At 49.2% G+C, this 69,932-nt stretch overlaps 4 protein-coding genes, 1 long non-coding RNA gene and 5 pseudogenes across 7 annotated transcripts; 6 read left to right on the top strand and 4 right to left on the bottom strand.

The window, feature by feature from the left end:
* Window positions 1-1,385, top strand: part of LOC129356421 (putative bifunctional UDP-N-acetylglucosamine transferase and deubiquitinase ALG13) — an 8,958-nt pseudogene extending 7,573 nt beyond the window's left edge.
* A 63-nt stretch (window positions 1,386-1,448) lies between these two features.
* zgc:110222 (uncharacterized protein LOC550336 homolog) lies at window positions 1,449-6,340 on the bottom strand. Of its 3 annotated transcripts, none has more exons than XM_055026006.1 (3): window positions 6,184-6,340; window positions 2,938-3,197; window positions 1,449-1,843 (listed from the first exon to the last, which is right to left on the bottom strand). In XM_055026006.1, the coding sequence occupies exons 2-3, from the start codon at window positions 3,194-3,196 to the stop codon at window positions 1,635-1,637; spliced, it is 468 nt and encodes a 155-aa protein (XP_054881981.1). In that variant the 5' UTR covers window position 3,197; window positions 6,184-6,340; the 3' UTR covers window positions 1,449-1,634. The 3 variants fall into 3 exon arrangements, with proteins under 3 accessions (XP_054881981.1, XP_054881982.1, XP_054881980.1); XM_055026007.1 differs by having other exon boundaries at window positions 6,217-6,340; XM_055026005.1 differs by lacking the exon at window positions 6,184-6,340 and having other exon boundaries at window positions 2,938-3,214.
* A 1,465-nt stretch (window positions 6,341-7,805) lies between these two features.
* Window positions 7,806-9,812, top strand: LOC129356418 (uncharacterized). The gene is made up of 3 exons (XR_008605400.1): window positions 7,806-7,995; window positions 9,148-9,444; window positions 9,524-9,812. It is a non-coding gene; the product is annotated as an uncharacterized LOC129356418 (long non-coding RNA).
* On the bottom strand, window positions 9,788-14,938 carry LOC129356417 (opsin-5-like; annotated as a pseudogene).
* LOC129356416 (serum response factor-like) lies at window positions 13,570-17,352 on the top strand (annotated as a pseudogene).
* A 3,529-nt stretch (window positions 17,353-20,881) lies between these two features.
* LOC129356424 (eukaryotic initiation factor 4A-III) lies at window positions 20,882-27,140 on the top strand. The gene is made up of 12 exons (XM_055026009.1): window positions 20,882-21,139; window positions 21,956-22,028; window positions 22,100-22,166; window positions 22,244-22,306; window positions 22,385-22,517; window positions 22,587-22,667; window positions 23,049-23,190; window positions 24,896-25,034; window positions 26,375-26,490; window positions 26,570-26,677; window positions 26,775-26,902; window positions 26,989-27,140. Exons 1-12 carry the CDS (start codon window positions 20,986-20,988, stop codon window positions 27,003-27,005), a joined length of 1,221 nt encoding a protein of 406 aa, XP_054881984.1. The 5' UTR covers window positions 20,882-20,985; the 3' UTR covers window positions 27,006-27,140.
* Window positions 27,141-27,244: 104 nt separating this feature from the next.
* LOC129356426 (heme-binding protein 1-like) lies at window positions 27,245-29,346 on the bottom strand (annotated as a pseudogene).
* A 5,693-nt stretch (window positions 29,347-35,039) lies between these two features.
* Window positions 35,040-41,007, top strand: LOC129356428 (transmembrane protein 178A-like). Its single transcript, XM_055026010.1, has 4 exons — window positions 35,040-35,559; window positions 36,478-36,591; window positions 38,424-38,561; window positions 38,895-41,007. Exons 1-4 carry the CDS (start codon window positions 35,070-35,072, stop codon window positions 39,134-39,136), a joined length of 984 nt encoding a protein of 327 aa, XP_054881985.1. The 5' UTR covers window positions 35,040-35,069; the 3' UTR covers window positions 39,137-41,007.
* Window positions 41,008-42,642: 1,635 nt separating this feature from the next.
* On the top strand, window positions 42,643-67,865 carry LOC129356420 (son of sevenless homolog 1-like; annotated as a pseudogene).
* Window positions 67,866-68,377: 512 nt separating this feature from the next.
* On the bottom strand, window positions 68,378-69,439 carry LOC129356410 (gem-associated protein 6-like). The gene is given in 3 exon segments (XM_055026001.1): window positions 68,378-68,842; window positions 68,845-69,140; window positions 69,217-69,439. Coding segments are annotated over 3 exon segments (636 nt in total). The 5' UTR covers window positions 69,351-69,439; the 3' UTR covers window positions 68,378-68,636.
* Window positions 69,440-69,932: the final 493 nt, after the last annotated feature.

Genomic DNA, 69,932 nt, shown 5'->3' with positions numbered 1-69,932 from the left:
GTCAGAGGTCGCATGGTTCAGTGTGGCTTTAGGGGTCGGCTCTACATCTGATGATGTTTGTGTTCAGACTGCAGGATCGTCCAGTACTACTACAACCTGGGAGTGCAGGTGGGTACCTGGGGCTACCTGGGTGGGATCTGTGGGGGTAACTGGGGGTACCTGGGTTGTTGCCACATTAACCCTCTGCCTCCTGCCCCCCAGTGGTTTCCACCAGAGCTGCTGCCAGCAGCAGGCCTACCCCCCCCCACCTCGCCGGAGCTGGCCTACCCCTATCAGCACTACCCCCCCTACCTGGCCCAGGAGCCCGCCACCCACGGTGAGTCTGTTCTCCAGAACCGGGTCGTTTGGGCCAGAGCTCAACCCTCTGACACCAGAGTCGGGTTAAAACCAGTGAAACCAGTCTGAACGGGGATGTGACGACTCCTTCCTGTGCTTCTGCCCCCAGCCGCCCCCACTCCCTTCCCTGAGAGCAGCCGGGCCCAGCAGCCCCCCTCCTCCTACCCAGAATCCTCCAGAGCATCAGACGGCCAGGCCAGCGGTCGGTACCGGCGCAGCCTTCTGAAGGTAGGATCTCGATAGACAGGAAGTCTGAACCGCTGATGCTCCTCCCACTTCTCAGGCCCCGCCCCCACGGCGGAAGGACCCGCCTCCATCATGACCCCAGCGTCGCCAGGCTCCGCCACCTCAGGACTGCTGCACCCGGATCAGACGACCCTTCCTGCCCCCGCTCTGCTGCACCTGCCATTTGAAGCTCCGCCCCCTGCTGGCTACCTGCCAGCAGCGTCTCACCCCGCCCACCTGCCCCACTCCTCTTATCATCCTTGTGTTCCTCCTGCTGCCCACTGGGGAGCGCTGTCGACCTCGGGCCACGCCCCACGGGTCTACTGCACCGCCCCCAGTCCTCATGTGGTCGGCTATATCACCGCCCCCCACCCTCACCACACCCCCACACACTACATGCCCCCCTCCATGTGAACGTTAGCTTGTGGCTAACGGTTCCCTTTGTTTTGAATGGGCGGCGCTAGCTGGTTCAGGTTCAAAACTTGAGTTTAAAATAAGTCACCTGACTGAGATGTGCTAGGCTAGCAGCTGGCTAGCTGACAGCTAACTGCTAGCATGGTTTTGTCTAACATGTCTTCCAGTCACTTCCTGTTCAGAAGATGGAGCAATCAGAACTGGGTTGTTCTGAACAGCAGCCAATCACAGTGGGGGGCGGGGCTAAGGGGCGGGGCTAGTCCCTCACCTTTTGAGGGATTTCTTTGTGTTCAGTTCTGGTGCCGGTTTGTTTTGGGTGAATAAAGTTCGTTCCACAGCAGAACCGGGTCCTTCTCATTACTTTGCTGAAGGGGGCGGAGCCTGACTCCCAGGGACCAGAACCCGACCAGGAGGGGGAGTGAGTGACCTCAGCCCCTCCCCCACTTGTTTATGAAACTGGAAATGAGCAGGAATATTTTCAACCAGAAGAAATTTATTGAATATTTACAAACATGATGAAAGCTGATGTTGAAACGGACCAGAACCCGTCTGTCAGGTCGGGGGGAGGAGCTTACACAAGAAGCCGGGTCTCAGCAGGTTTCTGTTGTCATGGAGACCGGGGGCGACCCCAATGTTACTTCCTCTTACTACCAGTGTTGTCATGGCAACAGCTCAGCAGGAATCTCCACGGTCCAGAGGTCGCGACCTCCCGGGGTCTTCAGGGGCCCCTTCAGCCAGCGGGGATTGGACAGGCGGGTCAGGTGCTTCTGCTCTAGACCAATCAGAACGGCCGAGCGCTGCAGCTCCGCTCGCTCCGCCTCCGGCAGGGAGGCGGGGCACTGCCAGGTCCCGCCCACATCCACCAGACCTGGCAGGAACAGACGGCGATGCGTTCTTCACAATGTTTACACGCCGCCCTGAACGCACCACCATTCAGGGTCCTGCAGCTGGGTGACCCGCCAGCACTGCTGATGCGTTCAGGGCGGCGTGTAAAGCCCAGCAGTCGCAGGTTACCATATGCTGACTGGTGGTACGTTCAGGGTCACCTTCCTGCAGCGACGTCAGCAACGCGTCGCTCTAATCCATGGTTTTCCCAGATAATCTGGTTTCATTAGTAATTCAATCTCCTCTGCGTTTCGCCACTGTCTCTGCAGCAGCCGCTGAACATCTTATTCCTGGAAAGACAGGAACTACCTTGGTTTCTGGCATTCTAAGCAACTTTGGGCTTGTTTTTCTAAAGTTGCTGGCAAGTTTAATGAGTCTGTTTGGTTTTCTGGGCCTGTTTTTGAACATGAAGCTGCTCATTTAGAGATGATTAGACAAAATAAACCCCAGAATTTTACTATCCCACTGGGTCTTTGTTATGTCCGGGTAATAGAAATATGTATCCTCATATTATTTGTATGACCTATGAACAACTTCAGGCTGCACTCCAGAAAACTTTAGAGATGGAGACTGACATGAACACATCAATAAACGAATGAACGAGTTCGTAGGTACACAACTGAGCGTCATTATAATAATTAATTTTAAGATAAGTGTCATTAATCTGTGCAGCCGTCTGATTGGTGGAGCAAACGCAGGGCCGTAACACAGTGGGGGCTGAGAGGGGGCTCTAAAATCCTGTCGAGAGTTTTTCATACAGTGGAGCAAAGAAAAACACAAAAATTACCAAAAGTTTTTTTTTTTTTTCTGGACAGTCGTAACCATAAACGATCAAATCTTCCGTTCAACCTCATAAGTGGAGACACATTGTTTATTAAATAAATGGTTACGGAAGTATTGGCAAAATTGAGTGTAATTTTTACATTGATTGGTTCTCAGCAGATTCTGAAAATAACTTACAAAGTAAAATGTTAATCTCCAAATCAAGTAGTCAGTAATCTAAGCTACTTGTCCAAGAAGTAATCAGTAATCCAATTAAAGTTACCTTTTCAAAGTAACTATGCCATCTCTGCCTACCTGCCACTACGCCGCGGCCGAAGCGTTCCCCGGACTCCAGCAGCTCCTGGACGCCAGCGGCGCTTAGGCCCCAGGCTCCGCCCAGCACCGCCCTCCACTCCTCCCCCTCCCAGTCCCGCCAGGCGACGTGCACCGCTAGGGTTCGGTTCTCCAGCGGCACCAGCAGGGGGCGCCAGCGGCTCTCCACGGTCTTCACACCGTCCAGAACCAGACCGGCATAAGGCTGTCGGAACGACAGACACCACAGCTGGACCGCCATGCTGTAGAGGAGCATCATGGGAAATTTCAGTTTCACAGGTCAGAAGTTTATGCCACAAACCCCCATCTGGAACAATAGATAATAAATAAATAAATCTTTGTATTTAGATCACTGGATAGAAAAAGGTATTTGGTCCTGTTGAGGCGCTTACCAAGGTCAAATACACACATTTGCTTCTACACACATTACACTCTCATACTTTCACACAAAGGCCTTTGTATTTGTAACAGATACAGGAACTGAATCATCTCCTCACTCCCATCTCCAAGCAAATAGAGATTTAGGCGACGCAGGACATCGGATGACCACTGGGCGTGTTCTTAGATCATAAGCAACGAATCTTCCCGTTTTTTAAACACATTCTGTATAGACTCGGGGCCCCTGGTTTTCAATTCTAGTCTGTGATGGTAAGTGTCTCTTTTTTAGCACTAACAAAAGAATAAAAAACGTAAAGTCTGATTGCTTTGTGTTGGCTGATTTGCTGCTCGTGTGCTTGCACGTTTTTGGTCTATTGGGTTTAGAATACATGATGGTTTCTAACAACAGTCCATAAGACATTTTCTTAATGACAGTGGAGATTGGTTGTCTTATGATGAATTTTGCTTATTGTATAACTTGGTTTGCTCATGCACTCAGTTTCATATGGTATTAAACTCCTTCCCCTCTGCAGTCAGATATAAACATTAATCAGCTGACCTTCAGTTTCCAGCTCTTCAGCTGTTTGGATTTAATGACAAAAGTCATTCTAACAAACGGATGCGTCAGCATCTTACTAATATTATATTTCCTGTCCGACCAAATAAAAACTCCATTTTAAATTTATCTTCTGATTTTGAGGTTAATAAGTGGAGAACTGATTACCTTAAATATCCTCTGAGCCCTAAAGCTAAAGAAGTTCATTTTAAAATTCTCAACAACATTTTTCCATCCAGGGAACTTTTAAGACAAAGATTTAACTTCGACATGAACATTTGTACTTTTTGTGATATTGACATTGAAACAACAGATCATCTTTTTTCTATTGTGTGCAAACTGCATCATTTTGGAGAAACTTTCAGGACTGGATCTCAACTAAACTTTCCCTCCATCATCCATTAAAAACAGAGGATGTAATATTTGGACCCACAAAGACAAAACCCGGCCTGGTTCTGAACCACCTGCTGATCCTCGCCAAATTCTTCATCACTCTGTAAATAGAAAACCAAACTGTTCAGCCTTTAAAAACCTTCTGATGGAAAAACGCTTCAGAACCTTAAAACTGATGGAAAACAAGCAGGGAATGAAACTTTTGGACGCTCATAACGACCTGACTTTATTTGACAACTAAAATAAATTCTTTTTTCTCTCTTTTCTGTTTTTTGTTTTTGTTCAGTAATCCCTCTGTTTGATGTCTGACTGATTTTATTTATTTTCTTTATTTTATTATCTTTTAGTTATATGTCTGCCGTAAGCCTGTAAAACTTTACTTTTCCATGTATGTATATGCCACATGAATTTGTATAATTAAGTAATTAATAAAAAAAAAAAGTTGATGCCACCAGCTAGCACTAGCAAACTGAAGTAGCTACAGCTAGCAAACAAAAGCAGCTTGTGCTAGCAAATGGAGCCAGCTAGCACTAGCACATGGTGGCAGCTACAGCTAGCACACGGTGGCAGCTACAGCTAGCACACGGTGGCAGCTAGCACTAGCACACGGTGGCAGCTACAGCTAGCACATGGTGGCAGCTACAGCTAGCACATGGTGGCAGCTACAGCTAGCACACGGTGGCAGCTACAGCTAGCACACGGTGGCAGCTAGCACTAGCACACGGTGGCAGCTACAGCTAGCACACGGTGGCAGCTACAGCTAGCACACGGTGGCGGCTACAGCTAGCACACGGTGGCAGCTAGCACTAGCACACGGTGGCAGCTACAGCTAGCACACGGTGGCAGCTACAGCTAGCAAACAGGAGAGAAGCCAGAATCCCGACTGAAAAATGTTGAGGCTGTAGGTTCTTTGGGGCAGAAGGAAGTAGATGACCGCATGGAAGAAATTGGCTTACAAATGAATTAGCACAGTGCTATGTTAGCGGCTATTGCTAAGATGGTTCAGCTCCAATCGGAGAAAATACCTGAATCCTATTGAGCATCTCTGGAAGGAGTTTGTCCTGATTCACTTGATTTTTTGCATGTTGAACAATGTTTGAAATGAAACGTCTGACTTTCATAAATTGAATTCATTTTTACAATTCAAGTTGTTTGTGACAGTTTTTCACATGTGAGAAATGTGGATTATTAAATGTGAATCCACTAGTGAAGGAAAAATGACCAAACTAAGAATTTGGCATATTTTGGTGAAATATTAACTAAAAGTGATGCATCCAAATCTCCTAAAACAGTTTAATAGAATAAATTGCAAACAACTAAACTTTTGTTTAATGAATGTAAAGAATAACTAAATTTATGGGAATTATTTCATAACTTTCTGTCTTCTAAAGCCAAACATGGATTTTGTTTTATTTATAAACCAAATATTCAGTTTGGTTTACTAATCAAAGAAAAATGTTACATTTCTAGTAAATTATTGAAATAAAGTATGATATCCATTCATGTTGATATGAACAAACATTTCTTTTTCAAACAAGTCAGAAACACAACAAAAAGTTTATGTTTACAAACATGTTTTCATTAGATTTTTATTCATTTTACTGCTTTGTTTCATTATTGTTTTCTGTTATTTACCCTTTGATGTTTTCTTTGTGTATTCAATGAACAAAAAACATTCGCTACAGCAGAATGACGTCACCAGGTTTCACTGCGCCTGATGACGTCAGACTGCTATTGACGGTTGATCAGTTTTCTCTAAAAGTCCGAAGTCTCGAATTTTTCTCTTCATAGAACCAGAACTCTGTTCTGGTCGGGTCCAGTCTGTCGACAAGAGGAGTTGATGCTCAGCAGAACCATCTGCGGGTGAAGCATCCAGAACCCCCAAAATGATTAGAACCCACCTGATGGTTTCGAACCCGATCGGAAGTCCTCACCTGACCGCCAGCTTGCAGGAAACCACGTGATGAGTCCACGCGCATGCGCAGAGAAGCACCACAAACCAAAGCCGAACCTTCAGAATTGATCCGCAGAGCTCGGAACCGGCGGTTCCTTCTCTGTCCTGCTGCTCTCTCTCTCACCGTCCAGATCAGCGGGGCGGTGTCGCCCTCTGCAGGCCGGAGACGGTAAGGCTGAGATTCACGTAAGTTCTGCTTCCTGACCAGAACCAGGGAGCAGAACCGAACTTGCTTCAGCAAACAGGAAGGGGGGCGGACCGCTGTCATTGTACTCCGGAAATGTAATTGAGCTAAAAGTCAATAACAAATTAATTAGGCTCACAGAAGAATAATGTTGACATTCTGAATGTTTTTGTGCTCTCATCTGTTGTTGTTGTTTTTCTTTCGTTATTGGATTATTGTGCGTCACATCACGTGACCTGTCTAATTTAACACACTCGTGAACAATAAAGGGTGTGTCCTCCCAACAAAACAACACGAAAGTAAAAACTGAGTTTCTTGATGTCACGTTGAACTCTGTGCCGAAGAACGACTCTGTTAACAAATAACCAGGTTGTTAAACATGCATATTAATCTGAGACTTTATGTTGGTTGAGTTTAATATATAGGAAAATCTATTTAGTCCATCAACATGGAAATTTTCCTTTGACTCTAAAACAATAAATCCTATTCATAGAATCACATCATCAATAATTTATGAATAGAGTAAAACAGTCAGCAAGCTGCAGGTAAATGTTATCATTTAGCTGGTAAAGAATAATTATTGCCCTGTCAATAAATGATTTCTAATAGATTATCACCAGAGGAAAACAGAGAGGGCTTCATGAGGTCAGAGGTCAAACTGATGAAGAAAGAGGATGGATGCTCTCTGCTAAAATATTCCTGCATCTTCCATCATCTTCCAGCAAACAGTTGAGATAAAGTTGGTTCTGGTTTCACCACCATTTACCTGCTGTTTTACCTGCCAGTGAAAGTTTCATTAAAAGTTTGTTAATCTGCAGCTCATGAGACGGAACCAGCCGAGGAGATGAAAAGTTCAAACTTGAGTTAAAATGTTGTTTTAACATTTTAGCTCAACAAGCTCTAGTTGGGTAAAAAGATCACTAGATCTCCTTGAAAGAGAGCATTTCTTAAAGATTCAGTGTTTTATGAACTGTCCAGGAACGACACCAGGAATTTAAAATTTGCCAGTTTCAACATTTTGGCCGCCAAGAGAAACTGGAATCACTTTCAGGTTTTGATTGTCAGTTAATTACCTCACTGCCTTAAGAATGAAAAGCTTCGTTCTTCTGTGGGGGAATTTATATTTGACGGTTCCAGTAATGCCAGAATGAATAATAAATAATAAAGACTTTCTGGTATTCTGATTTAGTAATATAATTAGATAAACTCCTTCAGAACCAGAACCTCCCAGAACTCCCAGCAGCTGATCTCAGCTCTCACCAGCAGGTCGCTGGTCAGGAAGCCCGGCGCCTTCCTGTTGTCGCCGGTTGGAGCAGAACCAGGACCAGGACCCAGTCCAACATGAAGACCTGGAATTTCTTTTTTAGGAAACGTCCCATCGAAAAGATCAGCACATGTGAGGTCACATGTGGGGTTCCCCAAGGCTCCTCCTAGGACTCCTCTGATTCAATATCTGAGCTCCCACCGGCCCAGGTTGCAACAGGGTCTCAGCAGGTCGGCCCAGTTCGGCCCAGTCCGCCACAAATCTGTCGATGAGCCAGGAATCCACAAGCGGCAGAAATCCTGTTATCACCGGTAAATCCAGGGCGAATACCGCCGGGGTGTCCCGGTATTCTCATCAAGAATATTTGATCAATGGCATTGAGAGACCGATTGACCGGATCCATAATTTGTAGATTGGAGGGTGTACGAAGAAAGACTCCAAAAAAATAGAAAAACAGAAAACGACACAAAACAGAGCAGGAAAGAAGCATCTGCCTTCACTGAGAGCAAGAGAGACTCTAGTTCTATAGCTCTACATCTATAGAACTAGAGCTCTAGATCTATAGAACCATAGCTCTAGATCTATAGAACTAGAGCTCTAGATCTATAGAACCATAGCTCTAGTTCTATAGAACCATAGCTCTAGATCTATAGAACCATAGCTCTATATCTATAGAACTATAGCTCTAGATCTATAGAACCATAGCTCTACATCTATAGAACTAGAGCTCTAGATCTATAGAACCAGAGCTCTAGATCTATAGAACTAGAGCTCTAGATCTATAGAACCAGAGCTCTAGATCTATAGAACTAGAGCTCTATATCTATAGAACTAGAGCTCTATATCTATAGAACTATAGCTCTAGATCTATAGAACCATAGCTCTACATCTATAGAACTAGAGCTCTAGATCTATAGAACCAGAGCTCTAGATCTATAGAACTATAGCTCTAGATCTATAGAACCATAGCTCTAGATCTATAGAACCATAGCTCTATATCTATAGAACTAGAGCTCTAGATCTATAGAACTATAGCTCTAGATCTATAGAACTAGAGCTCTAGATCTATAGAACTAGAGCTCTAGATCTATAGAACTAGAGCTCTAGATCTATAGAACCAGAGCTCTAGATCTATAGAACTAGAGCTCTAGATCTATAGAACTAGAGCTCTAGATCTATAGAACCATAGCTCTAGATCTATAGAACTAGAGCTCTAGATCTATAGAATTAGAGCTCTAGATCTATAGAACTAGAGCTCTAGATCTATAGAACCATAGCTCTACATCTATAGAACTAGAGCTCTAGATCTAACCTGCTGGTTCTGTTGTGCATCAGAACCAGAACCTTCCTTTCAGGGCAAAGCAGCTGGAGTCTTTGATGAATGTAGAATTGACCGACATATTGATCATGTATTGATGATTGTAATGATCAGTTTCTATGATTTTTGTTCTTTTGACGTAAAGCTGAGATAAACTGGACCGATGGATCAGAACCAGAATCCGAGAGTCGATAGATGCTCAGAAATGTGTTGCTATGGCGACGGCTCGTCCAGCATCACCATGGCAACACAGAGCCCCTCCCTCCCGTGACGTTCTGCTTCAGGTGACCCGACCAGAACCTTCCTCTGACGTTCCGGTTCCGACTCGAGCAGCTCCATCCTCAGCTGCGGACCGGAGCCGGTTCTGACCTGCAGACGGTTCGGTGACATTTCCGAGAGACCGGTTCCGTTCCGGATCCACTGCAGAACCAGAACCGGAGAGGTTGGTTCCGCTCGGCTCCTCTCGGTTTCGGCTGTTTCCGGCTTCCGACGATAAATTCCGGCGTCTCTGATCTTTCCAGCTTTCCGGGAAAAATGATGTCCGACTTCCGCGTCGTTTCCGGTGGCGAGACCCAGCGTCACTGCAGTTCCTGTTCTGACCGACAGGGGGAGGAAAAACACTCATGATGCAATCAGACTTTCCAGCTCAGCCTGTTCCTGATTCTTTAGCGGAACAGAAGACCCACTGATGAAGGTAAAGATGATGAAGATCTCAAGCCCAGTTCCTGAAAATCAGGCCCACAGCATGATCATCCCTCCACCAAACTTTAGACACAATGCAGTCCTACGTTCAACCAATCTTTATTTTATAGCCCTGTTACACAAGAACAGGCAAAAGCAGTGAAATAATAGAATTCAAACCCAACGAGACAGGAACCAGCAGAACCCGAGGCAGTGGAATGACAGGTTGTATTTTCTAGAGACGGAGCCCAGGGGAAGCATAAGAAAGACTTGGGCCCAAAAGGGAACCATGGGGTACCCCAAACTTCAGAGGAGGAAAATTGATCTAACCAGACAGAAAAGACATTTAAAGGGCCAGTATTCTGTGTTTTCCAGCCACATGCTGCCATTTATTGCCTGATCCAATTGCTGTTCCCTTCAGTTGGTATAAATATGCTGCATTGATCCAAAATGACTTGAGAGAAATTTGATTTGATAATTTAGCACCTGGAAATTGGGCCTCTGTCTCTTTAACAGTTCCTGCTCTTTCTCTCCTCAACATTTAACATTTTTATCAGCGTTGCTCTACGCAGCAGCTCCTGTAATGAACTCAGCAGATGTTTACTAATTGCTGCTGGCTAGTCTGAAGGAGGAGCTGTGCCTTGAAGGCGGAGCTAGGTCCACCTTGGCGTTTTGCACAGCTGAAGGAAGGGATTTCTCCAACATGAACAAATCAAGGGAACACTTCAGGTTTCAGTCTGACATGCTGTAAAGCTAAAATTTTACACGATACTGTCCCTTTAAGTGTGACTGGTCACTTCACTCAGCAGGGAATCGCATCATCATTTGATGATCAGAGCCAGACCAAAAGCTTCTCAATAAAACTCAGTCTAAAGGTTGGAGAACCTGAATCTGAGCCGCTAAAGGTAAATCTTTACCTGACCTCTTCAAATCATTTGGTATTTTTACTAGACTGCCTCTAGATGGGGTTAAAGGTCAAAGCAACTTGGTTCTTCTGTTCTGAAGGCCCAGAGGATGGAAATGTCCCCGGATCATTGTCGGTTAAGGTCGGACAGAGTTGCAGCATCAGAGTTCAGGTGGCTGGTCAGAGTCTGACGCACTCGAACTCAGAGCTGGCCTCGTGCGCAGCGGCCATGTTGATGAAAAACACCCCCTTGGCGTCAGCTGGTGCGGTGCCAGGCGGTGGCGTCTCCTTGCCACTGCCTGGGGTGGCAGCCTGAGGGCTCTGGTTCATCGGGGAGTACGTCTTTTCACAGCGGTTCAGGGGACCTTTGAGTCTGGCTCTTCCTGCAGCGTAGCGGCCGTGACCTTCTGCCTTTGGTCTGAAGCGCTTCAGCCTGATGGCGTCTTTGGCATTCTGGGTGCAGGGAAGCAAGATGGCCACGTCTTTACGGAACTTGGAGCTGAGGCCGAAGTAGATCAGGGGGTTGTAGAAGCTGGCGGACTTAGCGAAGAGGCGGGTGAAGATGCTGGTCAGGTTGGGCACATGGAAGCCGCAGGCGGACCACATGGAGACCACCGCATAGGGAGACCAGGCCAGGATGAAGGCCGTGCAGATCACTATGGAGACCTGGAGGAGGAGACCAGAGCCGTTAGACCTGCCGACTCGCAGAGACTCGGAGACTGGTAGGAACTCACGATGGTGACATCTCTCTCGATCTTCCTCTGCCGGTCGGTCAGGTCTCCGTTGGCAGAAAGGGCGTTGCCCCTCTTCACCGTGTTGATGATGGACACGTAGCAGAAGAGCATGATGAGGACCGGCACGAAGAAGCAGAAGACGAAGATGGAGACGATGTAAGAGCGGTAGACGGCAGAGTAGCTGGCTTTGGACCAGTCGATCTCACAAGTACCGTACCCCCGATCTGCAGAGCAGCAGCTGTGAGGGGCAGCGCCGGAGGTGGGTTTGGATCAGAACCGGGTTCTTACCTGTGTAGCTGCCCCAGCCTAACAGCGGTGCTGCGGACCAGAACCCAGCCGTTACCCAGACGTAGAGCAGAGAGACGAAGACAGAGCTCCTGGTGATGCGATGAGCTGAAACACAAGACAGAGCTACAGGGTCAGAAGCACCTTCCAACCGAGGTTCTGAAAGTGCCGAGATGAGTTCTGGTGGGCCCAGACCTCTGTTGGGATGGCACCCCTTAATGTAGCGGGTGAAGCTGATCACCGTTAGGGTGTAGATGCTGCTGAGACCAAACACCAGCGTGAAGAACCCATCCACCTGAAAGAAAACCACAGAGGAGTCCTTTCTACCGGAAGCAGGACAGAGGAGTCCATCTACTCCAGTAGAGATACCTGGCAGGTCCAGATGGAGGAGACAAGGTGGCTGCTGTCCTGGAAGACGTTGAAGATCTCAATGATGCCTCTGGAGTAGCCAAACACGGAGATGCTGGCATCAGAGACGGCGAGGTTAAAGGTCAGGTAGTCAGTGGGCTGCAGAGACCTTCTCTGTCTCAGGAGGACAAAGAGGACGATGCTGTTCCAAACCAGGACATCCAGCCTGGGGGAAAGGAAGACAGCAAACTCATCAGGGTCAAGTCAGCAAGCTGCAGAGGACCGCGAATGTTGGACTGAGGTCCAGAATGTTCCTCTGGTCCAGAACCCACCCAGCAGCAGGAGGTAGACCCCGATGATGGTCTCCCTGGTCAGATAGAGGGGGTCCCTGCCCTCCCCTGTGCTGAAGCTGTGATTCTTCCAGGCGGGTCCGACTCCGGCTCCGGGTCCGACTCCGGCTCCGGCTCCGGCGGCGTTGCTAAGGGACATGTTGTCGTCTGGGGTCTGACGGTCCTTTCAGCAACGGCTCTGCTGGTAATCTGAGGTAAATTTAGCGGCTGATCCTGGTTCAGCTCCCAGCTGGCGTAGAACCAACGCCCAGTCGGGGAGGTCACAGGTCAGGTCACCATGGAAACCAATCTCTGATTGGCTGGATGATCAGGTGGAACTTCCAGGTCTGCTATGCTTCCTGTCTGGGTCAGAAACACCTGAAGTCAGATCAGCAGCAGGTTGATCTGCTGAAACGTCCTAAAATTTGAGGGAAAGAAAATAAGAACAAAGGAAAGCAGGTGAAATGAGAGAAGATCAATCATATCAGATACAATATTTAGAACATAACACAGGAAGCAGTGATTTTTGTGATGATGAAGACTCAGTAGAACACACTATGAAACAGCAAAACCTTGAAAAGATTAGAGAAGAACAAATTGAAGAGTTGGAGAATGTGATGGCCAAATCCATGGCCACACCCTGATGTCAACAAGAAGTGCTAATTGGATTACACCAATAGTTCCTGCAGGCAGGGGGATATAGTAGTTTGTTTGGATAAGTTTTGTATTTAAAGAAAATATTAGTATTTGAAGTTTTTTTGATTTTCATTTTTGGATCTTTAGTTTAGCCAAACTTAGCTGTATTATTCGTTTTGTGTTATTTGTATTTGTTTAGTTACCCCTATTGTGTCATGGTCTGATCAGCCAGTATATAAACCCCTGTGTGTCATTTCTTTGTTAGGTCAGTTATGTTTGTTGTGCAGTTAGTTTGGTTACACTTTTGCCTGAGTTCAGTTTTGTTCCTTTGACCTCTTTTATGAGCTCAGTTTATTTTTTGTCATTTATGATTTTGGGTTAAAATAAAAACCCTATTTTTCTAAATATATCTTGTGACTCCTCCTGTTTAACTCGGTCCATCACAGAGAAAAAGAAACGCTCTCCCTTTATATTGGAATTTCTTTAGAATAACAATAATTTATCATAGTTATAATAACTTCGTTGAGTTATTATTACAACTTTATTTTTGGGAATCTAAAGTAGCAGTTAGAAAACTGATTCACGCTCCTGACCTTTAGGTGGCAGTAATGCAGCATTAAGTTGTTTGTCAACCACAAGAAGACGAAGAAGAAAATTCTCACAGGAAGTGCCGCGGTCTGTTGCTAGCGGCGCTGTTAGCTCCGGGTGTCCGGCCCGAGCGCTCGGAGCCCCGGGAAGCGAACCTAATCTGTCCAGAATGAGAACTTGGAGCGCCGAAAAACCCAACTGAATTTGTCCCGAATCAGAGGTATGGGTCCCGAGAGACGGCCTGAACTCTGCCCAGCCGGGGGCTCTGAGCCGGGGAACGGAACCGACCCCGTCCGGCCAGAGAGCTTCGAGCTTTTGGGAGAACCTACAGCCGTCGGAAGGCAGGAAGGCTGAGCGCCGTGATGGCGACCAGAACCGGGGCAGGTAACGGTAGTGTCGCGGTGAGCTCCGCTGGACCCGAACCGACCGCTGGACAGGAGACGGACGGTGAACCTTTCGAGGACCTGGAGTTCAGCACCGAGGTGGTCTACAGCGGCTCGGATCAGGACTCGGAGTCCGGGGACGATGAGGACGCCGTGGGTTCCGGCGGGGACCGGAGGGGCGTGAAGCGGGAGCGGAGCGAGGACGGCCAATCCAGCAGGTCCTCCGGGGGCCCGAACCGGACTTACAGCGGCGGAAACCCCGCACGGTCAGGAGCCAAGCCCGGCAAGAAGACCCGAGGCCGGGTCAAGATCAAGATGGAGTTCATCGACAACAAGCTGCGGCGGTACACGACGTTCAGCAAGAGGAAGACCGGCATCATGAAGAAGGTGAGTCCGGAGGAATTCACGGGAAAGCCCGGTTCAACACACCGGTTCAGGATCCGGTTCAGGACCCGGTTCATGACCCGGTTCAGGACCGGTTCAAGATCCGGTTCAGGTCCCGGTTCAGGACCTGGTTCAGGACCCGGTCCGTTGATACTAAGACGTGACCTGATTGTCCAACCCAGAGACACCTGAGGAGACACAGAAACAGGAGGGTGTGGAGGTTCTGTGGTTCTGAGTTGGCAATGAATCAAGAAATAATGCCAGTTGATCAGAACCGGGTCAGGTTCTGTCCCGTCTCTAGTTCTGGTTCTGACCCGTCTGCAGGCCTATGAACTGTCCACCCTGACCGGGACCCAGGTTCTGCTGCTGGTGGCCAGTGAGACGGGTCACGTTTACACGTTCGCCACCAGGAAGCTGCAGCCCATGATCACCTCGGAGACCGGCAAGGCGCTGATCCAGACCTGCCTCAACTCGCCCGACTCGCCGCCGCGCGCCGACCCGTCCGGCGACCAGCGCATGAGCGCCACCGGCTTCGAGGAGACCGACCTGACCTACCAGGTGGCCGAGGCGGACGCCGCCGCCGAGGGCGCCAAGGTACATGGGAGACGGATCGGCAGGTCGGGGCCCCGGTTCTGTTCACGGCATCTGTTGTGTCTCGGTAGGACCAGGTGAAGCCTGCCTCCTCGTCCTCCGGCCCCCTGCAGAGCGGCGCCCCCTCCTGGCAGCCTCCGGCCACCTCCAGCAACGGCGCGGTGCTGAAGACTCCTGCAGGTGTGGTTCTCCCTGGAGGACTCACCTTGATGTCAGGTAGGAGGGCGTGGTCTCTTCTAACCAATCATAAGCTGCCTGGCTGCTGAGACATTAGACAGGAAGTGATGCGGAGGTAGGTTCTGGATCAGATCCTGTCTTCTCAGCTGTTCTCTGCTGTTAATGTTGCTCTGTGGCTCCGCCCCCTCCCTTCACCTGTCCACAGGTGCCCAGTTGGCACCTGGAACCCACACCATCCCCCTCAGCCAGCTGCAGGGCCCCGCCCCCACAGCGACGCTTCAGGCTCCGCCCACTCAGCCGGCCACGCTGCTCCGCCTCCCTGCTACCGTTTCTCTGACAGGTCAGTTCAGGCCCCGCCCCTTCTCTCTGAGTGGCTCATGGTAACAGGTTGAAGGGTTTTTATTGGTCCAAACCAGCTCAGGTCTACTGAACCAGTTTTTCTTCTGGGATTTGTTTTCAATGTTTTTATTTTATTTGATAGATTTACATAACAGTACAAACACAGCATCCATTGTGGTGTGATGTCCGCCAGGGATTCCAGACACTGAGACAGTTCATCACATTAACACATAAGAGCATGTCAGCTTTGGTATTGGTCTGATCTATTGTTTGACTTCATTTTCAAATATGGAAAGAAATGCTTTTTAATTAGTGTAACAACATTTATGAATGTGCCATTTGGCTAAGAGTATAATAAGATTAATAATATAAAAATGTGTATCAATAACGGTGTTCCAATAAGATGCCACATATGAGTTGATACAACATCGTTCTGAAATAATGAGCGAATACGTCGATTGCTATTACGAGTTGAGGAGAAACAGATTTGACCAATTCCTAGTTTGGTTGGATTGAAAGGAAAGACAGTGTTGGATTTTTCCTATTCAACATTTCAATAAAGTAACTGGTCCAGCAGGGATTGCATTTACTACACTATTAAACTCACTACCAGGAATTATAGCGCCGCATCCTGTAATAAAATCATGATAAGTCTTTAAAGATCCATCACACTTGAACAACCGATGAACTAAAACCATGTTGTGTGTGAACCAATTTTGTTTTGATGCAAATGTCTTTATTGTTCCAAATGTAACCTGTGGAGAGAAATTGTGCTTGTAATCAATGACCAAGAAAGAAGCCTCTGTTGATGAAAACTGAATAGTTTTGAGGGAATTTTTCCAACATTATAATCGCAAACTAAGATGAAATTCAGATCATGTAATGAAGACAAAGTTTGGTATGAAGTTCCAAACTGAAAATGGATTCCTGATTAATTGTTTCAGCCAGTTTATTTTGAATGTATTATTTAAAGTGTCAAAGTCTAAAACGTTGAGGCCACCTTTTTCATAGGAATTCATAATAACTGATTTTTTAACAGAATGAGTTTTGTTATTCCAAATAACATTAAAAAGCATCTTGTCAAATCTCTGAAAAGCTTTTTGTTGATAAATGTAAGACGGGTTGACGGGTTGACCTCGACCTCAGCGATAAATCTCTCTTGCTGTTAATAGCGGAGTTAAAATTCAGGAGAAACCTGCAGTCTCTGTTTTTGTAATGATTCCTGGGGAACAAGGAGCTAACCCTGCTAACTCTGGTTGTCAGATTATTAAAATGTATTATTATAAAGTACATCTCTAGTGTTAGAATTATTGTAGGTTCCTGACCTTTGACCTGTTCTGGCCCTGCTGTCTGGTCCATGTGAACTCGAGTCTGGTTCTGGTTCTGTCTGTTCTGCAGGAGCTGGAGTCTCTCAGCAGCTGCAGACCATTCAGGTTCAGCCCAGCAGTCAGCAAACGTCCAATCACAGCGGCTCTGACACATGCAGCCCCGCCTCCTCCACAGGTAAGCCCTCGCCCACAGCCAGGTGTTCAGAGAGAAAAAGATTTTTATTGTGACAGGGCTCTTGATCTGCTTCCTGTCTGTCTTGGCAGCTGGTCTCTCTGTGGTCTCTCCTTCCTCCTCCTCTTCCTCTGCGGCGGGTCACATGATGTACCCCGGCGGTCCCACGGTGATGTACGCCACGCCCAGCCCCTCTTGGCCGACGGCGGCTTGGCCGTCCTCAACGCCTTCCCCCCCGGCCACGCCCCGCCCCACGACCAGGTACGATCCGTTCACGTTCGGGCCGAGTCGGGTCAGAACCAGAACCGGAACCAGAATTGTGATTGGTGCCTGCGGTTCTGTGTGACAGGTACGGTCCAGCAGGTCTTCCTCACATCTCTTCCTCCGGTTGCTGCTCAGATCCCAGTTTCTGCCGTGCAGCTGCCCCGGTAACACACACACACACACACACACACACACACACACACACACACACACACTCTCTCTCTCTCTCTGGTACCTATGGAACCGGGTTGAACTGAACTCAGAACCAGAACTCTGACGGCTGCTTGTTTGTCCAGATGGTGATCGGCGGTGGAGGCGGCGGCGGCGGCGGCGGCGGCGGCATCGCGGAGCTTCAGGTGCTCAGTCTGGACGTTCACCAGTCCAAGGAGGACTGAAGGTCATGTGACCTCATGACCTGACGTTCCTTAGTCACATGATGCAGGTTCCATCTGAAGGAGTCCTTTCCATTGGACGGATGACTATGGAAATTTTAAAGGAAGTTTTCAAAATAAAAGCCTCGATAGAGGCTGGAAAATGATGTCATCATGATGTCATCATGATGTCATCATGATGTCAGGCTGCGACAGACCTGAAGATGAGCAAACTTTATTTACACACTGCTGTTTGACGAACAACGCACCTGAAACTAGCAGAGACCCAGTTCAGAACTGGTTCAGGGACTGGGAGGAACTGGTTCTGAAGCGGTTCTGATCCGTTTCTGACTGCTGAGTGAGGAAGAGCAGCTTCACTGGTGATGCAGCAGAACGGATCAGTGTATGGTTCTGATCATTCTTGTGTGGCCCGGTTCTGACCCAAACAGCTGATCAGGTTTACATGAAGACTGTTGTTGTGTTTTTACTGAAACAAATAAAGTTTTTATTGCTTCTGGAAACTTCTTCAGGCTCTTCGTTTGTTTCTTCTCTGAGGCTCTGATTGGTTGTTAATACGGTTACCAGAGAACTCAGCGAGTTGAATGCTGACCTTTGACCTAATTTAGAGGAACACCAATGGCAGAACTCAGTGCTGGACAGGCAGACATGTTAACATAGATAGTCATCAGGTAGATCTGCTGTACAGATGAAGAACTTTGCATTCTAGATGTAAAGAGCCAGGATGGATCTGTGAAGTTCACAATTCAGAGACTGAGACAAAAGTCAGGGAGCAAAAACGTCTTCAATCCGTCTGCAGACAGCAAGAATACATGACATCAGGCGAAAACCAAAGTCTGCTCTCACAAACTCAGAGTTACATCGTTGCTTTATTCACCTCTCTGCTGACAGATTTCATCTTCAAGGACCAGACAGGAAAACAGACGAAACAGTTTCAGCTCAGTCACTATCAGATCTACAGGATGTGGAAACTAAACAGTCTGTCTGGGAAACTTCAGCAGACAGTTCAGTTAGTTTGTACACCCTCTGCAGCCGCATGAAAAACATCTCCACTGTGATACAATTACATTTATGTGATACATAAAAGAACACTGTACAAGGCAAATAAAACATTTTCTCCTTAAAGAAAAATCTACTGAGCCTTTTTTCTCTAGTGGGTAGCAAAGAAATAACTTAAGTAAATGAAACCTAGAAATGATAAAATGAAGTAAACTGCTAGAAGACAGTTGAGAAACACAAAACCTGAGTCTATATTTGTCATTAAGCAATGATCCAGAATATCAACATCACAGGAGTTTCAGCAAGTGTTTTGTCCTCTGGTGATATTAAGCTCAGCCAAAACCTGAAAATGGAAAAATGTTACACTTCTAAACAAAATAAAAGTCCAAAGTGTCAATTTATTTGCACTTGGGATAATGAGAAAACCTTTGGTGCTGCAAATAAACTCAATCTCACCATCAGGGGAATTATGGGTTATGAAGTATGGCATCCTTAATCCGTGGGGTGTTGTTCTGCAGCGATGTCCGTCCTGACATGTTCTCCATGCTGCCTCGGCTCGGCGGACCTCCTCCTGACTGGGCCGTCGGTGCTATCCCTGTTTTGTCAGGGATACTTTGTTGGGATCCCCTTGCTGGGATTCTGGGCTGGTCCCCTCTGATTTCCCAGTGAACTTCTGGCCAGGTGGACTCAGGTGGATTTAAGAAAATCCACAACCTTCACTGCAGTCGTCAGTTCTTCTGCCTGAAATATTTAAAAACACAAACTTGCGTTACAGTAGATCCTTTCTGCCAGCAGCTGTTGGACCATCAATAACTGTTTACATCCCTTCTGTCATTTGCTCTTATTTTCTCATTTTTAAGTGTTTCAGCTGTTACTGCATATCTGCTTTGTTTACTGCACTGGTTCTGTAACCAGTATGTTGCAGAACATTAATGTTCAGTAAACATTGTGTACATTTCAGTCATCCCACCCAGCAGCACATTCCTTCAGTTTGATATTTCTATTTCTGATAACTTTACTGTGTTTTTAAGTTATAACATCGTACACTCTTTGATCTTTGTGTCAACTTATATCTGTTGGGCAAAATATCAATTTCTATGTTAGTGTAACACAAGCCTCTGTTTCCTTCCCAACATGGCTGATTCAGCAGCCGCGTTATGATGTCGCCTGCTTCAGGTTGGCGGCAAGATGGCGGACAGAGCAGCTGCATGACAATGAGCTCTGGGTAGCAAGCTCCTTCAATTAGCAGTTGAACGTCTAAGAACAGGGCCAGCCCAAGGCATGAGCAAACTAAGCGACCCGGGCCGGTCCAGTTCAACAGCCAAACATTTAAGCTGCGTGTTTGTGTGAAACTGAATTTAAACTTGAAATGAATTGATTCTGATGGTGGCTCTGAATATTTCTGAGGTATTTTAGCTTCAAATGCTGTTTGATAAGGTTTGATAATAATTAAAACTTGTCAATGTTTTACATCGACAAGCAAAAATGTTGTTTCGTCAGGCTGCAAGCTGAAAAAAAATAGAATTCTGACTTTAATCTCTGAATTCAGAGATTAAATTCAAAAGTGTTTTCTTTTTCCAGTGGCCCTAATCCTCTTCCACAGCCACATGATGAGCTGCTCTATGCTAACATCTATTTGTTGTTTGCTGCTCAGCAAAATCATTTTGTGGCAAAACAAACATTATTTTACATCAACTTCTAAGTTATGAGAAACTTCTATTAAAATTATTTGAAGGCTCAGAATCAACTCGGTACCAGTACCGGTCCACATTCTCAGGGGAGAAAGACTCATCGGGTATAAATGAGATTTTTAGCTATTGGGATAATACGTAAGAGAAATTCATTGAATTATAGAATGTGATGAATGTGTGAGCAGAGCTGCACCAATTGCAGAGCAGAAGAGGACAGAGGTGATTTATCAACCTTCGCTGATGAAGGGTTATGTTAGAAAAAAAGCTGAATTTACCAAATTATATAATGCATTACCAAAACCATTTATTAATCAGATTAAAATATAATAGCATGATCCAATTACCCAATTTATCTATTAATGAAAATTCAATAACCACACAATAAGAAACTGTCTAAACAAAACTTTATTCCCTGGGAAAATAAATAAACAACATTTTTTGAAAGGTTAAGAACTCTTTATCCCCTTGTTGCTATTTAGTTATTTTATTTTTATTTTTTATTTTTGTCAATATTACCTTGTATTTTCATGTCTAAATCTGCCTCTACTAACCCTCTACAGAGTTGGACTGTTGTAATTGACTTACTTTTTTGTACTTACTTTTTTTTTAAATAAAGTTAAAAAAAATAGCCTGCTTACGTCCTTTCTTTACGTCATCAGGGCGACACGCGGGCTTAGTGTTAGCAGCGAGTAGAGCGTTGTGGCGGATCGTCTTTTAACCTGATTCATCGAATTTCAGCCGAAGCAGAAACCCGCATAAAGATGGCTTCTGCCGGGGTACAGGGCAGGAAGAGGCTCCTGAAGGAGGAGGACATGACCAAGGTGGAGTTTGAGACCAGCGAGGAGGTAGATGTTACCCCCACCTTCGACACGATGGGTCTCCGGGAGGACCTGCTTCGCGGGATATACGCCTACGGTACGATCGGGGCTGGCCTGCGGCCTGCGGTGGAGTTAGCTCGGGATGCTAATGCTAAGGTTCTTCCTCTGGTTAAATTGGACAAACTGCAGGAAATCGAACCTCTAGGAAAGTTAAAGACGGATGAACCGCAGATATTCTGGTGGAAGGAAAACTTATTCATTTGTGTGGACCCTCTGTGGAGGAGGCTGGGTCGGAGAAACCCGCTCCGCTAATATCACGATTCGGAACAAAACGCTGTTTGGTCCGACCCCCAGGACGCTTCTGCCGATAATCAGGGACCGACTCTCAGTGGCATAATGGGACCAGCGTCGCTGCTCTGAAATGGGCAGAAATTTGAACGAGGTCCCGCAGGACTAACAGACGGAGGCCGCCGGGGCTCCCGGTTCAGCTCGCATTAGCGTTAGCTCCCGGTTAGCTGGGAGCTAATGCTGCGTTCCGGTGTTTCTGGCTGAAAGGAGGAAAACTGCCGGAGTTTGTTGGATTTGGTGCTAACTAGCGTTAGCATCGACAAAATATTTACGGTCCAGATGTTAAAAGATGCCAAAGAACGGAGTGGACCGCAGACTGGACCTCATTGGTTCCACTCCTGGTTCTAGTCTTGGTTCTGGTTCTAGTCTAGGTTCTGGTCTTGGTTCTGGATCTAGTCCTGGTTCTGGTCTTGGTTCTGGTTCTAGTCTTGGTTCTGGTTCGAGTCCTGGTTCTGGTCTTAGTTCTGGTTTTAGTCCTGGTTCTGGTTCTGGTTCTAGTCCTGGTCTTGGTTCTAGTTCTGGTCCTGGTTCCAGCCCTGGTTCTGACCCGGTTTCTGTGTTTCAGGCTTTGAGAAGCCGTCAGCCATCCAGCAGAGAGCCATCAAGCAGATCATCAAAGGCCGTGATGTCATCGCTCAGTAAGCCGCCCAGTTCATCACCACCGCCTCCCGTCGTCATGGTGACTAATGCCACTCTCCGCTCTGTGCAGGTCTCAGTCTGGGACGGGGAAAACCGCCACCTTCTGCATCTCCGTGTTGCAGTGTTTGGACATCCAGGTCGGCGGCCGGGTTCCGACCCAATTTTGCTCTGGTTCTGTTTCGACCTGGTTCCGACCCGTTTGCTCTCTCTGCAGGTGAGGGAGACCCAAGCTTTGATCCTGGCTCCAACTCGGGAGCTGGCGGGACAGATCCAGAAGGTAGCTCCGCCTCTTCCGTCCTCCAGGTGAGTGTCGTGTGTGATGCGTTCTGATTGGCCAGCGGTCTCACCTGCACAGGTGCTGCTGGCGCTGGGAGACTACATGAACGTCCAGTGCCACTCCTGCATCGGTGGCACCAACGTGGGCGAGGACATCAGGAAGCTGGACTACGGGCAGCACGTGGTGGCCGGCACGCCGGGCCGCGTCTTCGGTGAGTATGGGATGGGGCGGAGCTTCGGCCGAGGCCCCGCCTTTTCTGACCGGTCGCCTCTTCCTGCAGACATGATCCGGCGGCGCAGCTTGAGAACCCGAGCCATCAAGATGCTGGTTCTGGATGAAGCCGATGAGATGCTGAACAAAGGTGGGTGATGGAGAGCCGTTAGCATGCTAACTGCAGCTAGTCCGACCATGCTAACTGCAGCTAGTCCGTCCATGCTAACTGCAGCTAGTCCGTCCATGCTAACTGCAGCTAGTCCGTCCATGCTAACTGCAGCTAGTCCGTCCATGCTAACTGCAGCTAGTCCGTCCATGCTAACTGCAGCTAGTCCCCATGCTAACTGCAGCTAGTCCATGCTAACTGCAGCTAGTCCAACCATGCTGGCCCATGCTATTGGTGGTTAGGAGCTTATGCTAGTCTATGCCACTGGCAGCTAATCCCTCCATGCCAACCCCTGCTGTCCCCTCATGCTAATGGCGTCTATGACCTCTTGCTAGCCCATGCTAACGGCGACTGTCCCGGCAGGGTTCAAGGAGCAGATCTATGATGTGTACCGCTACCTGCCTCCTGCCACTCAGGTGGTTCTGATCAGCGCCACGCTGCCTCACGAGATCCTGGAGATGACCAACAAGTTTATGACCGACCCGATCCGGATCCTGGTCAAGCGGTGAGTCTGAAACCGGGCCGGTTCTCATGATCTGGCACTAGAATTTTGGGTCCAGACAAGAAACAGAAAAAAATGCTTCTAGTCTTTATTGCAGCTGGGTTGTTGCTGAACTCTGATACGGACCAGCACCAGGCCAGAACCAGTTCTGGCCCAGTTGGAACCTGTAGATGTGGGATTGGGTTAAATCTGGTTAAATGAATGAAAAACATCTGTAGCAGGCGGCGCCAAAGCTTCAATCTTATTGGTCCGTTTGCTTTTGTTTACTTGGCGGCTTGGCGCTTTTTCTGGAAGCAAAACATGAATGAGCAGTTTGAACGTTCTAGCTCTTAGAGCGGTTGAGCTTTACCGTGTTCGGTTCTGGCGGGTCCAGTTAGCAGACGTCTGCCGCTCTTCCTCTAGTCGAAATGTTCCCCAAAGAGTAAAAATGAAGCAAACGTTGTTGCTTCACCTTCTCCTTGGACGTCTGGCACCAGCTGAACCTGGGAATCGACATCCTCAGCTTTCGCTTCCATGTCTTTACTATTTAGCATCGTTTGTAAAAAATGGGTTTTGCTGTTTTCGTGGTTTAGGTTTGTGCTGGTTTTGTGCGGTTGATGCGGTTGGAGAGGTGCAGTGATAGTTTAGTGCAGACCATCCGATCTGTCAGACATTTTTTTTCAACATCTGCTGGTGTCATCCAATTGGAGAGGGTTAGGCTCAGCTTTTAAATTTGCGAAATCACAAAAAAAGCTAATAAACCGGCGACCCGTATCTGGTCCGAATCTGTAAAAAGCTCAGGCTGATCTTAGAACAACGGGAGCTTCAAACTCCACTCATTCATTTTAGCTAACAGGAAAAGCAAACTGACCAATAAGATTTAGGCTTTGGCCTGCCCTTCGACCCCCACAGACTCACACTGATGCGTACAACATGTTTAGGGTTTGGGATCTTTACAGCTGCTGCTGCAATAATCCAAACTGTCAGTCACTTCTGGTTTAGAGTCACAGAAAATCTCCAAAAGGGAATCAAACTTCAAACTCTGAACTAAGAACTTCTTATCACATCATAACAATTGATCATAGCTGCCATGGCAAATTATTACTGATAACTATTGTCAATAGTCCCTAACATTAATGTGACCAGGCAGCATGTAATCATATTTATACATATGCAGACTATTGTTATGAAGGCAGAGCCAAGAAAATTTCTATGTGTATCAATCAAGAAGCCCTTCGTGTTACTCTGTACCCGTGAAGTAGCTCCCAGTCTTGAAAAGGTCGGTGACCCCTGCTCTGTAGAAACCATTCGTTTCAGTCAGTAAAACGAATCGATTCTGTTTCCTCCCAGATTATTTTACTGCTCCAGGTTTGATGCGTTGACCCTGTGGTCTTAAGAGGCGGGGTCATTAAATCCCAAAAGTTTTTCACTGCGCACTTTTATCCCCCGCTGACCGTGACACGATCAAACCAGAACTGGGTTGAGATGATTGGTGTTTTTGGACCTGCCTTTGTAATTGAGCACTGAGCCGCGCTCCTTCCTGGTTCCTGCTGCAATGGCGGACATTCCATCAAGACGGCGGTTAGCCAGGAAAGCTGGGTCGCATATTCCTACTGCCGACCCAGGACCAGTTCCAGCTCCTCTGGTTCTGGAACAAACTGAGAACCTGAGATGACCAGAACCTGCTGGTTCTGTTGGACCAAGACTGACCCTACTCTCTTCCCCTCAGTGATGAGCTGACCCTGGAGGGCATCAAGCAGTTCTTTGTCGCTGTGGAGAGAGAGGAGTGGAAGTTCGACACCCTGTGTGACCTTTACGACACGCTGACCATCACACAGGCCGTCATCTTCTGCAACACCAAGAGGAAGGTCAGACACACACACACACACACACACACACACACACACACACACACACACAGCTGCTGTTGTGTAGTGGTCATCATGGCGACCAGAGAGCAAAGAGGGGAAGAGCTGAATTTCACCGAGGCAGAAGCTCAAATGATTCTGGTTGCCACGTCTCTGTTTACATCCAGAAATTGGGCTCATTAAGACTTTTGTTTACCTTCTCATCCGCAGCAGCAGAGCCGCTAGCAGAGCCGCTAGCAGAGACGCTAGCAGAGCCGCTAGCAGAGACGCTAGCAGTGCCGCTAGCTGTGCTAGTGCCGCTAGCAGTGCGCTAGCAGAGCCGCTAGCAGAGACGCTAGCAGAGACGCTAGCAGAGCCGCTAGCAGAGACGCTAGCAGTGCCGCTAGCTGTGCTAGTGCCGCTAGCAGTGCCGCTAGCAGAGCTAGCAGAGACGCTAGCAGAGCCGCTAGCAGTGTCGCTAGCAGTGCCGCTAGCTGTGCCGCTAGCTGTGCTAGTGCCGCTAGCAGTGCTAGTGCCGCTAGCAGAGCCGCTAGAAGTGCTAGTGCCGCTAGCAGAGCCGCTAGAAGTGCTAGTGCCGCTAGCAGAGCCGCCAGCAGAGCCGCTAGCAGAGACCTAGCAGAGCCGCTAGCAGTGCCGCTAGCAGAGACGCTAGCAGTGCCGCTAGCAGAGCCGCTAGCAGTGCTAGTGCCGCTAGCAGAGCCGCTAGCAGAGACGCTAGCAGAGCCAGCAGTGCCGCTAGCAGAGCCGCTAGCAGTGCCGCTAGCAGAGCCGCTAGCAGAGACGCTAGCAGTGCCGCTAGCTGTGCTAGTGCCGCTAGCAGTGCTGTGCAGACGTGTTACCATAGCAACTGACAACACCACCAAAAACACTGAAACATTTTCACACAAAGAACAGGACATTCAGTCTGTTGGTTTATTTTTTCATGCTTGATGTTCATTTTGTAATTTTGGTGGATTAGCTACTGCTGCTAGGGTTAGCTACCCTAATCTAACACTACGGTAGATTAGCTCAGTAGTATATTTTTTGAAACCAAATTCCACAACATGTTGTCAAAGTCAAGTTGCCCTAACTGAGCTGCTTCCCCCTCTCCTCTATATTTTTCCTTAAGTTTTCCTTGTGATCTAGTTGTCACAGTGTAGCAAAGTGCTGCGTCCCGTTGATTCCATATTTAGCTAAAACCAATGCTAGTCATCGATAGCCAGCAGCTTTTGTACGTCTGAGCTCACATTGCAACAGATCCATAGAATACCAATGAAGCCCCCCTGCAGGCTGTAGTGGCATCCAGCATCAGCATGGGCCAAAGCCTGATGGGAAATGTAGTTAGCGTGTTTCTGCTACAGGTGGACTGGCTGACAGAGAAGATGAGGGAGGCGAACTTCACCGTGTCGTCCATGCATGGAGATATGCCCCAGAAAGAGAGAGAGTCCATCATGAAGGAGTTCAGGTCTGGCGCCAGGTGAGACGGGGGGAGAACGAGGCAGATGGGTTGAGACTAGTGGACCGGTCCCACTGACCCGTGTCCTGTGTGTCCCCAGCCGGGTCCTGATCTCCACAGACGTGTGGGCGCGCGGCCTGGACGTCCCGCAGGTGTCCCTAATCATCAACTACGACCTGCCCAACAACAGAGAGCTCTACATCCACAGGTAGGCGGCGGCGCAGCGACCCTCTGGGCAAAACATTATGACCGCTGCAGAACAGATCCCAGGTTCTGATCGTTCACGTGACCCGCCTCTCTCCCAGGATCGGGCGGTCTGGTCGCTACGGCAGGAAGGGCGTGGCCATCAACTTTGTGAAAAACGACGACATCCGGATCCTGCGGGATATCGAGCAGTACTACTCGACCCAGATCGACGAGATGCCCATGAACGGTACCTGCCCGTTTCCATGACAACACCGATGGCTCCCCTCCCATTGGCTGTTTTCGCCTTAACACCTTGTCTGGTTTTCTCCACAGTGGCTGACCTGATCTGACCTGATGACGTCACAGCCCCGCCCCCTTCCTATTTACTTCTCATTGGCCACGCAGTTGCTTCCTGTTTTACCTGTCCAGGTGACGTTCGCTGTTGAACGTTACCTGTTTTTGTAAATAAATTTGCTTTGGATTCATGTATGTTGTTGATATCCTGTTTACATGGAAACGCGCCACAGCTGCTACGCGCGAGCAGCAGCGCCCCCTGACTGCAGGAAGAGGGACACGACACACAGCCAAATCCGTTGAAATATTTTTAAAGAAAGAAAAACATCAAAAATTCAGATTTTATGAACAGACATTGAACGCATCAGAGAGGCGGAGCTCCGTGGATCAGGCTTCGCCTCCCAACATTTTAACATGTAAAAACTCCAGTATTTCATTTACAGGACAGGAAGTAACTTGCTGCTAGCAGGAAGTGATGTCATTGTGTTGGAGGAACCCAACATCAATCAGGAAGTGACTTCACAATATTGGAGAAAGGAAGTGATGTCAGACTGTCTGGGAGCAGGAAGTTAGAGTTGCTTCCAGCAGCAACCAATCAGATGAAACTTCCTGTATGTGAGAGCCAATGACCAGCAACGGTTTACAAAGCGTTCTGATTGGTCCATTGACGAGGTACGCTCAGTGGGAGGAGCCTACGACTCTCTACGGATGAACCAGATCTCATTGCGGCGCTGCGGCGCTCCCGGGTTGTCGTACGGCGACCATGAAGCGGTCGCTGTGGACGCCGGGGTCACCGGGGTCGAGCAGCTCCCGCAGGACGCGTATCTGCCAGCCCACCGTTTGCTCCGTGGTCGCCCGTAGAACGTCCTGCACACAATTAGAGAGTCAGGGGCGGGTGTGCTGACGTCCCACAGCAGAAGGGGCGGGGCTTACCTTGCAATCACTCTGATTGGCTCCCGGTAGCTGACTGATGTCGGGATCGAGGGAGTGCGGCACGCTACTCTGGAACTCTGAGGGAAGAAAGAACGCCGTCTCCACACTCTTCTCAAACGTCTCGCCGTCCTCCATCACCTGGACGCTGCTGACCACAGGTACGGTCATGCCCAGGTAGCGCCCTGCAACCACAGAGACATTGTGATGTCATCGGGCGCGCCAACCGACAGGTGTCGGGGCGGGGCCTCACCTGCAGAGTTCTCCTTGCAGATGAAGCGCATCAGCTTCATGAAGGCGAGGGAGATGCTCTGTTCGTACAGATCCTCGCTGCGCCGCGCGCCCACCCAGAACCCGGCCGGGTACCGCCGCTCCTCGTACAGAACCTCGCCCATCTGGACACACACAGGCCGTCACCACGGTGACAGCGACTCAGAGCCCATTATGGTCTGTACCTTCTCATGGCGGGAGATCAGGACGAAGGGCAGCGGCTCCCTCTGCTGGCGGTTCCGGGTCATTTCCTGGATCGGCCCGGTCATTTCTGAAACGCAGAGAAAACAGGCGTCTGATTGGATGAGCGTTTGGCCCCGCCCATTCACCAGGCGTGTGATTGGATGAGTGTTTGGCCCCGCCCCTTCACCTGCAGGGACAGACACCTGGTGGGTGCTGGCCACCGCCTGCCAGTGGCTCAGCAGGCCGTCCTCGTCCCCCATTGGCTCGGCGTTGTCGGTGATGTCATCGTCCAGCTGCTCGTCGTCCAATCCCTCCAGGTCATCCAGTGAGATCAAAGCCATGATGCGGACCGGACCTGCGGACCGGACAGAACCAGAACCATCAGAGGAGACGACCCCGAGCAGCCAATCAGATCTCTCCATCTGAGCAGCAGGGGGCGCCATGCCGGCGTCCAGGACCAGAAGTTCTGGATCGTTTCTGCTGAACGGACCGGTCGGAACCTTATGAGTTCTGAGCACAATAATCTGTGACGTCACCCTCAGACCTTTAATGTGACCCGGCTTGAACCGGTTCCGACCCGGTTCCGAGGTTTCGGCCCACACAGATTTACTATGTCCGGTTCAGCCGGACTGGACCGGAACAGAAAGGTCACGAACGGAACGGGTCCAAATAGAACCGAACTCCGTTCAGTGATGGTTCCGAGGTTCTGCTGCTCCTCCAGACAGAGCCGGGCCAAACCCGAACCGAACCGCAGCGGGTTGTGTACAGATGAGCGACCGGACCGACCCGGACCGGACCGACCCGGACCGGACCTTACCGGGTTCTGGTCGCACTGGTTCAGGTGAGTTCGGAGCTCCGACGGTCCAAACGGTTCAGAAGCTTCTCTGCTTCCGGCTGCTGGTCTGCGCCAAGACTTTCAGAATAAAAGCCTGTTGACAGCAGCTGAGTTTAGAACCGAACCGAACCACGTGACCCGTTTATAGGCGTGACGTAATATCACAGCGACAATAATAAAGACTTTAATTTTGTTTTTTTACTGTTTACTGCTCAGAACCAGAACCTTCTCTGGGTTCTGCAGGTCGAACCGAACTGGGCTCTAAGTTCTGCTGTCCAGAACTCTGCGGAGACAACAGAACCGAATCAGAACCTAACTATAAGAAGCTGCAGGTCATTTTTCATCTTCTTGAAAGGATCAATAGTAATGAACAATTAATAATCAATCAGCTCCTCTGACCTTGCAGAACCGGAACCGATCCAGAACTGGTTCTGTTTGGGCTTCAGACATTATCAACTCATTTTTTTGTTTGATCTTTGGACCTTTAACGGTCGGAAGCTCTACTGACCCCATCTGGTTCTTTTATAGAAAACTTCAGTTTGGGTCGACCAGAACCAGAACCAGAGGACGGCCCTGCCTGCTGAAGAACCTGGTTCTAGATAACTCTGCAGCGCCCTGGTGGTCGGGTTGGGACTGGTACCGGTACTGCCTACTCATCTCTAGATGAACATGATTGGACCTGTTTCCTTTGGACCGGGTTCACCAGAACCAGCAGTTCTCAGGTTCCGACCTGGCTGACATTCATCACCTGGAATATTTAAAGGAAAACTGAAGCTGGAGGGAAATGGAAAGTTCTGGTTCTGGACTGGTTCTGACCCATAACACAGCTCCTTAAACCCATTTAGTTACTGTGATGGTTCTGGAGGCCCAGGAGACTTCTGCAGGTTCTGGTTCTGTTGGGCCAGAGGTGGTGTTGATGCTGGGTTCTGGTTCTGATTCCAAATGGTCAGAAAGAGCACCATCAGTCGGAACCGATCCAGAACCGGTACATGACCCTGATCCTGGTCCAGTTGCTCATGTGTGATTTCAGAACCAGTTGGAATCCCTGCAGGTACCAGAGAGCAGGTCGGACCTGGTCCAATTAGGCGGTGACTCCGCCCCCTTTTGGTGGGAGGAGCTTCTGCAGGAGCTGCTGCTGCTTTGGGTCCTATCAGAACCAGGTTGAAGTTCAGAACCTCATCTTGAAATCAGGAAAACAACTGAACATTTATTTTGATGCTGTTATCAGTTACTTCCGGTTCTGAATTCTTACTCTCTACCAGGGTGGACTTGTTGGTGTTGGACTCCAGCTCTCATTTTTTAGACCGAGTCGCCACACACAACATGGCGGCGTCTCTGCTGCTGTTTTTATAGCCTGTTGCCATGGCAGCAGGGTCCTTGCTGTTGACCTTGATGCAGCTCAGATCTGAACAGCGTCAGCAGAACCGGGCCGCTCTGAGCGCGCTCAACATGGCCACTTCCTGTCACAGCTGACCAATAATATCTTCATTATCAATAATCAGCTGCAGAAACACCAGGGCAACCATCTGGATCCACGGTATCTGGCTGCTGTCCTTATTTTGAAAGGGGGGGGGAAACTGACTGGTGCTGATTTACCACACAGGTTTGTGTGGCTCTTTATTTTATTTCTGACCTCTGACCCTGTTGTGGGGACTAGGCTTTGGCCCCACAAGGTATTACACACACACACACACACACACACACACACACACACACACACACACACACACACACAGGAAGAGCTGACAGGATGCAGCTTCTGAGCTGCTCTGGGTGGTGCTTCCGGTCCGACTGGGCGGAGCTTCCGGTCTAACTGGGCGGAGCTTCCGGTCCGACTGGGCGGAGCTTCTGGCCTGACTGGGCGGAGCTTCCGGTCCGACTGGGCGGAGCTTCCGGTCTAACTGGGCGGAGCTTCCGTCCAACTGGGCGGAGCTTCTGGCCTGACTGGGCGGAGCTTCCGGTCCGACTGGGTGGTGCTTCCGGTATGACTGGGCGGAGCTTCCGGTCCGACTGGGCGGAGCTTCTGGTCTGACTGGGCGGAGCTTCTGGTCTGACTGGGCGGAGCTTCCGGTATGACTGGGCGGAGCTTCCGGTCTGACTGGGCGGAGCTTCCGGTCCGACTGGGCGGAGCTGGATGTCAAAGGAGCCACAATTATTTACAATACTTTTTAATTTGACCCAAGAGGTGAAAAAACACTGAGCTCAATCTGAGCTGCTCTGCATAAAACACAACAACAAAATATCAGCTTGGTGATGTGAACTTTTCATTTGAATAAAAAAATAATAATTTATTGTCTCAGTCTTTATCGTTATGTTTGGGCCATTAATACATTTTTATAAGACAATATAAAATACTGGTGTTTGCAGTGAAAAGGCAGTAAAATGAAAACAATAATAATAATAATGATAATACAGACCTTTGGTCACTTAAATAACTGAGAAACATCATAATATGTAGGAGAAAAGTGCGCCCCCCCCTCCCCCCTTTTCACTAGCAGTAAAGGAATTAAGGGAAGAAATTACTAACATATTCATCTATTTAACTTGGACGTTTTACTACATTTAACAACCTGTGAGTTGGTCAGCAGCAGCTCTAACCCATTGATTAGCACATTTAGCAGTGAACAAGGTTGATTGACAGCGCTAAGACCCTCCTCCTGGTTCTGATTGGTTGTTTTGGTCACAATGTTGCATTAGCCAGTAATAGCAGCTCAGGTGGAGGAGATTGATTGGTTTCACAGATTATCTGTCTCATAACAAACTATTACAACATGGTGCCAACTTTAACAAATATGAAAAACGCATATTTTTTATTAAACTTATATAGTGCAGCTTGAATAAAATGCAACTATGTAACATTTTTTGAGAAGTCTGGATTGCTTTATGTGTATTTAAGACATTTGAGTGTCTAAATGCAACCGACTGGCCTGCAGCATGTGGACTGTTGCATGTAAATATTGTGCTGCTATCCAAAGACAGCGAGGCCTTTGAAATGTGACGCCTTTTATGGGTCAAATCGACTCAAGAAACAGGAACAGCAGCCGCCTGGGCCCTAGGATTTCTGGCAGCGCCCCTGCATCCAGTGCAGCTTCCTGTTTTCATTTTGTTTTATTTTGGAGAGAGGCGTTTTCTCCTCACTTCCTGTTCCCGAAGCTCCAGTCACTTCTGGCTGGTTTGGGGGAGGTGTTGAGTTACAGGAAGCAGCAGAGGCCAGCAGGGTCGCTCCTGAATTATTGATCGCTCTCAGAGCTTTTATGTTCTTCCTGGGACGGCCTGCAGCATCACCTGATGCTCCCAGGAGGCCTCAGTCACCCGGTCGCCACGGAGACGAGATAAAGCTGACAAGGACGAAGATGAGTCCAGTCCAATCACATGACCCTCCAACAGGAAAACACACCTCCACCCCCTCCTGCTAATCCCCCCACCGATCTGCAGACTCAGCACTAATCTGGAGTTTCCTTCACAACCGAATTTCAAAATAAAACCACCGGATTACATCAGCTGCTCATTAGGGTGGCTGTGCGATTCCTATGGATCTCTGAGCCAAATATTTAGACCTGACTCTGAATCAGTTGCTGATAACCGGAAGTGGACCACCAAAATAAAAAGATGGCTCATCGAGATGCTGCAGCGTCTCACCAGCAGGACTGGTGGAGCGTTGGCCCAGCCTTTATTTTGAAAGTCCTCCTCCCTCCACCTGTCTCAAAGTAAATTTCCATCTTGGCTAAACATGTAGCTCTGAGCAAACTGAACAGTTTGGAGCTGAATGTTTAGCTATTGATCAATCAGATGTGATTTGTGGTTCACATTTCAGCAACACGTCGTTTCAAAAACAGAGCAAAGAATCGAAACGTTGCATTTAGTCCCAACGAAAATTATTCATCCGTTTCGCCTCAGAGGCAGAACAGCTTCTAGTCGGGGTTTATAGGAGCTCAGGGTTTCGGCTGTTTTACAGTTTTCAGGAAGTTTGTTCCAGATCTGTGGCGCATAGAAGCTGAATGCTGCTTCTCCTGGTTCTGGTTCTGATGCAGAGCAGAACCAGAACCAGCAGGTTGATCCAGCAGCAGCAGATCTGTAAACCATCAGATTTATGAACGACCAGTGAAGGTGCCAAGAGAGTTGGATTTTTATGAACAGAGAACAGACTTCATTACGATGAAGTCATTTTCCTGCTTCGCTGTTTTTATTGCTTTCAAATGGGAAACACTGAAACACCAGACATGTTGCACTAGATGATCTGGATCCATCCAGCAGGTGAAGGAGGCAGAGCTTCCCGCTGAGCCACGGGCCTGCAGAGCCGACCCGGAAACGACCCGGAAACGACCCGGAAACGACCCGGAAAAACCCAACAGCACAGAAACACGATTAACGCCAAGATGAAGCGAAGCACATAAAAGCCTTGAAGGGAAGAACATTATAAAAGTTTATGAAGCAACAAATATTTCATAACATTTTCAATTTACCTAAAATCAGAACTGGGTGGTGCAGAACTGGGTGGTGCAGAACTGGGTGGTGTAGAACCGGGTGGTGTAGAACTGGGTGGTGTAGAACCGGGTGGTGTAGAACCGGGTGGTGTAGAACTGGGTGGTGTAGAACCGGGTGGTGTAGAACTGGGTGGTGCAGAACTGGGTGGTGTAGAACCGGGTGGTGCAGAACTGGGTGGTGCAGAACTGGGTGGTGCAGAACTGGGTGGTGTAGAACCGGGTGGTGCAGAACTGGGTGGTGCAGAACCGGGTGGTGCAGAACTGGGTGGTGTAGAACCGGGTGGTGTAGAACTGGGTGGTGCAGAACCGGGTGGTGTAGAACCGGGTGGTGCAGGGGTGGTGCAGAACTGGGTGGTGCAGAACTGGGTGGTGTAGAACCGGGTGGTGCAGAACTGGGTGGTGCAGAACCGGGTGGTGCAGAACTGGGTGGTGTAGAACCGGGTGGTGTAGAACTGGGTGGTGCAGAACCGGGTGGTGCAGAACTGGGTGGTGTAGAACCGGGTGGTGCAGAACCGGGTGGTGCAGAACCGGGAGGTGCAGAATTGGATCTTCCTGGTTATCCACACATTTCTCTGTTCATGCTGAGGTCACCAGCAGACCTTTGATGAGGTCATAGGTCACATGGTGACCCTAACCCCATAAACTGGAGCTGTAGCATCTGCATGGTCATGGTGACCGGTCTTATTTCCTGTTGTCACCTGAACCATTGGAGGCTGACAGACATTGAATCACAGGGTCGTAGGATGGAGCCTTGGGGTGACCTCTGACCTCTTGATTTAGACAAAATTCCAGTTCTTCAGGTTAGACTGGAACCAGTTGAGTTCTGGGGTGGAGAGTCCGACCCAGTTCTCCAGTCCAGTCTGTGTTCATATGCATAAATTCGGCCTTTGACTAGGCCGGTCTCAGGGCAGTGGGCTGGAGTTGGACTTGAGCTCCTGAGTTATAATCTCTTCTAGTTTCATCATAAAATAGTTGAAACTGGTTTATGTTGGATAAACATAAAGCAGTTTTGGGTTCAGGGTGGATATTATAACTTTATAACTTAATGCAGACGTTATGAAAATATTTCCTCTTTCAAGAATTCAATAATGATGGGAATAATCCAGATTAATTGAACAGATGTTGCGTAATCAGAGGGTCTGTCGTTCTGGTCTCCGAACCAGCAGGTGGTTAGGACCTGCTGATGACGTCAGACGGTGTAGGTCAAAGTTCACTTCGGTTCTTTGACGCCAGCAGGAAGAGAGTCACTGGAGGTTTCGAGAACAAGAATGACGCTGGACTTTTATTGTGAAGGGCCGGCTTCCGGTGCAGCAGCCCACCTGCACGCACCTTGACGCAGCTCAGAGGCCAGTCGGCATGACAACGCGCTAACCAGGGCAAACGGAACAGCTGATGGAGGAGGAGGATGGCAGCTCAGCATGTCCAGTAACGGAACCCGCGCAGAAAGCAGAACCGCCGCCGGTTCGGTCCAGCTGCCGGCCATGGAGAGAGCGCGGCCCATCACGGTGAAGGTGTCCGCGGTGAGCCTGGCGCTCAGCTCGCTGTCCCTGCTGCTGCTGGTCACCGCCATCTCCACCGACCACTGGTACCAGACCGACACCCGCAGGCACAAGCAGAACTGCGACGGTTCCGACTCCAACGACCAGAAGAACCGGGAGATGCCCATCTACCACCTGCCGCTGGTGGACACCGGCGGCGCCGCGGCCCGGCAGCGGGACGTGGCGCTGATGAAGCCCGTGCATGTGGGCAGCAGGGAGGAGGAGCTGCTGGAGAACTGGCGGGCCATCCTGGGGATGGGCATCCTGGAGACGGAGTGCGGCAGGCCGCTGTTCTCCACGCACTCCGGCCTCTGGAGGAAGTGCTACTTCAAGGGACTGGACCCGGACATCGACAAGCTGATCGACCGGGGTGCGTGAGCCCGCACACACACACACACACACACACACACACACACACAAACACACACACACACACACACACACACACACACACACACACACTAATAAATGCACCACGGATGGGTGGGAATGCTTCATCACGTGATCTGCTCTGCGGATGTTCCGTTCAGACACCTGAGCTTCCTGAAGGCGTGACCCCTGATGACATCACAGGAGGGGATAGAACAGAACGCTGACCGAGAGGATGTCAAAGGTCACCTGATGATGTCATCGCCTCATCAATCTGTGTGTTGAATTGAACTGGAGTGAGAAGAAGCTCAGTTTAAACTCAACCCAGTACCTGCTGGTACCAGTGAACTGGGAGGACTGGTGGGACTGGCAACCTGTCCATGGTGACAGCAGTTGAGAGCTAGTTCTGGTTCTGGTTCTGGTTCTGGTTCTGGTTCTCCCTGGTGGTTTTGGATTCACCAGCTGCAGCTTTCCCCTGGTTGGATGGTTTGTTCAGGTTCTGGATCTGATCCCGGTCAGACTCCTGTAGAACCCTTTTAAGAACGCCCGGCCCACAGGCCGGTCCAGACGGAGGTTCCAGAACCATCTGGGTTCCAGTTCCTGTCCAGGTGTTGAAGACGTGCAGCTGGATAATCCTGAGCTCTGACCCGATCCAACAGCGGTGGGCCAGGACGGATCAGAACCAAGGTCCTGCTGACCTGACACCAGCAGACTGGGTCCTACCGAACGCGGTGACCCGCTCCGGCAGAACCAGAACCACAGATTACATCAGCCTCCATTAGTCAGCTTAGAGCCACTGCGCATCACTATGTTTCCCATGATGCACCTGCCACTCTGACCCTGAAGGTTGGCAGGTTATCAGGGAGCTTCTGCTGCTTGATGACATCATCACAGATGTGTCTCACCTGTGTGTCTGCAGGTATCGCAGATCGCTGCACAGCTGTGAAGTACCACTTCTCTCAGCCAATCAGATTAAGGAACATCCCTCTGAACCTGACCAGGACCATCCAGCAGGACGAGTGGCACCTGCTGCGTAAGCACACACACACACACACACACACACACACACACACACACACACACACACACACACACACACACACACACACACACACACAACACACACACACACACACACACACACACACACACACACACACACACACAGAGACACACACACACAGACACACACACACACACACACACACACACACACACACACAGAGACACACACACACACACACAGAGACACACACACACACACAGAGACAACACACACACACACACACACACACAGAGACACACACACAGACACCCATGCACATGTGAAGGTTACCTGCAGGCTGATGTCACTGAGTGACATCACTCAGCGTCAGCCTCTCATTGGCTGCTCCTTAGTCCTTACTGTATGTCGCCAGTTGCCATGGAAACATGCTACAGTGGTTATGTAACAGAAGGGGTGAGCAGAAGCTGGTTACCATGGCAACAATGTATGGATCTCTGAGCCTCATTAGAAAACTAAAGACCAGAACCAGAACCAGAACCAGAACCAGGACCAGAACCAGAACCAGAACCAGAACCAGAACTAGAACCTGAACCAGAACCAGAACCAGAACCAGAACCAGAACCTGAACCAGAACTAGAACTAGAACTAGAACCAGAACTAGAACCTGAACCAGGACCAGAACCAGAACCAGAACCAGGACCAGGACCAGAACCTGAACCAGAACCAGGACCAGGACCTGGTACTCTGAGAACTTCCTGCCTGCTCATGCAGCAGGTCCAGATGCTCACTGCTGTGTGTGTGTGTGTGTGTGTGTGTTATATGTGTGTGTGTGTGTTATATGTGTGTGTGTGTGTGTTATATGTGTGTGTGTGTGTTATATGTGTGTGTGTGTGTGTGTGTGTTATATGTGTGTGTGTGTTTATATGTGTGTGTGTGTGTTATATGTGTGTGTGTGTGTGTGTGTTATATGTGTGTGTGTGTGTGTGTTATATGTGTGTGTGTGTGTTATATGTGTGTGTGTGTGTGTGTGTGTTATATGTGTGTGTGTGTGTTATATGTGTGTGTGTGTGTTATATGTGTGTGTGTGTGTGTGTGTGTTATATGTGTGTGTGTGTGTTATATGTGTGTGTGTGTGTGTGTGTGTTATATGTGTGTGTGTGTGTTATATGTGTGTGTGTGTGTGTTATATGTGTGTGTGTGTGTGTGTGTGTTATATGTGTGTGTGTGTTATTATGTGTGTGTGTGTGTGTTATATGTGTGTGTGTGTGTGTGTGTGTTATATGTGTGTGTGTGTGTTATATGTGTGTGTGTGTGTTATATGTGTGTGTGTGTGTGTGTGTTATATGTGTGTGTGTGTGTGTGTTATATGTGTGTGTGTGTGTTATATGTGTGTGTGTGTGTGTGTGTGTTATATGTGTGGTGTGTGTGTGTTATATGTGTGTGTGTGTGTTATATGTGTGTGTGTGTGTGTGTGTGTGTTATATGTGTGTGTGTGTTATATGTGTGTGTGTGTGTGTGTGTGTGTTATATGTGTGTGTGTGTGTTTATATGTGTGTGTGTGTGTGTGTTATATGTGTGTGTGTGTGTGTTATATGTGTGTGTGTGTGTTTATATGTGTGTGTGTGTGTGTGTTATATGTGTGTGTGTGTGTGTTATATGTGTGTGTGTGTGTTATATGTGTGTGTGTGTTATATGTGTGTGTGTGTGTGTGTGTGTTATATGTGTGTGTGTGTTATATGTGTGTGTGTGTGTGTGTTTATATGTGTGTGTGTGTGTGTGTTATATGTGTGTGTGTGTGTTATATGTGTGTGTGTGTGTGTGTTATATGTGTGTGTGTGTGTGTGTGTGTGTGTCCTCAGATCTGCGGCGCATCACGGCCGGCTTCCTGGGAATGGCCGCCGCCGTCCTGCTGTGCGGGAGCATCGTGGCGTCGGTCGGCTTCTTCTGGGAGGAGAGTCTGACGCAGCACGTCTCCGGCCTGCTCTTCCTGATGGCAGGTAGGGGGCGCCCCCTGCTGGGGCAGCCAGGCGCTGCCGCACACCCTGAAGGTCACTGGACCGGTCAGGGCCGGACACAGAACCATGCGTACGATTACACACGGTGGAGCGTGTGTAATCGTACGCATGGTTCTGTTAAGAACCAGAACCGGACGGCGGCTCAGCAGCAGGTGATTCCAGACAAGAGGAAGAACTTTCTGTTTGCATCCCGGTTCTGTTTGATTCGCTGAAAGTCCTGAGGTTCTGACCCACTGAGGTGCTACTGGGTCATGTTCTGCTTTCAGAACCCAGGATCCTCTGTGTGATCTGACCCAGCATTGCTTCTGTCTGCAGGGATCTTCTGCACCATTTCTCTGTGCACGTATGCAGCCAGCGTGACCTACGACCTCTCCAGGAACCCGCCCTTCATCTACGGCCTCCCGTCCGATGTGGACCACGGCTACGGCTGGTCCATCTGCTGTGCCTGGGCCAGCCTGGGTCTGACCGTCGCCTCCGGCTGCCTCGGAACCGCCTTCCCTTTCCTCAGCCGGGCCGGCGCACTCGGATCCAAAACGGCCCGAGAATCCTCCGTGTGATCAGCCGGAACCGGCAGCGAGACTTTGGACCTCAGGTGGACAGACTCACCTGTCTGTGGATCCTTTGTGTAGGTAGCGCCCCCTGGTGGAGGTAAACTAAGGAAGTGTTAAGTGAATCCAGTTGGATACTGACCACTGCAGATTTTCAGGCGATCAGCTATGACATCAGAGGTGGGTGGCCACACGAGATGAGGCTCCTCACAGTTTCTCCTGAGAGCTTTTATTTTGGAGGATGAGGAATGTTTTTCATTCCACTGGGTTTCCCACGACTCAGATCTGGATTTGTTAAAAATCACAGCTTGTTAACACCTCTAGACCCGTTAACTAGACTCGTTAACTGACTCGTTAACTAGACCCGTTTAACTAGACTTGTTAACTGACCCGTTAACTAGACTTGTTAACTGACTCATTAACTGACTCGTTAACTAACTCGTTAACTAGACCCGTTAACTAGACTTGTTAACTGACTCATTAACTGACTCGTTAACTAACTCGTTAACTAGACCCGTTAACTAGACTTGTTAACTGACCCGTTAACTAGACTTGTTAACTGACTCATTAACTGACTCGTTAACTAACTCGTTAACTAGACCCGTTAACTAGACTTGTTAACTGACTCATTAACTGACTCGTTAACTAACTCGTTAACTAGACCCGTTAACTAGACTTGTTAACTGACCCGTTAACTAGACTTGTTAACTGACTCATTAACTGACTCGTTAACTAACTCGTTAACTAGACCCGTTAACTAGACTTGTTAACTGACTCATTAACTGACTCGTTAACTAACTCGTTAACTAGACCCGTTAACTAGACTTGTTAACTGACCCGTTAACTAGACTTGTTAACTGACTCATTAACTGACTCGTTAACTAACTCGTTAACTAGACCCGTTAACTAGACTTGTTAACTGACTCATTAACTGACTCGTTAACTAACTCGTTAACTAGACTCATTAACTAGACTCGTTAACGTCTCTGGACTCGTTAATTTGATTCATTAATTTGTGGAGTTACTGGACTCAGTAATTCGACTCGTTAACGTTTATGGACTGTGGTGTGTGAATGTGATTGGATGAAACAAACATCTCCAGTGAGCGCGCTCAGAAGTTTCAGTCTGCAGATTGAAGCGGGCCATTGGTTACTAAAGAACCGGACCTGCAGAACGAACCTGAAACTCAGCAGCTCCTGTCCAGAATTCCGTTGCTCGGGTCCGGTTCCATCAGCCCGGCCTGAAGGTGAGCAAACTGGGACCTGACTGGGTCAATGGGTTGGTTGGTTCTGGTTGGAGAAGCCCAGAGATTGGTTCTGTGAACGTTGGACCACAGCCTGGATGTAAATACTGTAAATGTTCTGATCCGGTATTATTCTGCAGCTGTGTTCTGATAGTTCTGATCATTCAGCTACTGAGCCACAAACTGGAAGGAACCAATCGGACCGTACCAGTTTCGAGGTCAGAGACTTTATGGGTCAGAAAAAACTTAACTGGATTCAGTCCACTGACCACCCAGGATCTGCCTGATCCATGACGGAATCCGTTCCAGAACCCGATTGCCCAGAGACTCTCTGACCTGTTGATGTCAGCAGTAACCGATCCTCAGAGAACCACAGAACCTTGTGCTAATAACACCCGAAAACCCCCGCTGGGTTCTGCTGCCCCCTGCCGGGTTCTGCTGCCCCCCGCTGGGTTCTGCTGTCCCCTGCCGGGTTCTGCTGCCCCCCGCCGGGTTCTGCTGCCCCCCGCTGGGTTCTGCTGTCCCCTGCCGGGTTCTGCTGCCCCCGCTGGGTTCTGCTGTCCCCCACCGGGTTCTGGATCTGCTGATGTCATTCTGAGATTTATCTGTAAATAAATGATGTAACGCCTCCATGTGACTGTGTGTCTCTGTTTCTTGCACCTAAACTGAGTAACTGCCTCTGACCTTCAGATGCCCTCTGACCTTCAGATGCCGTTTGACCTTCAGATGCCGTTTGACCGGACCGGTTCTTCACTTTGCTTTTGCGTCTTTTCAGTTTCTCATGGCAGCGTTGCAGAAGGTCGGGTTCTGGTTGGGCCAGCAAATGTATGAAGTCATTCAGAGAAACATGGTTTCTAGAAGATGCTGTGAGGATGATGAGCACCGACTCTTCCTCTCTCTGCTGTGGAAACCGAATCACAGACAGGAGAACCGGTCTGACGCCGAGACCATCTGCTGCTACATCCAGAGAGACCTGATGGAGACCTGATGGACACCTGATGGACACCTGACGGAGACCTGATGGACACCTGACGGAGACCTGATGGAGACCTGATGGACACCTGACGGAGACCTGATGGACACCTGATGGAGACCTGACGGAGACCTGATGGAGACCTGATGGACACCTGACGGAGACCTGATGGACACCTGACGGAGACCTGATGGAGACCTGATGGACACCTGACGGAGACCTGATGGACACCTGACGGAGACCTGATGGACACCTGATGGACACCTGACGGAGACCTGATGGAGACCTGATGGACACCTGACGGAGACCTGATGGACACCTGATGGAGACCTGACGGAGACCTGATGGACACCTGATGGACACCTGACGGAGACCTGACGGAGAACCGACTGTCAGGTTGTTTCAGTTTGATGAAGATTCACTGAACTCAAGGTTAGCTCTCTCACTGCCATGTGGCTGCAGCCAAATCCAGGCCGGGGGCCAAATCCGGCCCACCATAGCTTCCATGCGGTCCGGAGACTCTGAAGGGCAACATTGAAATCCTGGAAAATCTCCATCTCCTTGGTATGTAATCAGATGAGTTTGTCAGGGCTGCAGAAGGAGAGATGAAACATTCAGACCCGAAAACTTTACTGGTGAACTGGGAGCCGCGGCTCGGTACCAAACGAACCGAGGGTTCCGAACTGCAGTACCGCGGCCGGCCGCGCGTGCAACCTTCATCAGTGACCCGCCAATGTACGTCAGTGTTCTGCAGACAGCGCATGCGCAGGAGAGCACCGTGTTCCGCACCGCCACAGTGACAACAACCGCCGCCGTTTGGTCGGCGAGTGTCCGCCCGCCGGGCCCCGCAGCCAGACCCCGCAGCCAGACCCAGACCCAGTCAGGCTTTCACTGCCAGAGCAGGAGCTGCAGGATCGGAGCCCCGTCTATGAGACCCCTCGTTACCGAGCCGAGTCCACCGAACCGCCCCAGCTGCTCCCAGAGGCTCCTGTACGGTCCAGAGAGGCGGACACCGGCAGCTTCGGGCCGCCTTCCCGGAGAACCCGGGGATCCGCGCCGCTAGCAGCGCCGCAGCTAACAGGCTAACGGCACCATGGCCTCCTCCCGCTGACCCGAACCGAACCAGCGAAGGGACTTCCAGCTGCACCGCGGAGCTAACTTCCAGCCAAGGATGGTGGCGGGGGCCGGGTCCGCTTCGGAGGATCGTCCCGGCCCGCCGGACCCGGGGCCCGCTTCATGTAGCCCGGCCTGCCGTGCCGGTCCGGCCCGCCGCGGGGCTCCAGCCCGGCCCGGGCCGCAGACATGCAGGCCGCCCAGCCGCAGTACGACTTCTTCAGCGAGGACAACGCCGGGAAGTGGAGAGGCCTGCTGGTTCCGGCCCTGGAGAAGGTACCGCCGAACCGAACCGCTCTGACCCGGTTCAGTCAGGGAGGCGATAGGACCAGAAGCAGAACAGGTCCAACAAAGACACCCTGGAGTTCTTGTCCAACTCGGTCCAGGTTCTGACCCGTCCTCTGTTGTCATGGGAACGCTCAGGTTGTATCACAGTCAGCTCCCCGGACTGTTCAGTGAATGGTTTCCCTGACAACCAGTGACGTCACATCACTGCATGATGTCACATAGGTAGACAGATAGGTCATGAAGCCAGTAGCTGCGGTTTCTGGTGCTTCTGGGTTCGGACCAGAACCTGGAGACGGTCAGACTTCCTGACACCTGATCAGGGTCAAACCCTGACCTTTGCTCCACAGCTGCTGACATCATCACCAGCCAGCCAATCACTGACTCCTTCCATTGGTGAATAACCTCAGAGCTGCAGCAGTGATCTCAGGTGATCTGGTTCTGGTTCTGGTTCTGGGTTCTGCAGCTGGGTTAGGGTGGGCGCTGTGGGTTAACCAACCAGAAAGCAGCTCTGTTGGAATTGGCCCCGCCCACATGAAGGCAGAACTTGTTCACCAGAGGAAACAAGTTCCCTTTAGAACCAGAACCCAGCAGGTCCAAACAGAAACCTGTCTGTCCAGAACCAGCCCAGTTCTGGTTTTGACCGTACAGCACGCTCAAGCTTTGTGGTTCTGATCCGGTTCCTGAGGTGAGATGACTCGGGTCAGAGCGAGTTCATCCCAGACCGACGAGAAGCACCAGATGTTTGTGTCGCTCCAGGATTTACTAACCTTCTGGGGACCAAAGCCAGGTCAGGTCAGAGGTCAGCCTCAGGGGAATTAGGTTAGGCAGCATGTCTAGTTAGTCATGAATCGCAGCTAAAACCAAAGGAAGCCAAACAAACGTGTGTGCGCGTGTGTGTGTGTGTGTGTGTGTGTACAGGTGTTGTACCAGGTGCATCCTAACCTGAAGTCCCAGCAGGAGGCGCTGCAGCACATCGAGGACCTGATCCTGCAGCTGCTCAGCATGCTGTGTCAGGCTCAGCCGCGCACCGTGCAGGACGTGGAGGTGACACACACACACACACACACACACACCCTCACACGCACACACACACGCACACACACACACACACACACACACACACACCTCACACACAACCACACACACACACACACACACCACACACCACACACACACACACACACACACACACACACACACACACACACACACAACACGCACACACACACACACGCACACACACACACACACCCTCACACACACACCCTCACACACACACGCACACACACACACCACACACACACAACACACACACACACGCACACACACACAACCTCACACCACACACACACGCACACACACACACCACACACCCACACACCCACACACACAACCTCACACACACACACACACACACACCCCACACACACACACACACGCACACACACACACACACACACACACCCTCACACGCACACACACACGCACACATGCACACACACACACACACACACCACACACACACAACCTCACACACACACACACGCACACACACCACCCACACACACACACACACGCACACACACACAACCTCACACGCACACACACACATACCCTCACACACACACCCTCACACGCACACGCACACACACACACACGCACGCACACACACACCCTCACACACACACACACGCACGCACACACACACCCTCACACACACACCCTCACACGCACACACACACACGCACACACACACACCTCACACACACACCACACACACACACACACACACCCTCACACACACACCCTCACACACACACACACCCTCACACCACACACACACACACACGCACGCACACACACACCCTCACACACACACCCTCACACGCACACACACACACACGCACACACACACAACCTCACACGCACACCACACACACCACACACACACCCTCACACGCACACACACACCACACACACACACCACGCACCACACACACCCTCACACACACACCCACACCACACACACACCACACCACACACACCACACGCACACACACACACCCTCACACACACACCACCCTCACACACACACCCTCACACCCACACACACACACACACACACACCCTCACACACACACACCACACCCCCACACCCACACCACACCCCCACACACACACACACACCCCCACACACACACACACCACCTGTCTGTAACATTGTGGCTGAATGAAAGCTGATGACATCATCCAGTGGGCGTGGTCTTTCATTCACTCACTCTGGCTCCACCAGTCCCTCCGTCTTCCTGTCTGGTGGTGATGACAATCGCCCAATCAGCAGCTTGCAGCTGTGATGTCATCGTCAGGACTTCACAGAGCGGCTGATAGGCTGTTTCCATGGCAACCGGTCTCCAGAGAGATTCCGTTCAGAGCCGATGGCCAGAACCAGAACCAGACAAAACCGGACCTGGAGTCACTGGGTCCAGGTCCAATAACCCCTACAGGTGAACGGTTCTCCAGAACCTCTTTAAACCTGCTGGACCCGGTTCTTTTAGAGGTTTGGGCCCAATGCTGGGTTCTGCTCACCGTACCGCTGGGTCCCTTCAGTTTGAACCTGGCAGAACTTTCTGGTTGGCTAAGGTTGACCCAGGTCAAAGGTCAGAGTAATGGTCCGGCCAGCAGGGGGCAGTAAACGCACCGTCTGAGAAAAAAATGTGTCGGATACAGAACCTCCAGCTTGGAGTCCAGAAGACCGGTTCTGGTTCTAGCCCCGGTTCTGACCCGTCTCTCTTCAGGAGCGGGTCCAGAGGAGTTTTCCTCACCCTATCGATAAGTGGGCGATCGCCGACGCGCTGGCCGCCATCGAGAAGAAGAAGAGGAAACCCGCTGGCACTTCCTGTCGACAAGATCCACCCACTGCTAAAGGTACGCTGCTCTTCATCCTCCTCCTCATCCTCCTCTTCTTCATCCTCTTCTTCATCCTCATCCTCCTCTTCTTCATCCTCCTCATCCTCTTCTTCCTCTTCTTCATCCTCCTCATCCTCCTCTTCTTCATCCTCCTCTTCTTCACGCTTCTCTTCCTCATCCTCCTCTTCTTCATCCTCATCTTCCTCATCCGCCTCTTCTTCATCCTCATCTTCCTCATCCTCCTCATCCTCCTCTTCTTCATCCTCATCTTCCTCATCCTGCTCTTCCTCATCCTCTTCATCCTCCTCTTCCTCGTCCTCCTCTTCCTCATCCTCCTCTTCCTCGTCTTCCTCATCCTCATCCTCCTCTTCTTAACGCTTCTCTTCCTCATCCGCCTCTTCTTCATCCTCATCTTCCTCATCCTCCTCTTCTTCATCCTCATCTTCCTCATCCTCCTCTTCTTCATCCTCATCTTCCTCATCCTCCTCTTCTTCATCCTCATCTTCCTCATCCTCCTTTTCCTCATCCTCCTCATCCTCCTCTTCTTCATCCTCCTCTTCCTCTTCTTCATCCTCCTCATCATCCTCTTCTTCACGCTTCTCTTCCTCATCCTCCTCTTCTTCATCCTCATCTTCCTCATCCTGCTCTTCCTCATCCTCTTCATCCTCCTCTTCCTCGTCCTCCTCTTCCTCATCCTCATCCTCCTCTTCTTAACGCTTCTCTTCCTCATCCTCCTCTTCTTCATCCTCATCCTCCTCATCCTCCTCTTCTTCAGGCTTCTCTTCCTCATCCTCCTCATCTTCATCCTCATCTTCCTCATCCTCTTCATCCTCCTCTTCCTCATCTTCTTCATCCTCATCCTCCTCATCCTCCTCTTCTTCATCCTCATCTTCCTCATCCTCCTCTTCTTCATCCTCATCTTCCTCATCCTGCTCTTCCTCATCCTCCTCTTCCTCGTCCTCCTCTTCCTCATCCTCTTCCTCGTCTTCCTCATCCTCATCCTCCTCTTCTTAACGCTTCTCTTCCTCATCCTCCTCTTCTTCATCCTCATCCTCCTCATCCTCCTCTTCTTCACTCTTCTCTTCCTCATCCTCCTCATCTTCATCCTCATCTTCCTCATCCTCATCCTCTTCATCCTCCTCTTCCTCATCTTCTTCATCCTCATCTTCCTCATCCTCCTCATCCTCCTCTTCTTCATCCTCATCTTCCTCATCCTCATCTTCCTCATCCTCCTCTTCTTCATCCTCATCTTCCTCATCCTGCTCTTCCTCATCCTCTTCATCCTCCTCTTCCTCATCCTCAACCTCCTCTTCCTCGTCTTCCTCATCCTCATCCTCCTCATCCTCCTCTTCTTCACGCTCATCCTTCTCATCCTCCTCTTCTTCATCCTCATCCTCCTCATCCTCCTCTTCTTCACGCTTCTCTTCTCTTCCTCATCCTCCTCATCCTCCTCTTCTTCATCCTCATCCTCCTCATCCTCCTCTTCTTCATCCTCATCCTCCTCTTCTTCACGCTTCTCTTCCTCATCCTCCTCAACTTCATCCTCATCTTCCTCATCCTGCTGTTCCTCATCCTCATCCTCCTCTTCCTCCTCTTCTTCACGCTCATCCTTCTCATCCTCCTCTTCTTCATCCTCATCCTCCTCATCCTCCTCTTCTTCACGCTTCTCTTCCTCATCCTCCTCATCCTCCTCTTCTTCATCCTCATCCTCCTCATCCTCCTCTTCTTCATCCTCATCCTCCTCTTCTTCACGCTTCTCTTCCTCATCCTCCTCAACTTCATCCTCATCTTCCTCATCCTGCTGTTCCTCATCCTCATCCTCCTCTTCCTCCTCTTCTTCATCCTCATCTTCCTCATCCTCCTCTTCTTCATCCTCCTCTTCCTCCTCCTCCTCTTCTTCATCCTCCTCTTCCTCCTCCTCCTCCCCCTGCAGGAGGTGCTGGGCTATAAACTCGATCATCAGGTCTGTGTCTACATGGTCGCCGTTCTGGAGTATATCTCGGCAGACATCTTGAAGCTGGCGGGGAATTACGTCAGGAACATCCGCCATGATGACATCACCAAGCAGGACATCACTGTGGCGATGTGCGCCGACAAGGTGAGCAGTTGAAACTTAGAACTGACATTCGTTTTGGGCTTTTTGTGGTGCAAAGGTCAAAGGTTAGATGAGAACATAAACGACTGAGGAGTCTGGGATGACGAAGAGATTTCTCAGCAGTTATGGGAGGAAGAAGACGAAGAGGAGGGAGCTGGTCTACTGCAGGACGGCAGCCATGTTCACTATTTATTGATCCGTTCTGACAGGAAGTGACGATGACTCCAACGTTTCTGAGCTGGAGAAACGACGAAGAGTCGCCTCCAAATCCCTGAATGCAGTGAACAGTAATAAAACACAGAAAGGTCATTTGGTGCAAACTGCTGTATCCATGTAACGATGAGCACAGGGCTTTCCTAAAACAAAACTTTCATAAAAAACGGAATTGATAATTGGTGTTCAAAGGACCAATGAGAGATGAGCGATTTTCCCTGATGATGTCACAATGTTTTAATGGGTCGGATCAGAGCGGGCTTTTGGGCCGGTCTAACCTCCAGGTGACCTTGCAGGTTCTGATGGACATGTTCCACCCAGGACGAGGAGGACATGGGTCTGTTCCCGCTGCTGGACGAGGAGCCGTCGGCCAATGAGGAGCAGCGATACTGCGACCTGGTCCGGAGCTTCCTGGCTGATGGACACCAGTACCTGAGGCAGCTGCACCTGCTGCTCAAGGTGTTTCAGGGAGCCCTTCGCCTCCTGCCCCACACTCTTCCCCACTCAGGTACGGCTCTGTTGGTTCCGGTCCAGGTTCAGGTTCTGACCTGGTTCCGGTTCTGACCTGGTTCCCTGTTCCCCAGGACGTGGATAGCATCTTTGGCCGCCTGGTGGACATCCAGGAAGTGACGGTGAAGCTGCTGGGCCTGCTGGGACACAGTGGAGATGACGGACGAGAGCAGCCCCCACCCACTGGTGGGCAGCTGCTTTGAGGACCTGGCAGAGGTGAGTTTCACCTGGAGCCGCTCACCTGGAGCCGCTCACCTGGAGCCGCTCACCTGGAGCCGCTCACCTGGAGCCGCTCACCTGGAGCCGCTCACCTGGTGGCTCCTGGCACATCTGTCCTCTGTTTGACAGGAGTTGGCCTTCGATCCCTATGAGGCGTATGCTCAGGAAGTCCTGCATCCTGCCTTCCATGATCACTTCCTGGATCTAGTGACCAAACCTGGAGCCTCTGCCCATCTACAGGTAAGTCCAGTCACACCTGGGCGCTTCATCTGACAGGTCCCACAATGATGATGAAGTTCTGACATGAGTGCGAACCGGACCTGCAGTTCGGGCCAGCCAAGTCTCTGGAACCCGCATGCTATCATGCCTCCAACCGGTCTAGCCTTTAGCTAGCAGCGCTAACGGCTGTGGAGCTAGCAGCGCTAACGGCTGTGGAGCTAGCAGCGCTAACGGCTGTGGAGCTAACAGCGCTAACGGCTGTGGAGCTAGCAGCGCTAACGGCTGTGGAGCTAGCAGCGCTAACGGCTGTGGAGCTAACAGCGCTAACGGCTGTGGAGCTAGCAGCGCTAACGGCTGTGGAGCTAACAGCGCTAACGGCTGTGGAGCTAGCAGTGGCTTCCTCTTTTCTTATTGGGACGGGGTCCCTTTAAATAAAAACGATGATGATGATGATACTGATGAAGATGGACCTCTTCATCCTCTGTTCCAGTCCATCTGCGAGGGATTTAAAGACGCCGTTCGCTACGTCCTGCCCAGGCTGCTGCTGACCCCCGTCTACCACTGCCTACACCTGCTGGACACATTGAAGGTCACACACACCCTCCTCCACCTCTCTCTCTCCTCCACCTCTCTCTCTCTCCTCCACCTCTCTCTCTCCTCCACCTCTCTCTCTCTCCTCCACCCCTCTCTCTCTCCTCCACCTCTCTCTCTCCTCCACCTCTCTCTCCTCCCACCTCTCTCTCTCTCCTCCACCTCTCTCTCTCTCCTCCACCTCTCTCTCTCCTCCACCCCTCTCTCTCTCCTCCACCCCTCTCTCTCTCCTCCACCCCTCTCTCTCTCCTCCACCCCTCTCTCTCTCTCTCCTCCACCTCTCTCTCTCTCCTCCACCCCTCTCTCTCTCCTCCACCTCTCTCTCTCTCCTCCACCTCTCTCTCTCCTTCACCTCTCTCTCTCTCTCCTCCACCTCTCTCTCTCTCTCCTCCACCTCTCTCTCTCTCTCCTCCACCTCTCTCTCTCTCCTCCACCTCTCTCTCTCTCTCCTCCACCTCTCTCTCAGATGGACCCTTGGTTCTGTTGTTCTACTCGGTCAGAACTCTTCCAGAACCAGTCAGTGATTCCGTTGGTTCTGGTGGTTCTGGTGTCCAGTTGGGCCGGGACCTGCAGGTCTGGTTGGTGGTTCTGGTCCTGCTGGCCCCACGCTGTACCTGTGCAGGTGGCCCTGACTCGGGTGTGTTTCCATAGCAACTGGAGGAGCGCAGCGAGGATGAGGAGGATAAGGAGTGCCTTCGTCAGGCCATCACGGCGCTGCTCAACCTGCAGAGCAGCTTGGAGAGGATTTGCTCCAGGAGCCTGGCCAAGCGGAGGCTCAGGTAGGTCAAGTCATGTTGACACACACATTTATACACCGATATGCAGATCGGTAGGCAGTTTGGGGTAAAGTGCCTTGCCCCAGGGCACATCGACATGTGACTGGAGGAAGTTGGAATCTCACCTACAACCTTCTGATGGCAAGACAACTACTGGCCTTCTCTGGATAAACTGAAACACACAGGTGAAGCCCAGCTGGATGGGTCAGCTAACCCCTAGCTCTCTGCTACGCTGCAGCTAGCATAGCCCGCTATTGATGCTAAGGCTAGTTAGCACACCCACTGACAACAGTGGGTAAGCGGTTTCTGCCAGAAAGTTGGTGGTAATTTTTGTATTTTTTATTACAATGTGCCATTATGACACATGAGCATGCATTAGTTTTAAAACCATGAAAGAGACTTTTAGAAAATAGTTAGCAGAAACACCGAGCCCTTAAAATCGAGTCAATGGGAACATGTCTTGCATGCCCCGCCCTTGGGGGCTCCGCCCTTGGGGGCTCCACCCTTGGGCCCCCGCCCTTGGGCCCCGCCCTTGGGGGCCCCCGCCCTTGTGCCCCGCCCTTGGGGGCTCCACCCTTGGGCCCCCCGCCCTTGGGCCCCCGCCCTTGTGCCCCGCCCTTGGGGGCTCCACCCTTGGGCCCCCGCCCTTGGGGCCCCTGTGTGTTCCTGTGAGTTCAGGCATAAAAAAAATCTTGGACTCAAGAACTGTACAAAAATAAAAAGTTTCAAACAAAAATGCGTGATCTAACTAAAAAAACAAACTTTGTTTTTAGACATACAGATGCACACAATGAAACATGAGGGCAGGTGTGAGGCAGTCACTGATGAACTTTACTAATTGTTTTGTTTAAAGAAATAATGCTTTCAATTTTAATGAGATATAAAAAAAATATATTTTAATCCAAAAGTTTTGATCAGAGCTCAATTTATTAGACATAATTTTTTTGATGGAATAATTGTAAAATAAATTTTAGTGTTAGAATTGAACAGGATCAGAATAGTGATTGGTGCGATGGAGTGAACGCATCATCACACCAGGAGCCTCATGTTGACCCTGAGCCTCATGTTGACCCTGAGCCTCATGTTGACCCTGAGCCTCATGTTGACCTTTCAACCCGCTCTGTGGTTGCCTAGCAACAACCTCAATCCCAGCTGGAGGGACAACTGATTTCAGATATTTCAATCTAACTAATCAATCGTTATCAATATGGAGCGATATGAATGCTGCAGTAAAGCTATCGTTAGCACATGAACCCTCGTGGTGCGTTTAAAGACGGCTCAGAAAAACACGTTGCCGTAGTCAGCCGCCGATGAAATCGTTCAGCTGCTAAAATAGAATAGACAGTGGGACACGAGGAGGACATGTCCAACATGTCTCTCTGGTCCCCTCTGACCGGTCGCTCTGTCTGCTCTTCCCCAGCGAGCCGGCCTGCCGCCTCCACAGCCAGCAGGTGAAGAGCAAACACCTGGCCATCAGGAGGATGAAGGACGTCCAGCGGAGCATCGACGGCTGGGAGGGGACGGACATCGCCAGTGCTGTAACGAGTTCATCATGGAGGGCACGTTGAGCCGCGTCGGTGCCAAACACGAGCGCCACATCTTCCTGTTCGACGGACTGATGATCAGCTGCAAGGCCGGCCACGCGCCGCCGCGGCTGCCCGGCGCCGCCGCCGCCGAGTTCCGTCTCAAGGAGAAGTTTCTGATGCGGAAGGTCCGGGTGGTGGACCGGGATGACCGGGACGGCGAGTGGCGGCACGCCTTCGAGGTGGCGCCGAAAGACGGCGGCGGCGTGCTGTTCGCCGCCAAGTCGGCGGAGGAGAAGAACGGCTGGATGGCGGCGCTGGTGTCGCTGCAGTACCGCGGCACGCTGGAGCGCATGCTGGACCAGGCGCTGCTGCAGGACGAGGAGCAGCAGATGCGGCTGCCGTCGGTCCAGCTGTACCGCTTCGCCGAACCCGACTCGGACCAGAACGTTGTGTTTGAGGACAGCGTCCAGTCCAAGTCTGGCATCCCCGTCATTAAAGCCGGGACGGTCCTGAAGCTCATCGAGAGGCTCACCTTCCACCTGTATGCAGGTGAGTGTAGGCAGAACTTTCCACGTTTTAACCGTTTGGACCGACCAACGACTATGATTAGCATAATCCGCTATGCAACCACATAACACCGAAAACGGGAAGGATGACCGCCAGCCTTCTGTTCCATAGCAACGTCTCTGGACTCCTAGGAGGGGTTAGCTTCCGCTAAAGTAGCCAGTAGCCACTTTAGTAGAAGCTATTTCAGTTGAAGCTACTTTAGCGGAGGATACTTTAGCAGAAGCTACTTTAGCGGAAGCTAGTTTAGAAAAAGCTACTTTAGCAGAAGCTACTTTAGCAGAAGCTACTTTAGAAAAAGCTACTTTAGCAGAAGCTACTTTAGAAAAAGCTACTTTAGCAGAAGCTACTTTTGCGGAAGCTACTTTAGCAGAAACTACTTTAGCAGAAGCTAAATTAGCGGAAGCTACTTTAGCGGAAGCTACTTTAGCAGAACCTACTTTGGCAGAAGCTACTTTAGCGGAAACTACTTTAGCAGAAGCTACTTTAGCAGAAGCTACAATAGCGGAAGCTACTTTAGCAGAAGCTACATTAGCAGAAGCTACTTTAGCGGAAACTACTTTAGCAGAAGCTACTTTAGAAAAAGCTACTTTAGCAGAAGTTACATTAGCGGAAGCTACTTTAGCAGAAGCTACTTTAGCGGAAGCTACTTTAGCGGAAGCTACATTAGCGGAAGCTACTTTAGCAGAAGCTACTTTAGCAGAAGCTACTTTAGAAAAAGCTACTTTAGAAAAAGCTACTTTAGCAGAAACTACTTTAGCAGAAGCTACTTTAGCGGAAGCTACTTTAGAAAAAGCTACTTTAGCAGAAGCTACTTTAGCAGAACCTACTTTAGCAGAAGCTACTTTAGCGGAAACTACTTTAGCAGAAGCTACTTTAGAAAAAGCTACTTTAGCAGAAGCTACTTTAGAAAAAGCTACTTTAGCAGAAGCTACTTTAGAAAAGCTACTTTAGCAGAAGCTACTTTAGAAAAAGCTACTTTAGCAGAAGCTACTTTAGAAAAGCTACTTTAGCAGAAGCTACTTTAGAAAAAGCTACTTTAGCAGAAGCTACTTTAGAAAAAGCTACTTTAGCAGAAGCTACTTTAGCGGAAACTACTTTAGCAGAAGCTACTGTAGCAGAAGCTACTTTAGCGGAAGCTACTTTAGCGGAAGCTAGTTTAGAAAAAGCTACTTTAGCAGAAGCTACTTTAGCAGAAGCTACTTTAGAAAAAGCTACTTTAGCAGAAGCTACTTTAGCAAAAGCTACTTTAGAAAAAGCTACTTTAGCAGAAGCTACTTTAGCAGAAGCTACTTTAGAAAAAGCTACTTTAGCAGAAGCTACTTTAGAAAAAGCTACTTTAGCAGAAGCTACTTTAGCGGAAGCTACTTTAGCAGAAACTACTTTAGCAGAAACTACTTTAGCAGAAGCTACTTTAGCGGAAGCTACTTTAGCAGAACCTACTTTGGCAGAAGCTACTTTAGCGGAAACTACTTTAGCAGAAGCTACTTTAGCAGAAGCTACAATAGCGGAAGCTACTTTAGCAGAAGCTACATTAGCAGAAGCTACTTTAGCGGAACTACTTTAGCAGAAGCTACTTTAGAAAAAGCTACTTTAGCAGAAGTTACATTAGCGGAAGCTACTTTACCAGAAGCTACTTTAGAAAAAGCTACTTTAGCAGAAGCTACTTTAGAAAAAGCTACTTTAGCAGAAGCTACTTTAGAAAAGCTACTTTAGCAGAAGCTACTTTAGAAAAAGCTACTTTAGCAGAAGCTACTTTAGAAAAGCTACTTTAGCAGAAGCTACTTTAGAAAAAGCTACTTTAGCAGAAGCTACTTTAGCGGAAACTACTTTAGCAGAAGCTACTGTAGCAGAAGCTACTTTAGCGGAAGCTACTTTAGCGGAAGCTAGTTTAGAAAAAGCTACTTTAGCAGAAGCTACTTTAGCAGAAGCTACTTTAGAAAAAGCTACTTTAGCAGAAGCTACTTTAGAAAAAGCTACTTTAGCAGAAGCTACTTTAGCAGAAGCTACTTTAGCGGAAGCTACTTTAGCAGAAACTACTTTAGCAGAAACTACTTTAGCAGAAGCTACATTAGCGGAAGCTACTTTAGCGGAAACTACTTTAGCAGAACCTACTTTAGCAGAAGCTACTTTAGCAGAAGCTATAATAGCGGAAGCTACTTTAGCAGAAGCTACTTTAGCAGAAGCTACAATAGAGGAAGCTACTTTAGCAGAAGCTACTTTAGCAGAAGCTACAATAGCGGAAGCTACTTTAGCGGAAACTACTTTAGCAGAAGCTACTTTAGCAGAAGCTACAATAGCGGAAGCTACTTTAGCAGAAGCTACATTAGCAGAAGCTACTTTAGCGGAACTACTTTAGCAGAAGCTACTTTAGAAAAAGCTACTTTAGCAGAAGTTACATTAGCGGAAGCTACTTTACCAGAAGCTACTTTAGCGGAAGCTACTTTAGCGGAAGCTACTTTAGCGCAAGCTACATTAGCGGAAGCTACTTTAGCAGAAGCTACTTTAGCAGAAGCTACTTTAGAAAAAGCTACTTTAGAAAAAGCTACTTTAGCAGAAACTACTTTAGCAGAAGCTACTTTAGCGGAAGCTACTTTAGAAAAAGCTACTTTAGCAGAACCTACTTTAGCAGAAGCTACTTTAGCGGAAACTACTTTAGCAGAAGCTACTTTAGAAAAAGCTACTTTAGCAGAAGCTACTTTAGAAAAGCTACTTTAGCAGAAGCTACTTTAGAAAAAGCTACTTTAGCAGAAGCTACTTTAGAAAAGCTACTTTAGCAGAAGCTACTTTAGAAAAGCTACTTTAGCAGAAGCTACTTTAGCAGAAGCTACTTTAGCAGAAGCTACTTTAGCGGAAACTACTTTAGCAGAAGCTACTGTAGCAGAAGCTACTTTAGCGGAAGCTAGTTTAGAAAAAGCTACTTTAGCAGAAGCTACTTTAGCAGAAGCTACTTTAGAAAAAGCTACTTTAGCAGAAGCTACTTTAGCAAAAGCTACTTTAGAAAAAGCTACTTTAGCAGAAGCTACTTTAGCAGAAGCTACTTTAGAAAAAGCTACTTAGCAGAAGCTACTTTAGAAAAAGCTACTTTAGCAGAAGCTACTTTAGCGGAAGCTACTTTAGCAGAAACTACTTTAGCAGAAGCTACATTAGCGGAAGCTACTTTAGCAGAACCTACTTTAGCAGAAGCTACTTTAGCAGAAGCTACAATAGCGGAAGCTACTTTAGCAGAAGCTACTTTAGCAGAAGCTACAATAGCGGAAGCTACTTTAGCAGAAGCTACTTTAGCAGAAGCTACTTTAGCAGAAGCTACAATAGCGGAAGCTACTTTAGCGGAAACTACTTTAGCAGAAGCTACTTTAGCAGAAGCTACAATAGCGGAAGCTACTTTAGCAGAAGCTACATTAGCAGAAGCTACTTTAGCGGAACTACTTTAGCAGAAGCTACTTTAGAAAAAGCTACTTTAGCAGAAGTTACATTAGCGGAAGCTACTTTACCAGAAGCTACTTTAGCGGAAGCTACTTTAGCGGAAGCTACTTTAGCGCAAGCTACATTAGCGGAAGCTACTTTAGCAGAAGCTACTTTAGAAAAAGCTACTTTAGAAAAAGCTACTTTAGCAGAAACTACTTTAGCAGAAGCTACTTTAGCGGAAGCTACTTTAGAAAAAGCTACTTTAGCAGAACCTACTTTAGCAGAAGCTACTTAGCGGAAACTACTTTAGCAGAAGCTACTTTAGAAAAAGCTACTTTAGCAGAAGCTACTTTAGAAAAGCTACTTTAGCAGAAGCTACTTTAGAAAAAGCTACTTTAGCAGAAGCTACTTTAGAAAAGCTACTTTAGCAGAAGCTACTTTAGAAAAGCTACTTTAGCAGAAGCTACAATAGCGGAAGCTACTTTAGCGGAAACTACTTTAGCAGAAGCTACTTTAGCAGAAGCTACAATAGCGGAAGCTACTTTAGCAGAATCTACATTAGCAGAAGCTACTTTAGCGGAACTACTTTAGCAGAAGCTACTTTAGAAAAAGCAACTTTAGCAGAAGTTACATTAGCGGAAGCTACTTTACCAGAAGCTACTTTAGCGCAAGCTACATTAGCGGAAGCTACTTTAGCAGAAGCTACTTTAGAAAAAGCTACTTTAGAAAAAGCTACTTTAGCAGAAACTACTTTAGCAGAAGCTACTTTAGCGGAAGCTACTTTAGAAAAAGCTACTTTAGCAGAACCTACTTTAGCAGAAGCTACTTTAGCGGAAACTACTTTAGCAGAAGCTACTTTAGAAAAAGCTACTTTAGCAGAAGCTACTTTAGAAAAGCTACTTTAGCAGAAGCTACTTTAGAAAAAGCTACTTTAGCAGAAGCTACTTTAGAAAAGCTACTTTAGCAGAAGCTACTTTAGAAAAAGCTACTTTAGCAGAAGCTACTTTAGCGGAAACTACTTTAGCAGAAGCTACTGTAGCAGAAGCTACTTTAGCGGAAGCTACTTTAGCGGAAGCTACATCAGCGGAAGCTACTTTAGCAGAAGCTACTGTAGCAGAAGCTACTTTAGCAGAAGCTACTTTAGAAAAAGCTACTTTAGAAAAAGCTACTTTAGCAGAAGCTACTTTAGCAGAAACTAGTTTAGCAGAAGCTACTTTAGAAAAAGCTACTTTAGAAAAAGCTACTTTAGCAGAAGCTACTTTAGCAGAAGCTACTTTAGCAGAAGCTACTTTAGCGGAAACTACTTTAGCAGAAGCTACTTTAGAAAAAGCTACTTTAGCAGAAGCTACTTTAGAAAAAGCTACTTTAGCAGAAGCTACTTTAGAAAAAGCTACTTTAGCAGAAGCTACTTTAGAAAAGCTACTTTAGCAGAAGCTACTTTCGAAAACGCTACTTTAGCAGAAGCTACTTTAGCAAAAGCTACTTTAGCAGAAGCTACTTTAGAAAAGCTACTTTAGCAGAAGCTACTTTAGAAAAAGCTACTTTAGCAGAAGCTACTTTAGCGGAAACTACTTTAGCAGAAGCTACGTTAGCAGAAGCTACTTTAGAAAAAGCTACTTTAGCAGAAGCTACTTTAGCGGAAGCTACTTTAGCAGAAGCTACTTTAGCGGAAGCTACTGTAGCGGAAACTACTTTAGCAGAAGCTACTTTAGAAAAAGCTACTTTAGAAAAAGCTACTTTAGCAGAAACTACTTTAGCAGAAGCTACTTTAGCGGAAGCTACTTTAGAAAAAGCTACTTTAGCAGAACCTACTTTAGCAGAAGCTACTTTAGCGGAAACTACTTTAGCAGAAGCTACTTTAGAAAAAGCTACTTTAGCAGAAGCTACTTTAGAAAAGCTACTTTAGCAGAAGCTACTTTAGAAAAAGCTACTTTAGCAGAAGCTACTTTAGAAAAGCTACTTTAGCAGAAGCTACTTTAGAAAAAGCTACTTTAGCAGAAGCTACTTTAGCGGAAACTACTTTAGCAGAAGCTACTGTAGCAGAAGCTACTTTAGCGGAAGCTACTTTAGCGGAAGCTACATCAGCGGAAGCTACTTTAGCAGAAGCTACTGTAGCAGAAGCTACTTTAGCAGAAGCTACTTTAGAAAAAGCTACTTTAGAAAAAGCTACTTTAGCAGAAGCTACTTTAGCAGAAACTAGTTTAGCAGAAGCTACTTTAGAAAAAGCTACTTTAGAAAAGCTACTTTAGCAGAAGCTACTTTAGCAGAAGCTACTTTAGCAGAGCTACTTTAGCGGAAACTACTTTAGCAGAAGCTACTTTAGAAAAAGCTACTTTAGCAGAAGCTACTTTAGAAAAAGCTACTTTAGCAGAAGCTACTTTAGAAAAAGCTACTTTAGCAGAAGCTACTTTAGAAAAGCTACTTTAGCAGAAGCTACTTTCGAAAACGCTACTTTAGCAGAAGCTACTTTAGCAAAAGCTACTTTAGCAGAAGCTACTTTAGAAAAGCTACTTTAGCAGAAGCTACTTTAGAAAAGCTACTTTAGCAGAAGCTACTTTAGCGGAAACTACTTTAGCAGAAGCTACGTTAGCAGAAGCTACTTTAGAAAAAGCTACTTTAGCAGAAGCTACTTTAGCGGAAGCTACTTTAGCAGAAGCTACTTTAGCGGAAGCTACTGTAGCGGAAACTACTTTAGCAGAAGCTACTTTAGAAAAAGCTACTTTAGCAGAAGCTACTTTAGCAGAATCTACTTTAGCAGAAGCTACTTTAGAAAAAGCTACTTTAGCAGAAGCTACTTTAGCGGAAGCTACTTTAGCGGAAGCTACTTTAGCGGAAACTACTTTAGCGGAAACTACTTTAGCAGAAGCTACTTTAGAAAAAGCTACTTTAGCAGAAGCTACTTTAGCAGAAGCTACTCTAGAAAAAGCTACTTTAGCAGAAGCTACTTTAGCAGAAACTACTTTAGCGGAGCTCCTGGATTAACCGTCTTAAGATTCAGTTATTATATTTATCCTAAAATGTTTACTATTAGTATTAAGAAATGAGCTTTCTCAGCAATATTGATTGATCAATCGTATTAATTATTGGTGCAGCATTGTCTTTAATGACCTTTGGGCTCTTAATGCGTCACCACCCAGTCTGGGACAGTTCAGCCTGGAAACGGGTTGGTAGGAAGACCTCCTGATGGGAGCTGGTTCAGACCTGGTTCTCCAGAACCTCTGAAGCCACGCTCGAAATCAGAACCAGCCATGTTTCCTGTTTCCACAGATCCAAACTTTGTCCGGACCTTTCTGACCACGTACCGGTCCTTCTGCCGGCCTGGGGAGCTGCTAGACCTGCTGGTGGAGAGGTGGGTTCATCTGGCCTCTTGGGCCAATCAGAACCTCCATAACTCAGACCAGGAAGTGACATCACACAGACAGCAGGCGTCAGCTGAGTCTGAACCCAGTCTTCCTCTGAAGTGGTTCTGGTCCAGAGTTTGTGCTACACCTTTGTGTTCATTTTGACAGACAGCATTAAAATCACTCATGTTCTGTTTTTCCCCATAAATTACAATCATATTAGTATCAGGTTATGCAGCGTTTCAGTCAATATTCAGCTGGTTGAACCTGAATCCAGATGTTGTCACACATAAAGCAGATGAAGCATCTAAAACCTGCGGAGGCCCATAACTTAGAATCCGTCAAATGAAGTGACTCCATGTAAATGAGCCTCATTCCAGTCTGAAGGCTCAGCCTCACTAAATCCTCCTGGCCTGCAGAGAATCTGCGCTGGATCATTGATCACTTGATCAGTCTGATCCAAACCGATCAGTTGAACCTTTTTTTACCCCGTTCGCACTTTACTGGATTTTTATTCGCAGCCTTGCTTCTCTGAAACGGACTGATGTTCCATGTGCCGCGGCGCCGCCGGGTTAGGAGGGAAACGTCTTCAGCTCCGGTCGTTCAAACCCAGGATGAGTTCAGTTCTGCAGCCACTGCGCATGGTACCGTCTAATTGGTACCGTCTACTAATTGGTACCGTCTAATGAACTTCTGCACCGTCATTTATTTCCTCAAGATAAACTGCCGGCTCCTGTTGGAATATTACTGCATCAGCTCAACGTTGCATCTCTTTAGTTTTCTCTGCTCTGGAATTAAAGGCCTCATTTCTACCAAAGGTTTTTAAAGCTCTTCCTCAGCAGACGCTCCGAGGCGTCCGGTCCGTAACCCTTCAACCCGCCGTCAGCTCCGCTCAGAAACGCGCATTGAGTCAGAGTCCATGATATTCAGAAAGGAAGTTTCACTGATTGACTTTAGTTCCTCTGCAATGAACTGTTTGCTTCATGTCTGGCCACCAATCAGAGACGTTTATTAGAATCTGTCCAATGACCGACGGGCTTCAAGTTTCCCTGCCGTTTACAAAATAACTGGTCAGATACGGAGAACATCCCTTTAACGAGACCTATATAAATGTATTTTAAATATCTAGATAAATATTGTTCCTTCACTGATTAAATCCTGGCGGATTAGAGGCTAACAGCTTCATTAGCTTAGCTACAGAACGGGTTGATTGCCACCGACGTCTTGAAGAAAACCAGGGTTATAAATTGACGCCCTTTCTTCTGGTCGTTCTTTTTTAAACCTGGTTTAATTATGTTTTAGGCAGCTGGTTATTATCTGTTTCTCTACTGACTGCTAAAACACCGTCCAGCGCCAAGCAGGAACAAACCATTTCATGTAGAAATGAGGGGGGGTCACTAAATATGGACGCTGGTCTTCTGGTCTGGGAGGAGGAACGTTTAACTCTCACTGCAAGAAAAAACAACGATGCCGTTCATTTTATGAGTGACGGGCAACAAAAGGGTTTTTTGTGTTGAAAAGACGTTGTTGTGGGGCCCCCTAGTGGTCAGGTCCTGATTTTCCCTCCTATGAGAAACACTCGGTTCTGGTCCTGGACCTGGTTCTAGTTTTGGCCCGGTTCGAAAGCTGGTCTGTGTCTGCAGATTCGACATTCCTGAGCCGGTGCCGGCCGAATCGGACGCCATGGACGGGTTGGAGCAGCTACTCAGCGCCGACCTCAAACGGTTCCGTAAAGAGTTTGTTCAGCCGGTCCAGCTCAGGTACAGAGCTCCTTCTGGCGGTCCTGGTCCTGGTCATGATCCTGGTTCTGATGTGCAGCTCGTGTCGTCCTGCAGGGTTCTGAACGTCTGCCGCCACTGGGTGGAGCATCACTTCTACGACTTCGAACGAGACCCGGGTCTGCTGAGCCGACTGGAGGACTTCATTGCTTCAGTCAGAGGTCGGTGCCGGTCCAATACCTGATCCAGAAACCAGAACGAACACTAACACCTACAGAACCAAAACTAGACCCAGAACAGTGCTGACCCACCTCCTGCTGCAGGTCTGACCCGTTTACCTGGATCCACTCAGGAAATGGGCCTGGACCCAGAGTGGACCCGGACTTGGACCTGACTTGATTAGACCTGGACTTGGACCTGTTCAGAACCCAAAGGTTGTACCTGTACTAGAAGACGCTGTCCCTTTAAGACAGCTCTACTTCCTTCCTGGGTTTTATTTCAGAATCCTGAACAGTGATTGGTCAGCAGGGAGACGGGGAGCCCCCTGCTGGGCGCCACGCTGACCTGGTTCTAGATAACAGACTTTCAGCTGGTTCTGTTGGTGCCTCTCAACCTGACTGCTGGTCTGGTGAGCGGTTCTGTGGACCCGGTCCGGTCCGGTCCGGTCCGGTGAGCGGTTCTGGTTGTGTTGCAGGGAAAGCCATGAGGAAATGGGTGGAGTCCATCACTAAGATCATCCAGAGGAAGCAGCAGGTGCAGGTGAGCCAGGTGAGCCCCCCCAGCATCACCTTCCAGAACTCGCCCCCCCCCATCGAGTGGCACCTCTGCAGGCAAGGAGCTGTTGAGACCTTGACCTCATGACCCTTCACCCCATCGAGATCGCCCGCCAGCTGACGCTGCTGGAGTCTGACTTCTACAGGTAACGTACGTTTCACGGTGCACCAGGCCCGTCTGACCTCTGACCCCTGACCTCTGCCCTGGGCCCTCAGGGCGGTGCGCCCGTCGGAGCTGGTGGGCAGCGTCTGGACCAAGGAGGACAAGGAGCTGAACTCGCCCAACCTGCTGAGGATGATCCGCCACACCCCAACCTCACGCTGTGGCTGGAGAAGTAAGACATGGAACACGGAGGCGCTGCACCTCTGACCCGGTCCGCTTCCAGCCCAGTACCACCGACAGCTGTGGTTCCCGCCGGGCCGGTTGGGAGTTAGCTGTCGATTGGTTCATTGGCTGCAGGGGAGGACAAAGACCAGATCTCTGGATTAGAGGAGCACTTCTCTGTGTCTGTCATTTCAATTTGCTGCATCAATAAATTCCCGTCATAATGGGACTCTACTGTCGCCTCTTCAGCCAAAGATTTGAATGTAGATAACCACTTCCGATTGAACCGATCAGAAGTCGGCAAGGCTGTAAACGAGCCGATTTTTGTTGTTGTTGTTAAATGTAAAGCTGAGGTAAATGTTTCCCTCAAACAGCAACAACGATCGCCTGGGTAGCTTTAGCAAGAATTTGATTTATGTGACGTTTCCTGCTCTTTGCAAAGCGAATAGGGCCACAGCACCAATAGGACCGGGTGGAACAGAGCCGGGCCGGGCCGGGCCGGACCGGACCCTGCAGTGCAAAAGGGCTTCGGTGTCCTCAAGGCGACGTCCGCTCAGCCTGCCGTCTCTCTGCAGGTGCATCGTTGAGACTGAGAACCTGGAGGAGCGAGTCGCTGTGGTTTCGCGGATCATCGAGATCTTGCAGGTTTTCCAGGATCTGAATAACTTCAACGGCGTTCTGGAAGTGGTCAGCGCCATGAACTCCTCACCTGTCTATAGACTGGACCACACTTTCGAGGTAGAGCCCCCTGATGCTCCGCCCACCCACCCGACCCACAGAACATGGTCCAACAGGTCTGGCAGGTCCAGATCACATGGTCTTAGATGCATGATGGGATCTATCAGATCTGCCATCTTGTTTACACAACCAGACAGAATGCATGTTGATGGCCGCTGAAGTTCCTGTGGGACCTGGTGAACAGAACCACTGGTACCGATTCTGACAAATCTGCTTCTGTTTCAGCAAATCCCGAGTCGGCAGAGGAAGATCCTGGAAGAAGCTCATGAGCTGAGTGAAGATCACTACAAGAAATACCTGGCCAAGCTGCGCTCCATCAACCCGCCCTGCGTCCCGTTCTTTGGTACGATCCGGCCGCGGCCTGCTGGTACTGGGTACCGGCAGAACTCCGCCCTGATGGTGCCGTTTGTTCTGTAGGATCTATCTGACCAACATCCTGAAGACGGAGGGAAACCCAGACTTCCTGCGGCGACACGGCAAAGACCTGATCAACTTCAGCAAGAGGCGGAAAGTGGCAGAGATCACCGGAGAGATCCAACAGTACCAGAACCAGCCTTACTGCTTGAGCGTGGAGCCCGAAATCAGGGTGAGGCGCCGCTGATGTCACTTCCTGTGTCATGGAGTTGGATTGAAGGTAATCTGTTGTGTCTGTGGAGCAGAAGTTCTTGGAGAACCTGAACCCGATGGAGGATCTGTCCGAGAAAGACTTTGCTGATCATCTCTTCAACAAGTCCTTGGAGATCGAACCTCGAAACACGCGCTCGTTGCCTCGTTTTGTAAGTTGCCATAGTAACTGCCGTCACATGTTCATTTGCTCCATGACCTGCAGCGGCGTTACTGACGTCGGACCGCTGTTTCAGGACCCGGTCGTCTGAGGCCTTGCTATTTCAGATCCAGTTACTGATCAGAATCCAACAAAAACACGATTTTCTGGTAAAACTCTCCTCTTCAGTTCAACGTTAGAACTGGAGACACCTTGTTGGTCTGACATCATATCATTTTCACAGCATTGTTGTTGTTAGCAGCTGCTGAAAGTAACTCAAAAAGTTACTTTTAATGTAACTTCATGACTTTCCAAATCAAGTAATCAGTAATCTGATTACAGTTTGCTTTTTCAAAGTAACTATGCCGTCACTGAGGACATGTTCTCATTCCTGGTCCAGGTGAAGCGGTACACCTGTCCTCTCAAGTCCCGGGGATCAGACCCACGTCCACAAGGGTCGGCACCATGAGACATCCTACCCCACTGCAGAACGAGCCCAGGAAGATCAGCTACAACCGGGTCACCGACAGCGAGTCCGAAGGCGGCGTCATTTCTGCTCCCAACTCTCCCCGCACGCCACTGACTCCGCCCCCAGCCTCCGCCGCGTCCAGCTCCACAGATGTTGGCAGCGTGTTCGACTCGCCTCAGGGTCCAAGCAGCCCCTTCCACTCAAGTAAGGCCTGATCTCCAGCTGTGCTCACAGACATTAGCCACGCCCACTGATCCTCACTGCACCAAAACTGGCCCATAGATTAATCCCACATATTGTAGCTCCACCCCCTGATAAAAGCTCCACCCCCTTAAGCTCGTATTTGAGGCCAATATCTGTTGTGAGACATAAATTTGACTTTGACAAGCTTGCAGACCGTAACTGACATCAAGCACATCCACCAGTTTTTCCAGAGCGGAACCGGGCTGGTTCTGCTCCTCTGACCCGTTTGTTCTGCTCGCCCTGCAGCCTGCGACAGCATATTCGCTGTAATCTCTCTGCCTCACGGCCCACGTTAGTATGACCCTCCGGACTCTCCGTCATCACACCTCACCTGTTGGCGCACGCCTGGGTTCAGGCTGGCCGGTGCTGGGCGGGAACTTTGGGTCCGCATCCGGGTTCTGTAGGGTGTATGAATATTTGGGCCTGGCACTGAATGAAACGACATGGAAACGTTTTCCGAACCCGACTCATCTCTGCTGCTTCAACTTAAGAACCGTCAGAATCTCTTCAGATCCTGGAATAATTGGGCCATTGGTTCTGCTGACGATCCGTCATGGACCCACCCAGCACTGACCCGTCTCACCTAATCAACACCTGTCTCCATGGAAAGCATCAACCCATCCTCTGACTGTGTTGGAAGGAAACACAACTACTGGAGCATTAGCCTGCAGGTTCCATTGGGACATAACCTGCCCTGACCCGGTTCTCCAGGTTCCAGTCCAGTCATGGATTAGAACCAGTTTACCGGATAGAAACCCAAACTAAAACCAGTCTACCTGCTGGTTACGGAACCAGACTGTTGTATAGTTTCCTGTAAATTGTTCCTTCATCTCAGACTCATTGAACCCATTCTCTCCTAGAAACCCGGTCTGTGTTCTTCCCAGCCTACCAAATGTTCTGGATGTTTAACCGGTTCTGACCCATCTCGTCTCAGGGTCGTCCTCCGTCTCTTCGATGGTGAGCTTCAGTCGGACTTCAGAGGACACTGCCGTCCCCCCTCCGGTTCCGCCGCGCAGACGACCCGAATCGGCTCCTTCTGAGACCTCCCCCTCCAAGGTACCGGCAACACGACTAGTCGGCAACACAACCAGACACACAACTAACCACACAACTAGTCACACAACTAGTCACACGACTAGTCGGCAACACGACCAGACACACAACTAACCACACAACTAGTCACACAACTAGTCACACGACTAGTCGGCAACACGACCAGACACACAACTAACCACACAACTAGTCACACAACTAGTCACACGACTAGTCGGCAACACGACCAGACACACAACTAACCACACAACTAGTCACACAACTAGTCACACAACTAGTCACACAACCAGACACAAAACTAGTCACACAACTAACCACACAACTAGTCACACAACTAGTCACACAACTAGTCACACAACCAGACACAAAACTAGTCACACAACTAGTCACACGACTAGTCACACAACTAGTCACACAACCAGACACACAACTAGTCACACAACTAGTCACACAACCAGTCACACAACTAGTCACACAACTAGTCACACGACTAGTCACACAACCAGACACACGACTAGTCACACAACTAGTCACACAACTAGTCACACGACTAGTCACACAACCAGTCACACAACTAGTCACATGACTAGTCACACAACCAGTCACACAACTAGTCACACAACTAGTCACACAACTAGTCACACAACCAGTCACACAACTAGTCACATGACTAGTCACACAACCAGTCACACAACTAGTCACACAACTAGTCACACGACTAGTCACACAACTAGTCACACAACCAGTCACACAACTAGTCACACAACTAGTCACACAACCAGTCACACAACTAGTCACACAACTAGTCACACAACCAGTCACACAACTAGTCACACAACTAGTCACACAACCAGTCACACAACTAGTCACACAACTAGTCACACGACTAGTCACACAACTAGTCACACAACTAGTCACACAACCAGACACACAACTAGTCACACAACTAGTCACACAACCAGACACACAACTAGTCACACAACTAGTCACACAACCAGACACACAACTAGTCACACAACTAGTCACACAACTAGTCACACAACTAGTCACACGACTAGTCACACAACTAGTCACACAACTAGTCACACGACTAGTCACACAACTAGTCACACAACCAGTCACACAACTAGTCACACAACTAGTCACACGACTAGTCACACAACCAGACACACAACTAGTCACACGACTAGTCACACAACTAGTCACACAACCAGTCACACAACTAGTCACACAACTAGTCACACGACTAGTCACACGACTAGTCACACAACCAGACACACAACTAGTCACACGACTAGTCACACAACTAGTCACACAACCAGTCACACAACCAGTCACACAACTAGTCACACAACTAGTCACACGACTAGTCACACAACCAGACACACGACTAGTCACACGACTAGTCACACAACCAGACACACAACTAGTCACACAACTAGTCACACAACTAGTCACACAACCAGTCACACAACCAGTCACACAACTAGTCACACAACTAGTCACACGACTAGTCACACAACTAGTCACACAACTAGTCACACAACCAGACACACAACTAGTCACACAACTAGTCACACAACCAGACACACAACTAGTCACACAACTAGTCACACGACTAGTCACACAACCAGACACACGACTAGTCACACGACTAGTCACACAACCAGACACACAACTAGTCACACAACTAGTCACATGACTAGTCACACAACCAGACACACGACTAGTCACACGACTAGTCACACAACCAGACACACAACTAGTCACAACTAGTCACACGACTAGTCACACAACCAGTCACACAACCAGACACACAACTAGTCAGCAAGTCACACAATTAGTTAGCAACACCACCGGTAAACATCCTGTTTCTGCCCCTCCCCTTTCCCCTTGACCGCCCCTCTACAGGTCCAGTCAGTGTTGGAGAGCCCCCCGCTGTGCCTCCTCGCCAGCCCACCTGTAAGCTCCTCCCCCCTCGTTATGCGTCCATGTCCTCTTCTCCCCCAGACAGCCCCCCCTTGCTGCCTCCCCGAGAGCCACTCAGTTCCCCCCTGCACCTCCTGCCTCCCCCACAGGGGCGCTCTCGCTGCGAAGTCTTGTCCCAGGCTTTCTTCCCCTCCTCCTCCTCCTCTTCGTCTCTGAGCTCCGCCCCCACACCCTTGACTTCCTCACCACCGCTCACCCCCACAGGAAGGAAGATGCCTTTCCCCTCCCCGCCTCTAGATGGCCCCCCAGTGCCACCGCGCCACAGCGTCCCCAAACTGCCCCCCAAGACGTACAAGAGGGAGTCTGTGAGCAACGTGCCCCCTGCTGGACACGCCCCCTGCTCTGCGGTTGGACATCTTGTGAAAGAGGCGGAGCTGGAAACACTATAGCTGATTGGATGGGCAAAGGCTTGGCCCAAGAGAAGGTTCTGACCCGTCAGAAACAAGCTGAACCTGGATCCAGTCCTGGAAGTTTGTTGGAGGTCATTTCATTTTTGGGCCTCGTCTGGGAGCTGTGGGATCCGGATCAGAACCAGTCGGATGTGTTGAGAACTGATTGGACCAGAGGCTTAAGTGGCTGTGGGACCTGTGGTCCAGAAACTGAGGTACTGATGCTGGTTCCGGTTTCTTTTTGTTTGTTGTTGTTGTTGTAAACAAAGGGAATAAATGTTTCTGCCTCTGACTCGGCGCTGCTCGTTATTTACCGCCATGGTCCCACTGAGCATGCTCAGACCGACTCACCTGCTCAGGTGCGTCTTAGGGTTCAGGTACGTTTGCCATCAGGTCCGGGTCTTTGGTGGTTTTTCATGCTGACCTGTCCTGTTTCCACAGCCAAACCTGACAGAACCAATTCCACAAGCTTCCGGTTTGAACCCGTCCTGCCGCCTCCTGGTTCTGCTGCTTGTCAGACAGGAGTTCTGTTCCAAATGAGAGGAAGGACCTGGTTGGATGTCGCGTGGTTGATTGTCTTGTGGTTGGATGTCTTGTGGTTGGATGTCTTGTGGTTGGATGTCTTGTGGTTGGATGTCGTGTGGTTGGATGTCTTGTGGTTGGTTGTCTTGTGGTTGGATGTCTTGTGGTTGGATGTCGTGTGGTTGGATGTCGTGTGGTTGGATGTTGAACACTCAGACTGGTGTTGCCCGCAGGGGGCGCTGTAAGGAGATTTTATTGTCATAGGAAAACGAGAAACTCGGATTAATGGTAGAATCTGATTTATTGGCTCAATCGGGTCCGCATTGTCCGTGACCCGGTTCTGCAGAACTTTAAACAGGAGGTCCAGAGAAACACAACCAGAACGGAAAGTCAGTTTGGTTTGAAAGGATTCAAACTGAACTGATTCTTGATCAGCTGATTGGGGGAAACCAGCAGGAAGGGGCGGGACTTCGGTGCCTCCGATTTAAAGAGCCAGGCACTGCGGGGCCCATTTCCAGAACCCCGTTTGGTACCAGACGGCTCATCTACAGCCGTTAAAGAGGAATGGATCCAGACTGAACCAGAACCGCTCTGGATCCGTCTCAATGCCCTTTATAATCCGTCCTGGTTCCAGGTGGAACGGGTCCGTTGGACCCGGAGCGGTCTCCAGAACCAGTTCAGAATCTGGAACCTGGTCGGGCTGGACCCGAAGCAGTCTCTGGACCCGGTCCAGGATGATCTGGTTGCGCTGCTGCAGTCGTCGGGTCGATATGGGGCCCGGATGGTCAGAACACGGGCGACCCGAAGATCGTTCCCGTCCTCCTCCACCGGAACCCGGTTCTGTTGGAGCCAGCGGCGGACTCCGGACCTCCTCCGGCGTCGCTCGTCTGGATCCGGGCCACCGGCCTCCGGAGGCGGGAGGAGAGAGCGGAGCCGCTCCTCCGTGTCCGGGTCCGGTTCCTCCAGAACCTCGACGTGTTGCACGGCGTGACCCAGAACCACCCGGACCGACGCACCGTCCTCCCCGAAGCTCACCAGAGCCACACTGGCGACAGAACAGAACCAGAACCGGATCAGAACCACCAGGTCTGTGGGGCGTGAAGTCTGATCACGTGTCTCACCTGTGGGAGACCGGGTCCACGGTCAGCAGCCAGCCGCGGTGCTCCTCCCGCCGCTTTCCCGCCGTCACCATCACCTGCCTGTGGACGCACCGCAGCCACAGCCGCGGACCTGAATGAAGCCAGCCGCACTGCATCACGGTCCTCTGATCAGCCGTCCGAAGGAAACACGGCAAACACAAGAGTTCCGCTTTATGCTCCACAAGCGGCCGCTGCTGCCCCCTGCAGGCCGGAACGGAAACTGCAGATTTTAGATGTTAAAAACATGAGGAGCAAATTTACTGCAACTGAGCCTCAACCTGTTAGAACCAGCAGGAGATGAAAAGAAAAGCGTTTGTCCAGGTGGAGAGCAGAGAGGAACACATGCAAAGAAAACAGAAAAGGAATCGGCCATCTTGATGAAAACTGAAAACTTTCAGATCATCCTAGAAAATGGGGAATTTTTTGTTTTGCATTATCAATCATTTGTTATTGATCAGATTTCTCGTTGTGTGTTAGAGTAATGAGGCGGTTCTGATGGGTTGCTAGTGAACTCAAAGCTGTTGTAATGGACTTCATGTTTATATGTTTTTTTGTTGTCGGATCATGATACAGCAGCGATGTCTGATGTTATGGCAACGAGTCTGCATGAGACTGACAGAGCAACAAAGTAAGAATATGAATAATTTTGAGTAACTTTCCCTTATCTGAGTCGCACTGCATTAATAATCCGCTCATCT

This window comes from Poeciliopsis prolifica, unplaced genomic scaffold (genome assembly GCF_027474105.1).
Source record: "Poeciliopsis prolifica strain line A6 unplaced genomic scaffold, Auburn_PproV2 SCAFFOLD170, whole genome shotgun sequence".
Lineage (NCBI taxonomy): Eukaryota > Metazoa > Chordata > Actinopteri > Cyprinodontiformes > Poeciliidae > Poeciliopsis > Poeciliopsis prolifica.
This window is presented reverse-complemented; position numbering and strand designations above follow the sequence as displayed.

Bases quoted from the DNA above. Each gene is read 5' to 3' on its own strand.
- zgc:110222 (XM_055026005.1), bottom strand. From the start codon at position 3,214: ATGATGCTCCTCTACAGCATGGCGGTCCAGCTGTGGTGTCTGTCGTTC. The intron at 1,844-2,937 runs GTAGGCAGAGAT...TGTTCCTGCCAG, and splicing joins CGGCCGCGGCGTAGTGGCAG to GTCTGGTGGATGTGGGCGGG.
- LOC129356428 (XM_055026010.1), top strand. From the start codon at position 35,070: ATGTCCAGTAACGGAACCCGCGCAGAAAGCAGAACCGCCGCCGGTTCG. The intron at 35,560-36,477 runs GTGCGTGAGCCC...GTGTGTCTGCAG, and splicing joins CGACAAGCTGATCGACCGGG to GTATCGCAGATCGCTGCACA. The intron at 36,592-38,423 runs GTAAGCACACAC...GTGTGTCCTCAG, and splicing joins GGACGAGTGGCACCTGCTGC to ATCTGCGGCGCATCACGGCC.
- LOC129356424 (XM_055026009.1), top strand. From the start codon at position 20,986: ATGGCTTCTGCCGGGGTACAGGGCAGGAAGAGGCTCCTGAAGGAGGAG. The intron at 22,167-22,243 runs GTCGGCGGCCGG...CTCTCTCTGCAG, and splicing joins TGCAGTGTTTGGACATCCAG to GTGAGGGAGACCCAAGCTTT. The intron at 23,191-24,895 runs GTGAGTCTGAAA...TCTTCCCCTCAG, and splicing joins ATCCGGATCCTGGTCAAGCG to TGATGAGCTGACCCTGGAGG.